This window comes from Silurus meridionalis, chromosome 28, assembly GCF_014805685.1.
Source record: "Silurus meridionalis isolate SWU-2019-XX chromosome 28, ASM1480568v1, whole genome shotgun sequence".
In the NCBI taxonomy this organism is placed as follows: domain Eukaryota; kingdom Metazoa; phylum Chordata; class Actinopteri; order Siluriformes; family Siluridae; genus Silurus; species Silurus meridionalis.
The window spans coordinates 9,010,318-9,082,406 of NC_060911.1; the positions used below are offsets into that span (position 1 = coordinate 9,010,318).

The 72,089-nt window shown below is 36.4% G+C and overlaps 2 protein-coding genes and 2 long non-coding RNA genes across 7 annotated transcripts; 1 reads left to right on the forward strand and 3 right to left on the reverse strand.

Moving 5' to 3' along the window:
• Nucleotides 1-21,617: 21,617 nt before the first annotated feature.
• On the reverse strand, nt 21,618-24,559 carry LOC124381573. Its single transcript, XR_006924873.1, has 2 exons — nt 24,054-24,559; nt 21,618-23,145 (listed from the first exon to the last, which is right to left on the reverse strand). It is a non-coding gene; the product is annotated as an uncharacterized LOC124381573 (long non-coding RNA).
• An 843-nt stretch (nt 24,560-25,402) lies between these two features.
• On the forward strand, nt 25,403-29,332 carry LOC124381571 (caspase activity and apoptosis inhibitor 1). Its single transcript, XM_046843330.1, has 6 exons — nt 25,403-25,596; nt 25,872-26,066; nt 26,150-26,234; nt 26,926-26,992; nt 28,457-28,521; nt 28,688-29,332. Exons 1-6 carry the CDS (start codon nt 25,504-25,506, stop codon nt 29,089-29,091), a joined length of 909 nt encoding a protein of 302 aa, XP_046699286.1. The 5' UTR covers nt 25,403-25,503; the 3' UTR covers nt 29,092-29,332.
• Nucleotides 29,333-45,825: 16,493 nt separating this feature from the next.
• LOC124381557 (C-type lectin-like) lies at nt 45,826-51,172 on the reverse strand. Of its 3 annotated transcripts, XM_046843304.1 has the most exons (6): nt 51,134-51,172; nt 49,047-49,442; nt 48,494-48,832; nt 48,251-48,342; nt 46,439-46,509; nt 45,826-46,279 (listed from the first exon to the last, which is right to left on the reverse strand). In XM_046843304.1, exons 1-6 carry the CDS (start codon nt 51,168-51,170, stop codon nt 46,270-46,272), a joined length of 945 nt encoding a protein of 314 aa, XP_046699260.1. In that variant the 5' UTR covers nt 51,171-51,172; the 3' UTR covers nt 45,826-46,269. The 3 variants fall into 3 exon arrangements, with proteins under 3 accessions (XP_046699260.1, XP_046699259.1, XP_046699261.1); XM_046843303.1 differs by lacking the exon at nt 46,439-46,509; XM_046843305.1 differs by lacking the exons at nt 46,439-46,509; nt 48,494-48,832.
• A 2,336-nt stretch (nt 51,173-53,508) lies between these two features.
• Nucleotides 53,509-56,542, reverse strand: LOC124381580. Of its 2 annotated transcripts, XR_006924878.1 has the most exons (4): nt 56,461-56,542; nt 56,143-56,238; nt 54,887-54,982; nt 53,509-53,708 (listed from the first exon to the last, which is right to left on the reverse strand). It is a non-coding gene; the product is annotated as an uncharacterized LOC124381580 (long non-coding RNA). The 2 variants fall into 2 exon arrangements; XR_006924877.1 differs by lacking the exon at nt 53,509-53,708 and having other exon boundaries at nt 54,575-54,982.
• Between the last annotated feature and the right edge of the window lie 15,547 nt (nt 56,543-72,089).

Below are 72,089 nucleotides of genomic sequence, written 5' to 3' on the forward strand. Positions count from 1 at the left end.
CTTCAAAAACCAGGGCATGGCAAGAGGTACACTGAACAGATAGGGGCAGTCATTTTCTACACGCTTTGCCCAAACGTCCCCGGAGGCAAAAAGGTCACGGATCAGAATCACACAGATGATGATGTGGATATTAGTGAAGTCAGTGCAGCTCTTGAGAAATACGTATAACAACATCTTGACTTTTTTCCACATCCCTGGAGAGCTGTGCTGTTCAATCTCACAGGAAGCACTGACCTGAAAAGAATAGGTGTGTCACAAGCACAAAACACACAAAAACTGCACTAGGGTGCTGTCATTTGGAACAAGGCCTATTGGCTCCAAAAAGCCTGAGCTGCTTGTTCTCTAAATGATGAAATGGTGGAGTTTAGATCTGATTGAAAGTGTGTGAACATCTGAATGTGGTGATATGATCAAATCCAGGATTTTAAGATCTCTTAAAAGTTTACATTTCTTCCCAGCATTCCTTACCTCAAACTGAACTCTGTCTTCACTGTTTTGCAAGGTTACACAATGAATGCAAAAGCATGAATACAAAGTTTTTTCAATTGTGAACATATTAATTTGTTTATTTTTTCTTCACAGTTTTTTTTTTATTGTTCAAAACTGAGCAGCAACGTTCAAGTTTCACTTGGCCATTTTTACAACTTATACAATATAAACAATAAACGTTATTTGTGAAATCTTACAGTATCATACATTTAGACTTATTATCTAAATGTCTATAATCTTATATTATTGACATATCTCTAAATGTATTATCCCAACAATAATAAAATAAACAATTTATTAACATTTTTATTTAACATGTTTCTTGCATTTATTACAGCTGATCTGGCTAAATATCTTTAAGCTAAATAAGAGTAAAATGGAATCTTGCTTTAAAGAATGAAAGTTATAAGATATCTTTTTGGTAAAATCCATCAAAAGGTTTAAAATATTATGTTGCATCATAACATTTAATAATAATTATACTAACCTGCAAACATCATAGTAAACATGTTAACATAAAATATAGCATGATAGCAAATTGGCTACCCTGCAAACTAGTTTAAAACTTACACTAAACAGAGTAAAATACAAATACACATTCGCTGTCACCCAGATAAGAACTGGTTTCCTTTTGAGTCTGGTTCTTTTTAAAGTTTTTTCTCATATCATTTGTTTGACCCTGTCGTTGCTGGCTCACCCACTGTGGATAAATGTATAGGGACTTATTTGTATTGTTAACATTTATATTCAGAATCTATTTATTTCTCTAAAGTTGCTTTCTAAACCATTTTTGTTGTTAAAAGAGCTATACAAATGAAACTGGATTTAATTTAAATAATTAGGCTTGAAAATAGCTAGTTTATCTATCAGTGCTATTGCATTATCTGAAGAAGAAACTTTTTAAATCCATGTTTAAAGATCTCTTTTGTGCTACAGAAATTCAATCGAATTCAACTTCACACCATCCAGCAAAATCGCAGAGAACATTGTGGCCGCATCTCGAACTCTCTCACTCGGTGAAGCGGCGATGAGAAGAGCGTCATTTGATTGCTGCAAAGTGCATTTCTCTGATAAATCAATGAGAGTTTTTGCACAGTCCTCTCGTGCACACATCGAGCATCTGCCATCGATTCATTTTCCTTTTCTGTTACCATTTTATTGTTTGGATGTCAGAGTTTAAAAGAGTAATTAAGGCAAAGTGTCAAGCGCGATCGATAGCCGAGCCACAACAGAGATTTCAGAAATGGTTTCTTTTATTGGTGTAAAAATGCTCAGAGTAAAATAGCACATTGTCTCACGCTATTATTATTATTATTATTATTATTATTATTATTATTATTGTAATTGCTGTTGATGTTTCTGTTTAAACCCATGTACATGATGTCCACTTCATCCAGAATGAGTTTATGAATTTTATTGGCTTTTTCAGTCTTTTTTTTTCTTTTCAAGTTAGCATAATAATGAACATTTGTACAAATATAGACAGCATAGCCTCTCTCCAAAGCCTGAGAGCAATTATTAAATAATCACACAAGTGCTACAAGTAACTTAAGATTATTTACACTCACTGACGTTTTTAACCCAGCCTTTAGGGTTGCACAAGCTAGTGCACGCTTAGTGTCGGTCCCAAGCCGGGATAAATAGGGAAGTTGTGTTAGGAAGGGCATCCAGCGTAAACATGTGCCAAATTAAATATGCAGATTACAAACCAGAATTCAGAATTTAAGTTACGTTTAGAAAGAGAACAGACTGTGATTCAAGCTAACATAAAGACTACAGTAACTTAAATAACCGTTCTTTTTAAACCTTATGAGCAGAAAAAGCAAATAAGAATGTGATGGAATGTCCAACATGAGGCATGTGTGCTTCAAAAGCCAGACATAGTATAATATAACATAGTGCACGGGTGTAGTTTTTTTATAGTTATAAAACAACAGAGAAATGTTCCAAATACTAAACTTCTAATCCTTGTCAGAATTGTTGAAAAAGTTGAATAAAATGCTTACTGTTTTTATTTATGTCTGTACTTTGAGAGTTACTAACAGCTGGAACCAAATTCCTTGTGTTTGTCAACACGCTTGGCCCAATTAACCTGATTTTGGTTCTTAAACTATGGGTTGTGCTGTTATTGGAAAATAAACCACTTTGCAGTGGAGACATTCATTTTGTTTATCACACAACAACGGCCTGTTGTTGAAAACTTTTCTATAACAGCAAGCCCCTGGATGTTTTATTCCTCTTTAATATTTTAAATATTTCTTGTTTTTCTTTAAGTAAATTATTTCTATATAGACTTTTTTATATTTTTATATAGATTTATAGTTTATTCTAAGAGCTGTGCAATTCTGTGCAACAACCACCTCAACCTGGTAAGACGAGAACATAATAACACCGTCTGCATCCTACGAGACATGGCAGAAACGACACACGCCACATGGCGAGGGATTTTTGCTGCGATGGACAGATGTCTCAAACGCCCCACCAATTAACCACAAAGCTAACAGGATCAAGTGTGTGTATGTGAAAGAGCGATGAGTCCATGCAGAAAGGTCCGGAGTGCCTGAAAGCCATCTGTGTCACACGCTATTGTTAGCAACACTTTCGTTAGCAGACAGACGTCTGTGTCATGTTCACCCGATAAGGACATTTTTTCCTCTAAACAGACGAAGAGAGTGGATGTGATTTATAGCATGCCTCTGTTTAGTCATTACCATTTTTAGCTCCTCATTTCATCATAGGACATAATCATAATTCCCATAAACACTTACTCATAATGCTACAGTTTCAGGTTCTGGGGTTTCTGTGTGTGTGTTTGTGTGTGTGTGTGTGTGTTACAGGGTGTATCTCGCAGCCTTGAGGCACACATCCATGATAAATGTCTTCTAAGTGCTTTTTCACACCAGCATATTAAAGAGCTCAGATTATGACCATTATAGGTGGAGCTTCTGGCAGCGCGATTCAGCCCCGCTCTAATTAGTTTTCTCGTTAGTTCAGTGGATCTTTGTCATGTTTTGATATATCGGATCTTTAGGCCGCGAGTCGGAGTGGAAAAACACTAACGTCTTAATGAAATGTTTAGTGTTTCCCATCTGCCCGCGCTCGTATTGCAGTAATGACCCACGAGATGGTGCTTAACCCAGGTCACGCTCCACTGATGGATGAGTTCGCTTTGGGTTATTATTTGTTTCCTGTTAGGGAAGACGGAAACCTGTTTTTCAGACTTTTAATCACGTAATCCACACTTTTCTGCCTTTTTTAAGCTTTAGCTATATAAGATAAGCTTAAGATACAATAGGTGTGTGTGTGTGTGTGTGTGTGTGTGTGTGTGTGTGTGTGTGTCCTGTTCCACTATTTCCTGGTTTTCAGGCTTAAGTGGAGTTATCACCGTAAAGCTGAGGTTTTACAATAGCAAAATATTCACACAGTAATTCATACACAGTAATTTCGAATGATTGCACCCCAGGTCTCCTCACCCCTGCAGGCTAACTGACTTTACTAACATCCAAAGACAAGTTTCTCAAAGTGGAAATATGCTCATTATTTCACTTTAGTTGAGTATAAAGACAAAAAGTTTTTAGTCAAATGTAAGCTGTGTCTTTCTGGTTCGAAGCTCGTATCTACTGCGATAAACAGCAACTCCAATCTGTTGAAGCCTCCAGGAACCTCATGCTAGAAGCTAGAAGCTAACCCGGTGTTCTGTTCTACATTGTTGATAGTTTTCAGACTTCAGCTGTGAAAGGAACATTTTTAACAGCAGAAGCCACTTTAGTTTTTGATTGTGAATATATTATTTAGCTTGTTTTGTTGTTTATTTCAGAAATCCTTGTGATATATTCAGTTTGTGCTGCTCTGACTTAAATAAAATAGTGTTTAAATATGACTTTGTGTTTAAGTCAGTTTTGTGTTTGTATAGACCATAAAGCATAAAAGGGCATTAATGTTAACATTAAAGAAGGTTATTTTAAAAAGTTACTAAAAAGTAAAAAGTTACTTTTAACAGTAACGCATTACTTTTTGGTGTAAGTAATCAATAAAGTAACTGAGTTTTTGAATGAAGTAATGAGTAACTGTAAGTAGTTACAACACTGGTCATGAGTATATGTGAGTGCGCCAGCCTGGGAAAACTCTTGTTGTAAAATATTGACATTTTGACAGCCAACTGAAACGATTAGCTTTTAGTTATATAGCTGTCAAACACCTGATTACAACGTGGCATTCAGTTTGTGAAAAAATCACATCTTCTTCTTCTTGTTCTTTTAGATTCTCCCATTAGGGGTCGCCACAGCGTATCATCATTCTTCTTCTCCTGTCCTCTACATCTGCCTATTTCGCGCCAACTACCTGCATGTCTTCCCTCACCACATCCATAAACCTCCTCCTTGGCCTTTTTCTTTTCCTCCTTCCTAGTTGCTCCATCCTCAGCATTCTCCTACTGATAGCTGACTATTCTCCTACTGATACTGACTACCATGTCCCTCCTCTGCACATGTCCAAAGCATCTCAATCTCGCCTCCCTCAACTTGTCTCCAAAAGGTCCTACATGCACTGTCCGTCTAATAAACATTCATCCTCGTCACTCCTAATGAAAACCTCATCTTCAGCTCTGCTGCCTCCAGCGCCACCTCCTGTATTTTAGTCAATAAAAAACAAAACAAAAAAATAAACAAACATGTAGCTAGCAATATATTAGGTCATGTTTTGCTAAACCTTATCTTTGCAGAAAACCAAGACAAGATTCAAAAGCAATGAAAACAATTCTAAATGGTTTTAATAAACATTTTATTTAAATAAATTTCTCCGAAGGGTTTTCTGAAAATTTTCCTTTGAGTCATGTGTACTATATTGTTTCGCTTTTTTCAGACTGCCACATATATAGTGTATATATTAACTTACATACAACAAACTCCTCAACATCTTCAACATAAAGCAATCCAATATATGTATATGCATTTAAAAAATCCCCCAAAGCCATTTTTAAAAACTTCATGAAAGTACTCTTGTGAGGTGAGGACAAGAGCGAGACAAAGATGACAAATTCCTCAATCTATCTTGAGCATCTGTTTTCATTTTCAATTTTTTTGATGATGTTACTTTATCCTTTTGCTTTTTTTTGGGCCAACTCATCTATCAGTGCTGTGTGACAGGAGAAGAGTCGCATGAGTTTTGGGGCAGCGGTTAGCGGTGTGTGTGTGTGTGTGTGTGTGTGTGTGTGTGTGTGTGTGTGTGTGTTTGTGTGCACAAGATAAATCCAATATATTTGAGGCTGAGGCTTAGGGCAGGGCTGATCGATAATGTGTTTGGTGCTTTAATGCAAGAGGAGGACAGGATTCACCCGGAGCTGTCACACTGCTGCGTCCTAAAAGAGAAAGCCTGGATCACTTGCTCCCCTTGCATCACCACCACCACCACCACCATCATCAGAAAATGACCACACGTCTGTGGAATCTATAATGTATGTATTTTGTTCTATCGATTTTTTTCTGTGTAATTGAATTAAAATGGGTTTGAAGTGATGGAATGTTCTATTTTTACACCAAGTGTTTAGAAATGGTGTACAAACATGGCATATTAAGGTGAAGATTGAGTGTTTTGAATACAAAGCCAAATAATATAATTAGTCTTATAAACACCTTAATGAAGGCAGGCATCCGAATGTCAGTGGATTGAAAAAGCACTCAATAAATGCTGAAGCTAAATGGTTAACTGACCAAAAAAAGTCAATTCTGTTTTTTTCGTGTTTTTTTTTTTTTTTAACACAATCCATTGCAGCATTAGTAGCTATTCACTTGTTTATGTTAATCCAATCACATGTATTAAGCAGAAGACAGGTCATCAGACCAGAGTCCAGATTAAGGCTAAAGACAGTAGCTCCAAAAGTAATTATAATTTTATTTACTCTCTTTAGTATAATTACTGAATGAATTTCTCGTTTAGAAAAACTATACGTGGACTTTTACTTCTCAAAATCTCATCAGTTCATATCTCCTGGCACTAGTTAAAAGATATTTTAACAAGGAAATAAGACATAACAAATCCAGAATGTCTTATTTATAAACAAAAACTTAAATGGTTATGTTGTAAAAAAAAAAAAAAGAATAATAGAAATACTCACTTTCATTTGCTAATTTTGCTCATTTAATAATCATATTATTGTGATTGGGAAACATTTCGTATTAAGTTACTGTAATACAATAGTCATAACAAGGTATAAAATGATTTTACAGCTATCGTGCTTAAAACTTAATGTTACAATTTGTACGGTGTAGCTAAATTTACTAGGATTTATGCTAGCTAGCTGCTAAACTAGCTGAATTTATCATTGCAATCAAAACATAAAAAACTGTAGAGACCAGCTGAATGTGCCATAAGATTAGACTAGATGTAATGCTCTTTGCTGTTTACTGATTTGGATGGGACAATGTGAACCTTACTTAAAATATTATTTTGACAGTTATGGTTGTATGTTGAGAACAGTAAATCTATGCTGCTATACAAGCTACACATTGACTACTCTAAAATATTTCTAATTTTCATTTCTATAGTATTGTCCCTTGAGAAGAAATACTGAAATTGTTACTGAATTTTAAGGGGTGTACTCACTTTTGTGAGATACTGTACAAACACAGTTGCCAGCAGGTGGGGGACAGTGTGTCACCATGTAATTTAGTATATACAGTACAACACACACACACGCACACACACATACAAAATCCTAAGTTGTATAAACAATATTTTAATTATTTTTTTATTAAATCTAATAATTTATTTTAATTATTATTATTTTTTTTTTTTACTTTATTTCAGCCGGCCATTAGGGTTGCACAGGCCAGTGCACCCTTAGTGCTGGTCCCAATCTATAAATGGGGAGGGTTGGGTTAGGAAAGGCATCCAGCGTAAAACGTGCTAAATAAAATGTGCGGATCACGAATCAGAAATTTATACCGGATTGGTCGAGGCCCGGGTTACCAACGACCGCCACAGGTATTGTTAGCCAACAGGGTACCAGTGGAAATTGGGCTGCTGTTGGCCGAAGGAGGAGAAGAAGTGTAGGAGAGTGAAGGTTAGAGTTGGTACTTTAAATGTTAATACTATGACTGGTAAAGGGTTAGGGTTCAAAGTGGAAAGGGAGTAAGGCCAGGAACATTGGAGGTGGGTTTAAACTATTCTTTCATGGTGTGGATGGAAAGAGAAATGGTGTAGAGGTGATTCTGAAAGAAGAGTTCAGTAAGAGTGTAGTGGAGGTGAAGAGAGTTTCTGATAGGGTGATGAAAATGAAGCTGGAAGTTAAAGGGGTGATGATAAATGTCATCAGTGCTTATGCTCCACAAGTGGGTTGTGAAATGGAGGAGAAGAAGAAATTCTGGAGTTATGTGTTCGATGAAGTTAGATGAAGTGGTAGAAGGTGTACCTAAGAATGATTGATTGTTGATTTGGGCAGACTTTAATGGTCATGTTGGTGAAGGGAACAGAGGTGATCAGGAGGTGATGGGTAGGTATGGCCTTAAGGAGAGGAATGTGGAAGGGCAGATGATGGTAGATTTTGCTAAAAGGATGAAAATGGCAGTGGCAAATACTTATTTTAAGAAGAAGGAGGATCATAGGGTGACCAATAAAAGATGGGGAAGGTGCACACAGGTGGACTTTGTTCTATGCAGGAGATGCAACCTGAAGGAGATTGGAGACTGTAAGGTGTTGGCAGTGGACAGTGTAGCTAGACAGCATCGGATGCTGGTCTGTAGAATGGTTTTAGAGTTGAATAAGAAAAGAAGGAGAGTGAGGACTGAAAGAAGAATAAGATGGTGGAAACTAAAGGAGAAAGAGTGTAGTGTGAGATTCAGGGAAAAGGTCAGACAGGGGCTCAGTGGTGGTGAAGAGGTGCTTGATGATTGGGCAACTACTGCAGAAGTGATAAGGGAGACAGCTAGAAAGGTAATTGTTGTGACATCTGGAAAGAGAAAGGATGGAGCCACCAGGAAGGAGGAAAGAGGAATGTCAAAAAGGAGGTTCATGGATGTGGAGAAGGAAGACATGCAGGTATTTGGTTTAAAGAGGCAGATGTAGAGGACAGAGTAGTATGGAGACGGATGATCAGCTGTGGCGACCCCTAATGGGAGCAGCTAAAAGAAGAAGAAGATTTTGAACTATATTTCATTTATTCTGTAGTCAAGCTGTGTGTGTGTGTGTATGTGTGTGTGTGTGTGTGTGTGTGTTACCTCAAGGCACCAAACAGATGGTGAACATTCTTTTACAAGGACAGATCATGAAAACTTTCTTTAGCACACCAGAAAGCAACAGGTTTAAGATAAAAAAAAAAAAGAAAAGGAAATGCTTATGGTGTGTGTGTGTTTGTGTGTGTGTGTGTGTGTGTGTGTGTGTGTGTGTGTGTGTGTGTGTGTGTGTGTGTGTGTGTGTGTTGCTACTATTTGCACTTCTAGTAGATGCTAAACTGCATTTCACTACTGTGTACCTGTATTATGCAATGACAAAGATCTATCTATCTCTCTGGATTGTCACAGATGCCACACCTCCTTTGCTTGTCCTTGGTATTCCTTGAAGCTATACATCCTTCACTTGTCCTAACAGTAATTCTTAGCTTTTACTTTTTTTATAATTCATTGATCTCACAGGGAAAATGTTTTGCATATACTTTGTATATCTAAGTAATGTAGGAAGTTGGGGTCAGATTGCAGGGTCAGCCATGATACATCACCCTTTGAGCACAGAGGGTTAAAGGCCTTGCTCAAGGGGCCCAAGAGAGGCACTTTGCTGATACCGGTGTTTGGATCCCCATTTAGTAACCCAGAACCTTAACCACTGAGCTTTCACCTCGCCAGTAGCTATGCCTACATCATGGAGATTGAAAAGCACATAGGCTTATAATTTGCTGCTGATAAATACTTCCTGTTTAAAGAATGTTTTATGATGTTGCAGGGGCTTTTGGGGTGTATTCAAGAGCTCCAATCATCATAATTATAAACGTGGCCAAACCAAGCAATTAGTGCCAGTTAACAGAAATTAGCATCTGCCTACGAGCTTTCCAAACCATCTCTCTCTCTTTCTTTTCTCTGTGTTTGTCCTCTATGATCCCTCTGTTCCCTGTGTTTGTATATGAGTGTGTTTGAAAGTATGTCCCAAATTGGGACATCGATCTGCCATCATCTCAAAATTCTGTTTTAAATGCAACTAATGAAAAGGAAGTTGTTTATGAAGCACATGATTACAGAGGCTCTTTTGCCAAATGTGTGTGTCTATGTGTGCATGTGTGTGTTTGAGATTGAGTGCGAGAGTGTGTGAGAAGGAGGGAGAGGTTTGTGCAGGCACTGAATGATGATGTTTAAAAGCATTAGGGCAATGAGCCAGTGCATCAGCTCTGGAATGAAGTCTCAAGCCGTCGGGAAGAGCTGGGCAGAGTGTGTGTGTTTGTGTGTGTGTGTGTGTGTGTGTGTGTGTGTGTGTGTGTGTGTGTGTGTGTGTGTGTGTGTGTGTGTGTGTTTGTGTCCATAATCCCTCTAAATGCTTGCTAATGTTGAGTGTTGAAAGCAGACATATTTATGCACTCATAAAGTGGATATGATGGCTTTAGGGAGTACAGATGTTTCAAGATGTTGATAATAAAATGTCAGACATGCACACACATAGTGCCTGAGTGCAGACGTGATAATTTCAGGTAATCACCACCTTAAGTTCAGCATGCATTACACAACCATATATGGAAATGATAAAATGTCTGAGTAAGTGTGTTTGTGACACTATCGGTGTAAAAGCAGGTGAGGTAAAAGTTAAAGATTGGAAAATGCAGGTGATTTTTTTTTTAATTTTAACTGTCCAGTTTGAGTCTGTTTCCATGATAGCTTCAGGTTCATGTTTGTGGATGAAGGAAATGAAATCAGATTTGGTTTGTTTGTTGTTTTGTACATGCTGAGGTGCATTTCTGCTCACAGTGTTTGTACAGAGTGATTATTTCAGTCCATATAGACTGTAGATTTTGTGGCAGCTCAAAACTATCTGGCATATTTCCTCCGACCTTCCCTCAACACTACATTTTGTAGTGTATTTGTTTTTATTGTATGCACATTCAGCCACATTGCTCTGAACCCCCCAAATTATCTCTGGTGCAACAGGCTCCTTTTTTTATAGAGATTTGTTAGAAAATATGCCAATAGACTGTATGCCAAAAATATGCAGTAACACAGGCATCAGTCAGACAAGCACCCAAGAGACCAAGCTTAACTTTGTAGAAGATGGAAAGATCCATTGCTCAGATGAGAGAAGCTATTGTCAAGGCAACCATAGCCTGGACAATGCTGGGCTTTATGGCAGAGAGGTGAGAAGAAAGCCATTATTGAAAAGAAAACCCATTTGGAGTTTCTTAAAGTGGAAAATGATTCTCTGGACTGAGCATTGAATGATTTGGGGTTTGGGACTCATCCTTCTGCATCATGCTCAACACTCTGGAAACCAATGTTGGTGTGAATCAGGATGGTAGTAGCATTACAGGTAGTCCCCGAGTTACAATGGTTTAAATTAAGATTTTTTGATCTAATGATAGAGATACGAAAAAAAAAAAAGTTTCACACAGCATTTTATTTTTTAGATATACTGTATATACATATATGCTGTAAAGTTTGTACAGTATGTTAGTGTAAGTTGCTCTGTTTTGCTAAATTATGTATACAACCCCATACTGACCACCCTTTTTTAAGAGTCCCCTGGATAGGCTTGGACATAATTTTAAGTTACAATATGATTGAGTCAACAGAATGCATCCCCATTGTAAGTTAGGCACTACCTGTATACCATGGGATGTTTTTCTTTAGCACAGACTGGGAAGTAACTCACAGTTGAGGGCAACATCCATTAAAATACCAAAACCACAGAATTCAACTATAGAATGAAACCAATCTGCTAGATTTGGCCTGGTACAGATCTTCACCTTCCAACAATACAACGACCCTTAGAAAAGTGCCAAAGCTGCACTGGAGTGGTTCCAAACCAATAAACTGAATATGAACCAGTAAAAACCCGAATCTCAATCCAACAGAAAACTGTCGAGTCTGCATTTAGTCTCTTGAGCAATTTAACCAGTACGAACTAGCAAAAAAAAAAAATCAGGATCCAGATGTGCAAAGCTAATAATCATGCGTCCCAAAGACTTGCAGCCAAATAGGGCTTCTAACATGCATTGAGCTGTAATGCATAATATACATGATATAAATACAGAGTCTGAACCAGGTTTCTGGTCACTGTTTTTTGGGCTTTTCATTGATAGCATGTACAGTTATCAGTAGACAACCATGTCGAAATTTTCTGATACACATATAACTAAACAGCAACACACACGCATGCGCACACACACACACACACACACACACACACACACACACACACACACGTACACATACACACACACAAACTCTCTCTCTCTCACACACACACACACACTCTCTCTCCTTTATCTCTTAACCCCCTACAGGCTTTTAAGCAGTGGTTTAATCTTTAGGCGAGATCCTACTAATCTGACACCACATTTCCTTACATAATCCCTTCTTTTCTAACTCTCCCTTCCTTCTATTTGAGCAGAGGCATTTAGACGCTGTCACTCTGAGGCAACTCTACAGAAGTTAAATCTGTAAAACCAAAGGCCAGAACCAGACTAGCGAACAACAGTCCTCCGGCGTGAGAGCTTTTAAATTAGAAAAGATCAGAGGCGTGTTAAGCATTCAGGGTGTTTTTTTTTTTTTCCAGAGACGGAGGGATGATCATGACAAGCAGAGAGAGAGAGAGAGAGAGAGAGAGAGAGAGAGAGAGAGAGAGAGAGATTAAAAAAAGCAATGCACCTCAGTGAATGGATTAAGTAAACATTTCTTCAAGCAATCACTAAACGCTAGTGTTTCTCTTAGCTTTTTCTGATGTTTTATACACATTTATTTATTCACGGCACTCTTATATTGATATTTGCGGCTGGTCAGAAGGTTTAATGCACTTGCACTAATATAGCAAATGCTCCACGTAGAAAAAAGGTTCCAAACCAAATATGTATATATATTTTTTTGTATTAGTATCAGGGCTTTAAATGTCAAAGCTTTAAGCTTTTCCTATGCTGTAAGCAGAATTATATAGTCTAAGAATCATTTGAAACAACCAGCAAGCAAGCAGAAAGTTTATATGTTTAATATAACATACTTTTCTGGTATAACACCAATTTTTGCTGTGTAATTCCTATAAAAAACACCTCAGGAGCATATTTTGTGAAATAACACATTAGTTTATGCTTTCCCAAAGCAATATTATTTTCATTTTCTATAAAAAATAATTTATCCCAACAATGTACACTGAAAAAAAAGCTCCACAAGAAGCGAGAGAGCCATTTTTCCCTGTATGTGGTCAAATTATTCTGTCTTTATTCTTTTTTCTTGCTCGTCCATGTCTAATAGTATCGTGGAGCATGGATAGGAATGATTTTGATTTTGTGTTCCATGAGACAAGTCAGGAGCGATGGAGAGAAAAATATACTTTTAAAATTGAAGGGGTTTTTTTTTCTGTCTCCTCCTGGGTGTTTGCGTGCTCATATTTATAAAACATGATAATGCACTGACCCCTAGAGGCCAGAATAGGCAACAACAACCACCAAGTAGAACACGCAGTTCTTATATGGAACAGGCGTGCAGTGCTGGGATGATGTGATGTGGACTGGTGTGAGGTGGTGATATTCCTTGCACATTCCAGTTTGGGATTTGGATGGTAACAGAAGGTGTGGTTGGAAAATGAGGCAAAGAACATACATATTATTAGATTCTACCAGGACATCTAAGAGAGTTTTTTCTTGCCACAGTCGCCATGGCTTGCACATCAGGGATAAATTCACACCATTCACCTAACTGTTAAATTCTGTAAAGCTGCTTTGAGACAATGTCTGGTGTGAAAAGCTCTACAGAAATAAACTTGACTTGACAAAATATTAAACAATAACTAGACATACGAGTAGCTGGCTTCCTATACCAATAGTAAAAAAAACAAACAAAAAAAAACACACACTCCTGCCATTGTATATAGCTAACAAACAGTAGCAAACAACCAAATGTTAGCCAAACACTACAGTTTATACAGATAGTAATATATAGCTGTACAATGCAAATGAGTGAAAGGAGAGGCATGCTTGTCTCAAAATTCAAGGAACTCATACAAACTCAAAAAAAAAAAACCTTTCTTTCGGCTTCTCCCGTTAGGGGTCGCCACAGCGGACCATCCGCATGTTTGATTTGGCACATGTTTTTACGCTGGATACCCTTCCTAACGCAACCCTCCCCATTTATCCGGGCTTGGGACCGGCACTAAGGCTTGTGCAACCTTAATGGCTGGGGTTGGTTCCCCCCATTAAGGTTGCACAAATAAAAGTTTGGACAATTAAGGTTGCACAAATAAAATTGCAAAACACATCACCCAAAACAAATAGAAGTTTAACAGAGAAGTGATCACTCTGGAGGTCCTGTAAATGGTGCCACAACCATGCTGTCAGCACAGTAGGCAACAACAACACATCAGGAACCCGATAGTAATCACAACCATTGGGCACAGAACACACACAAAGATGCTGAAGTGCAGGAAGATAAAACAGTCAAATAAAAGAATGCAGTAGCACAGCTTCAGCTGTACATGGTCAAGGCTTACTCCTGAGCTCAAAATCAAATCTGTGTACAACATGTACTTGTCTGTTGTATAACAGTGTTATCGAACACATCCTATTGTGATTGCACGACTGAAATTAAACTCATAAATACTTCATACCTTTCATGTACAGAGATCATATACTCATAAAATATAGCTGACATGGATTTGTTTGAAAAACAGAATCTGATTGTGAGAATAATAGAGCTCAAAAGCAATTCTGCTACATTTCTAAACCAATAATCTCTGTATAAAGTCTGAATACTTCATTCTCTGCTTCTGCGACGCACCGCAACATCTTTTCTGTCCACGTAACCCAATTAACTCTTATCGGCGCACAAAGTCACAGTAATTCACGGCTGAGCTTTGTTCCACAATCAGATAATTACGTCGCGTCGAATAATAAGCAGGACTCTTAATCTGGCTTTTGTTCCGTTGGAAGCAATATAAAACGTGGGCATAAACTCAGCGAAAATCACATTAGCACTATTGGGGATTAGAGCCAGGTTATCTGGCTGTCGTATTATTATTATTTTTTGTACCCTGGATTGGAAATACACTCTCCAGCATTCAGGTGTTGGATGAGATTGAGATTTTCTGTTTTTTTGATAGAGATAAGAAGCAACAACTGTTACATCAGGAGTCGAGAGTGAAAACCGATGTATTACAGTGCTACTCATAGATTTTGGTCTATATCCATATTTTGAAATGTATTGTACTTTTGTATGGGTTAATTGAATTTTTTGGGCGAAGTGCCGTTTAGCTTGATTTAATTAAATTGTATTAGAGGGAATGATTGTTATTATAATAATTATTATTTAAATTATTATTATTTGTATTATTATTCACTCCTTCAATTCTATGCACCATAAGCATTACTGTGCACTAGTGATGGTAAAGTTCACCAATTTGCATCAGTGCATTGGCTTTGTGTGATGCATCGATTGGTATTCAGAGTTGGCAATTGTATTGTTTTTTAACATATTTGCATTGGTAAAAAATGTGTTATGTATATATAATTATTAGTAGATTTGCTATACTATAAACAGTTTTTCAAGCGTGTTCTCTCATCACCATTGCTGCTACATGAATATAAAGTATTACAACACTACAGAGATTGAGGCGTGTCCGGAGAGTCAACTAGAATATAGATTAACATGGCAGAGGTAGAGCTGCATCTTCCTGTAGACAGAACAGGAAACAAATGTTTTTCATCTTTTTTCTTTCTTTTTTCTTTTTTGGCACAGCAAAGGCATGTTTGTGGAAGGGCCATGATTTAGAAGTCAGAAGGCACTTAGGATTTGCTGTCTGCCTAATAAAAGATATAAATAAAATAAATAAAAGCGACCTATCTGTACCATATTAAATTGCACAACAACATATTTTTTTCATTGCATCATATTGCTTTGCATCGCATTGCGTTGAATCAAATCAAAATCAGATTACGCTCCAACGTAATAGGGGGAATCGTTTTGCATCACTAGCTGCTTCATCTCTATCTTTAATGTATCGTAACTTTGACTAAGCATCAAGATGCAAATCGCATCGGCCTCAGTAATGGAGATGTACATCCCTACTGAGCACTATTTCTATATAATTTCCGAAGGGTGGCGACAAGAAGAGTTTGGCATAGAAAGGAAATATATATATAAAAATTATATAAAATACAATAAATACTGTATACTGCTGCCTGATTCCACACTACTGCTTTTTTTTCTCCTATTTTCAATCTTTATTTTTTTTATTCTGCTAAATTATGTTGCTATTCCCTCTATAGTGTAGCACATCCTTTATCAGAACTCCACCATTCAACCTATAACTATTGGCTAGATACTGAACACATTTTTTGTATCCAGTATCTAGGGCTTCTAAATGTATGGCTATGTTTATTTAAAATGAAGAACACATCAGTTGCCTACACATCTTCCTCTGCATGGCATTGGGAGCTCCATCGATTGGTGATTGGGATAGTGTCTATTTGTTTTTATTTCTTAATCAAAAAGTTAGAGGGAGCATGTGCACTGGAGTGAAGACAGGAACAGCACTTGCCAGCAAATTTTCAACTTCATCACAGAGTTTGAATGAAATTGCATGATATAAATTACATACATCATTGATGTTATATACTGCATGTCATACACTAAAACGTGTGATTGACACATAATGTGAAGTCAGACGATGGACTAAATCTTCTAAACCAATAATTTTGGTATAAAGTGAATACTACTTCTCCGCATTTACCTCAGGCTCTGTTAGAGGGTCTTATGACAATAGACAGTGTAAAGCAAGGCCAGGACCAACCTTTACTTTTCATCAGCACTGTTATTCAAATATTCAAGTCACACTACGCATAAACTAAGCAGTTAAATGGCTTAATATAACACCATGGCATAATAGTAATGCAAATCCAGTCCTGATATAACGTGTACGTCCCACAGTCATCACAAGCAGACCACCAGATGGCCCTGTCATGCAACCAAATAATATCTGAAAATAAGTCAATTAAAAAATGTGCCTCTTGTATCGATCAGCACTGATTCATTACACCTAGAACATTTGTAAAATGGCAATTTGAAAGTATTGTGTAAATCGTAATATAGAAACCTGCAAGACTGAACTTTCTGAAGATTATGGAGTTCACTAGCATGCATGTTTGGCAGCCTTGGAAACTATATACAGTATAATTAGGTAAATGAATCATTGTCTCTTGTCTCATTTATCCCCGATGATGATAATGTGATCATAACGGATATTTTCTTCCATTTAAATCGATTTAATCATATCATTTAAAATGAGTCCCAGAAAGCCTTGACATCTTATACACGATTATTTGTTAAATGTTTATTGTCAGTAATAGTACCAGCAGCAGAGATTTACAAAGCATACATCTCTGCTGCTGGTACAACTTACATTTGCATTTTAATAGAGTTATAATCTAAAGGCTGTTGTGCAAACTAATATTAAGCAAAAGTAATAGCAGCACTAGAAATACACTATATGGACAAAAATATTTGGATGCCTGACCTTTCCTCTTCCCCAAACCGTTACAATGTTGGAGACACACAACGCGTAGGATGTCATTGGATGTGGTCATATTAAGTTTTTCCCATACTTGATATAATAGACCATGACAATGTCCCTATAAACAAAGCCAGCTCAGGTAACATGTTTGGTAGCTGTAGAATACTGTGTTTTCCTCTGTTACATCTATGTTACACCCCAGAGTCACTTTCTGCCATAGCACCGCTTAGGCAATCATTAAAAGTGCCCTGCTGGTTCAGCTCTTGTGGTTTACCAGTGGCAGCAGACACTGGTAAACACTTTATCTTTACAGACACTGTTTGCATCCTCTTCTGCCTCCTGCTCCATCATGATCTGTAAAAAAAAAAACATTTAATCAACTAATTTTTATCACTGGGTGACAAGCTATGTCATATTTGTTTAGTTTTCTGTGTTGGTCTTGTCACCTACAGCTCATCCTGTCAGTGGTTATCTAATGTCCACTTTTTGTGGTCAGTGATTAGTTTGTGTTCTTATGCTCTGGTGTTTAGGTCTTTAGTGTTTATGGTCATTCTTTCTGATTCTTATTTCTGTCAAGTCAAGTCAAGTCAAGTCAAGTTTATTTCTATAGCGCTTTTCACAACAGACATTGTCTCAAAGCAGCTTTACAGAAATCAACAGTCAAGGTGAATGGTGTGTATTTATCCCTGATGAGCAGCCGTGGCAACTGTGGCAAGTAAAAACTCCCTTAGATGTTATGAGGAAGAAACCTTGAGAGGAACCAGACTCAAAAGGGGAACCCATCCTCATTTGGGTGACATCAAGAGTTTGAACATAAATCTTTAAAGAATACAGAAAACTGGAGAGTGAGAACTAACATGAGTACTGGAGTGTGTGATTATAAGTAATGTTCTTTCTACAGTCTTATACAGTCTTTATGGTTATAAAATTAGGAGCTACTGAGCAACTCATAAAATAGCTCAACATTTATGATCATCACAGATCCAACACCAGCTTCTCCATGCCAGAGCCTTTAAACACTCCAGGAGGTCCAATGTCAAAACTCCACACATGTAGTGGGATCCAATTGGCACTGGTATGTCCCTAGACGGTTTGGGATGTTTGCGAGTTCGGCATCTACTTCTTTAAAGGTCCATAATCTTCATGAGGTGGGACGTGACTGGAGCTGGCCAAACCTCAGGATGCCTCGGGATGGGGAGAGAAAGAGAAGCAGTGGAGGGAAATTAGCGTAGCTGCTGTTCATGATATCTGATCACATGCTAATGTGCATGTGATCAGATGTTCTGGAGCACAAGGTTATGATATGAGACGTATGTTATGTGTAGGCTTTGCTAAAAAGAAATTTAATCTGCACTTAAACTGGGAGAGTGTGTCTGAGCCCCGAACACTGTCAGGAAGACTATTCCAAAGTTTAGGAGCTAAATGTGAGAATGATCTACCACCTTTAGTGAACTTTGCTATTCTAGGAACTACTTGAAGTCCAGAGTTTTGAGATCTCAGGGAGCGTGAAGGATTGTAGCGTGTTAAAAGACTGGATAGATACATGGGAGCCAAACCATTTAGTGTTTTATAAGTAATAAGTAGTAGTTTGCAGTCGATTCAAAACTTGACAGGAAGCCAGTGCAGGGATGATAAGATTGGGGTTATATGATCATATTTTCTTGACCTTGTGAGAACTCTGGCTGCCGCATTCTGAACTAACTGAAGCTTGTTTATTAATGATGCAGGACATCCACCTAGTAATGCATTACAGTATTCTATTCTAGAGGTCATGAACGCATGGACGAGCTTCTCTGCATCATCTTAGCTAAGAAATATTTCTAAAGTGAAAGAAGGCTGTTTCTGTAACTTGGTTGATATTTTTTGAAAGACAAGTTGCTGTCTAAAATAACTCCCAGGTCTTTTACCGTTGAAATAGTAGTTACAGAACATCCGTCTAAATGCAGGTTGAAATGCTGGAGCTTCTGTGTACTGGTTTTTGGGCCGATGAGCAAAATCTCCTTCTTATCAGAATTTAATAGAGGAAAGTTATGGGTCATCCAATCTCTTATTTCTTTAACACACTTAGTTATTCGAACAAATTGAGCTGTATCGCCTGGTTTTGATGAGATATATAGCTGGGTATCATCAGCATAACAGTGGAAGCTAATTCCATGTCTTCTAATAATATTTCCTAAGGGAAGCATGTATATTGTAAAAAGCAGGGGTCCTAGAACTGAACCTTGTGGCACGTCATAATTTACTAGCATTAACCTGGATAGCTCTCTTTTTAAGTCTACGAAATGGTAACGATCAGACAGGTAGGATTTGAACTTAATGCCTGTCCCTGAATGCCAATATAATTTTGTAAACGATCTAGGAGGAGATCATGATCTACAGTGTCGAATGCAGATCTAGTAAAACTAACAGCGAGATGAAGCCTTGGTCTGAAGCTAAAAACAGGTCATTAGTGATTTTAACTAGAGCAGTTTCTGTGCTATGATGGGGCCTAAAACCTGACTGAAACTCTTCAAAGATATTGTTCTCTTGTAAGTGGGAACATAACTGGGCAGCGACAATCTTTTTTAATTCTGATTTAGTCTCTGGAGAGGCTCACCAGCTATATGTAACACTTCCTTTAATAGACTAGTTGGAATGGGATGTAACTGACATGTTGTTGATTTAGCTTTGGTAATAACATTATACAGCTCTTCCTGTCCTGTACATATAACGCAGTGTAGTTCTGTCTTGACTGACAAAATTCTGGGATTAATTATAAAAAAAACTAAACAATGTATATAACACAAAAATGATTATGATTGAGAGCCACCACTTCTCATTACAATTCAGATCCAATACAAACATTGCCACCTGATATAGATCTGTAAATAAACATTCAATGCACTAGCATTCACCTTCATCCTGGTTAGAGAATACAAAAAATACCGGATTATTATAATATATATTGCACCATGGCACTCCCATAATGCATGTATATTTGTATATTTATATAGTTTATATTAGATGTATTCATATACATTGCTATTTGCACTTCTGTTTAGATGCTAACTGCATTTTATTGGTCCTGTATTGTAGTCTGCACAATGCTAATAAAGTTGAATCTAATCTAAACATCTAATAAATTCTGGAAGAAAGCTTACTATTACCAAGTTCTTTTTCTGATTCTAAATCTGATTTAGTCTCTGGAGATCACCTGCATTAGTTCATGAAAATAACACACAGTGTTGTCTAGTTACGTAGTCAACAATCTTACCTGCTTGTGTGGACAAAAGGGTATTTCCACACAAATGAAATCAAAAGTATGTAGATGGAATATCCCTTTCATCTGCTGCAATTTAGTCTGCAAGTAATGCCCTTATAAAAAACTTTTTAAAATTGTTTGTTTTTTAAGCTTTTCTGATATGTCAATAGGACTTTATCCCAGAACCCTACAACACTCTTGTGTATTTTTATTTTTTGTATGATAGTCATGCCAAAATGGTTTGTTTTAAAGGGGCAAGCATGCCACTCCAAACAGATTCAAGTAAGTTTATTCATTCACTAGAAATCTGTCTATATTGAAATTCCAGATACAGTTATATTAATAAGAAAAGAAAAGAAAAGAAAATGATGGGGTATTTCTGTGTGACTTTATATTTAAATGTTACACATCAAGAATGCAATGCTTCCTGCCTTTTTTAAAGTACACTTCCACCAATCATACCAGTTTAACCAGGCTGTCAGAGCCCCTCACACAACCACGTGAAATACGAAGATAAAAAACAGATTATGTAGTACACCGGAAAAGTGATGATAAACTGGGTTCTTTACCATCTTTGTTTTCATCGTCAGCTTCATCTTTCATCTCCTCGTCTTTCGTTGTCTGCAAAAAACATTAGATAAGATTGTGAAACATTTGTTTGGAAACCTAACTCAACTGCCTTTCCTCAGGTTGCAGTCTCAGAATATGATAGCATTAAATGAATAGTCAAATCTGAGTCTGATTGTATTCTCATATAATAAAACATTGCTAACATTAAATAGAAACGAATGGCATATAAAATAAAGGTCTGTGATTGCAGGTAATGAAACTCACCACTATAAATACTTTTTTTATTACACCAACCCTTAAGTTTCAGCAGAAAATTCAAGAAAATGTAATCTAGAGCTGGATGTTTCAAAAGCTTTTTCTGCTCCTCCTTAACACTGGAATTACCCATATTGCTGGGTGTTGCCCAACCTTTTTAAATGAAGAAGATATCTGTGTAAAGGAAAATGAAACCTAGAGACTGTAAAATTACTTCCGCATGGGTTACCTTGGTTGCTTTGCTTTGGTACGCCCTAAAATAAATAATTCCCAAGTGGGAATTGGAGATCATAGTGTTTAATGATGATACAGAACCAACACTAGCAACACTGAAATAATATTAAACAGCATAAGAAAAGCAAAGCACGCAAAAGGGTTGAAAGGACATTAACATTTATTTTAGAACATGGAAGCATTTACATAAAGATTAAATCAATTCCAGATTCAGTAGACTGTCATATCCTCTCTTCTTTTATTATGGGGTGTTTCCTATGTAACCCTATCTAGAATGGCATTTTAAAATTAATCAGGTTATGCTTGTAATTCACATGCACATTAAAAAAAGGAATTGATGTTTGTCAATGATGTTTGTGTGATATACATGACTATTATAATGATTGGCTTATTTAGGTTTTCGCCTGGAATGTGATGGTTTCCTTTTTTTGTGCATATTTTTTACAATCAATAATAAACAAATAAACCAATCTAGAAAGGCCCCTGTTACAAAAACCAAGTAAATTGCGGAAAAATATACCAATAGATTACTGTTTTGAATGTTTTGCCTATAATCAAAATTAATTTGTACATTTAAAACATTCATTATTTTTCATGATATAAATCATGTTAATTGTATAAATTATACATCATACATGTAAATGATTGAATATGGGGTATTGCTGAAAATAATATTATGGAGTGATAAATCTATACGCTAAATACTCACACAATATATATAGAGTAGATTTTCCTTTTCTCCATAACTCTATTTATCAATACTTATACAGTACATACATGGCCATTGCAACAGTTATTCTTAACACACAGACAGGTTGCTGCTTCATTGCAAGTACTAGTGTAATCTGTTGCAGTGACCACTATTACAAGTTGTTGTTTATGATGAACATAAGACACAATTGTTGATTATATTAATCGGGTACAAACCCTTCAACTGTTAAGACATATATCTCTAATTATTACAGTTTTAAGTATAGTAATACCCTTATTAAAAAATGATACTGTACAGTTAATGAGAGACTCCTTCTACCATAAACACAATATAGAAATGCTAGACATGAAGGTACGTCATCCACAATTACTGGCTCAATCATGAGCAGTAAGTAACCATTTCCACATAATGCATAAAGTCATTTGTGCAAATTGGCCAACATATTTTAGGCTTGTATATTTCCTGATATACTGTATTAAATAGTTTAACATTTATGTGTTTGCATGATTTACTCTGAGTAGAACTTACTTTAGGTTATACTAGAAATCAACATTGGAGCTAAATCTATTCCTTAATCAATGGATAATATACAAGCCCATCTGTTGTTTTTTTTTTTTTGTGTAAGCCACATTTGTAAATCAGTTCCAGTATATGAAACCAATTAATGCAGCCTACCGAAACATCAGCAGACATTATTGTAACATGGCAAATAACACCATGCACGATCCCCACTTAAAAAAGTCACAAAAGCTGTGTCTTCATTTTTGGAAAGTACCAGAGTCAACTGCCATGGAGTTTTTTCCTGAAGATGCACAGCTCAACCATATCATGGCTGCAACTGATCTATTGGTTGATCTTCCGGGTCCGCCCCTGGGAGCAAACCTTATCAATAGCAAAACATATCTGCTTCCTCTTCATCATCCTCTCCATCATCCTCTCCTTCCTCAATGGTCATAATCTGCAAAAAAAAAGCATCAGGTCAGGTCAGATCTTCATGTTCAGATCTTCACATGATTTAGAGGAAGTATATGTTAACTTTCAAGCTTCCCTGTTATGATACTAAATTTAAAATGAATCCTATCTTACCTTAGACAAGATAGCACACAGTATCACTCAGATTTCAAAGCATGATAACCTTATCTAAAAGTATCATGCTAAGTATGCATTTCATACACTCTTTAAATGATATGCCTGTCATGTTCTTTTACTCTTTTGTTGTTGGTGCATTGTTTTGTTGTTGGTTTACGCATTTGCATTTTTGTAATCGCTTTCGTTTTGAACGTGCAAATCTTATTTTCAGTTTCCAAGCAGCATACACTTTTTTTTTATTCCAGTCAGAACAGAACAAATCATGTAAGTTGCTTGTTGACTTTAAATTTTCTGAATATAAAGGTACTAATGAAAAGCTGCAAAATGTTACAAAAGTGTACCAATATTTATAATTCCCTGATATGAACCTTAAATTAGTCTAATCTAAATTTGATTGTATTCTCATTGTGTAACATTACTAACATTGAATGAGAACGAAAGGCTCATAAAATAAAGTTTTGTGTTTCCAGGAAATGAAACATTATGAATTTCTACTAAATTACACCAAGCCTTGCATTTAACAGAAGATTAAATATAATGTCATCCAAAACTGGTTCTTTAAAGGTTTTTATTTTCTTCCCTAACACTGGATCCACCCATATTGCTGGGAGTTGTCCAACCTTTTCAAATGAAGGAGACTTGGTACTTCCTTGAGGCTACATCTAAACATGCCCACATATATTTGTGATGATACTAATCTAAACGTAAAAGCAAAATGTTACAAATGTGGAAAAAAGTTTAAACACTATCATGTCTAATAAAAAGTGCAAAACTCACCGCTCTTCGAGTCTGATTGCGAGCCTGCTTCCAAACAATGTCTTGTTCTTTACCAGAAGACTGCAACGATTACCCAGAGCAAGTCTTTTAAAATGAAGAGAAGCGCAACACTCCCTTTTATGTCTAGGACTTGCCCACATTTATAAAAAACAACAAGGATATGGTGATGAAAGCAGCAGAACCAGTTTTAGACAATGTTGAAAGAAATGGATTTCTGTGTCTAAAGGAGGAAGTTCATTAAAAATCCATAAACCAATCTGTAAGAAGGCTGCATTACTGCTTTTAGTGTTATTTCTTGCACATGTAGTATTTTATCTTTCCATCATCAGGCAAATATTTTATTTAGGCAAGGCAAGGCAAGGCAAGTTTATTTGTATAACACAGTTCATACACAGAGTTCATTTAGTGTTCGTGTCCACAATGTCTTAAGCCTTATTATGTATGTTTTATAGCAACCCAAATCTAAGCTAATCATAATTTTAGCTAAGTTTTTAATCAATAGACCATAACAGTCACTTATAACAGTCATAATATATATATATATATATATATATATATATATATATATATATATATATATATATATATATATATATATATGCAGTGTATTTTAGGAAATGAACTTCACAAATCAAGTGTTTTTGTGTAAAAATTATACATATATATATATATATATATATATATATATATATATATATATATATATATATATATATATATATATATATTTTATGCCCATAATTTGTTATAATTTATGGTTTAAGTATATATGTTTATGTACTGTACTTGTGAAACTGTCTACATGTCTATATGTCTACATACTGTCTACATGTGTGGTGGAAATAATTTCCTCTCTCTCTGTGTGTTGTAAAATGTCTAGAAATATTCTGTAATTGTAGTAAAATATTAAAAAAATAGTACAAAAGATAACAATTACTTTTTTGGTAACTTTTGTACTATTTTTTATACTTTTTTACTTTTACTATTGTAAAAAGATTTAATTATAAATATAGTTGAGAGTAAACCTTTTTAATATCTTTCATACTCTGTAAAACTCAAAAGTAGCCTAAAATATTACTTAAGTTTTACTCAAATACTTTGCAGCATTGGGTTACCCTGAGACCAAAACCTACACTAGTTTGATTTTGAAGCTTACTTTTGTCATTTTGTTGTTGTTTTTATTATTACAATTAATAAATCGTTTTAATTTTATTATAATGATAATATGTGGACTATTTTGTAACGTCTGTAACAACATTTTGCAGTTTTATATGTCAATTTCATTGAATTGCAATGATTTTTTTGGACCTTTCCAATATGGCGGACGCGTGACCCACCTAACGACTGAGCCCCTACTGTGAGGTCATCAACGTGCGCCAAAACCGGTAACCGCCGTGAGAATGGTTGTGTCTGTATTCCAAACCTAGCGATTTGAAACAACGTGGAGAGAATGAAGTCAGTGAAAGTTAAGAAAAGAAAGCACTCTCGCCGAGAGTTCGCTGATGGAGAAAGAAAAAGGAGAAGCACCGAGTCCAGCGTGGAGGTTTATTTTCCTTTCTACGTAAACAAACAAAGACTCTGGTTTGGCAGTTCATGCTAATATAAACAGACATTCACTGCTATTGCAGTGTTTTCACATACAATATAATAGTATATAGCTTTTATATTATATAAGATCTGTCATTGTTACTATATATTTTTGTAATCAGTAACCTTAAGGTATTACCCACACTGTTTCATGGGTTACATGACTTTTTGTTATAAAATGGGATGATGATGATGATGATGATAATGATTACTATTAATATTATATTAAAGGATCCTAAGGAAGAGCTGAATCATGTGCAGGAGGTAAAGGAAGAGCCGAGCGACATTGAGGAAGGTGGACTGGATCTCACTGTGCCTTTCAACCCCATCAGCTCATATGTGAGTGACAGACAGGAGATGCTGGCACAATGCTTCAATGTCCTCGGCCAAAACAAGCTGATGAAGATGCTGCCAGATGAGCTGAAGGTTTTTATATCTTATTTCTGTCTTTTGGTTTGGTTGGATTTGGAGATGCCTGACCTTCTCTTTTCCTTCTGATGTTTCCGTAGGACTGCACGTTTACAGAGATCAAGACACTCTGCTGGGATCACCTACAGCGGCTCTCTGATACGAATCTGCTCCAGATACTAGAGGGTTAATTACATTTGCCTCTCTTAAAAAAAGTATTTTATGCCAGTTTGCATGCACTCTTCTAGTTTTAGGAAAATCCACCCTGAATATTTGCAAATCGATTTGCATTTGATTTGGGTTTTAAGTTCAAATCTATTTCATGAATATCACATGGTGCTCTATTTTCACTATTGCTAACCCTTTCCAACATTACTCACAATGCAGTTTAGCCACCTGCTGTATGCGGTGCTTAGTCTGCTCTGTTCTTTCATTACCTCCAGATCAGCTTTCAGCTGATCTAGAGTGTCAACTTTCCTTCTCATACCACCTTCACACTCATTATCACACAGTCTCTGTTATTCAGTGTTGTATAGCTGCATTGTATTCTGTCACTTTCAGTTCATTTTTTCCAATAATGTCTCATCATGTCATTTCTTTTTATGTTGCAATAATCAGTACAGCGAACAACTGCTCGTTTTTCACAAGCATATCGAACAATGCAGCCCCAACCAACAGATTAGCTCCAATATCATTAAGAATACAAACGTAGTTTTACTTTAGCTTAGTTTTACTTTGTTTCACAGAGAATAAATAAAATAATCGAACACAAACTTATGCGTTTGAGGAAATTTTCCATTCAGCTGATGTCATTAAATGTATGTATGAAGTAAAAGATATATCAGTTTGATTATTGCTGTCCTGTTCACTTTTGAAGGTAAAGAGGTGACTGCAAACTCGGAAGCTGAAGAGAAAGAGACTAGAAGGACTTCAGTGGACAGTCAGTAAGTCACGTACCCTGGAATTATTCTATGTTTCATTGTACACAAAAAAAAGAATCATGATATAATCATAACATTTATATAATGTTAAATTTATATAATGTTTATATAAAATCAAGTTTTCTACCCCCAATTTAATGTTAAGATGAAATTCCAATAATTTGATGCTGAAAAATACCTTTAACCACATTGTAGTTCACTGAGACGTTTAAAAATTGTAAATGGGTAAATGGGAAACAAGCCACACTGAAATGTTATAACCCAGGGGTTATTAATATAAACCTTGCTTTAATGCAGTGGAACCCGCTAATCTCGCCCTCGGTTACCTCGACAACCCTATTAAGTCGACGTTTTTGAAGTGGAACCGGCAAATTTTTCTAAGCATTTTTTTATCGGTTATGTCGATTCTTTTATGTCGCTGAACCCTGATATCTCGAGCACAAAGGGGAAAATTTTGCCATTTAACGTCGGTTATCTCGGTGCAGCCGCAGAAGAACTCGCAGAAGTGGCGGAAAAATCAAGTCTTACAGATGCTACAGGTGTTGTATTGTATACTGGTGAATCTCTGCTGTTAGTTAGTGCACATATGCCTTTTGTTGTTAAATGTTATACGATGAACGGGAGGCGAAAGCCGCGCTTGGCAGGAACATGGGATGAGCAGCAAAAGCATAGTGCAGGATCGGGGGGGGGAATCCGCGATGCGCTTTGGGAAGAAAAGAGCAGCTGTTGAGAGAGTGCCGTGGAAGGCACGCATCGGGATACACATGAGCGATAACAACGACCGCCGTGAACCAACATATACCAACAATAACGGACAGTGACAGTGTGGAAGTTTAAATAGGAGCTGGTGATGATAAACGAGCACCATATGTGCGCGATTGAAGCCGGGAGCTTCAGAGGAAGCGGCCGAGAAAGCACCTGACATGCCGAAGGGGGCGTGGCAGGTGGATTCCTGACAGATAAACATGTACTGTATGTATTTTTATAGCATGCCTTCATCAAACAAATCGCGGCAACGCTGTTGTGTAAAAACCCTTCAAAACACGTGCATGCACATTCTCATTTATTAACGCACATCATGTACATAAAGAAATTTCAAGCACGTTAATATATTGCCGCCATTTTGATTTTCGTTTATCTCGATCATCGGAAAAAAATTATCTCGATGCTTTTTGGCGACCCCCTAGGACATCGACATAACCGGGTTCCACTGTATTATATCAGGCCCCCTCTAGTGGACAAACCATTAATTGCGTCCTTATAGTTTTTTTCTGCCGTTTATATCATTTTTGCTTGAGGTACATTTTTATTTATTATTTTTTACGTTATCTCTTGTGTGATTTGGATGCGAAAAGCGTGACTGAGTGATGGGCAATAGTAAAAAAAATATTAAAAATTGCGGGATATTTTTATCACATTTAGGTGATACATAAGCGTGTGCTTTTTTTTTAATAATGTGACATTTAGGCAGGACAACATTGTGGATTCAACCTCATCTATGAAAGAGACTGCTGAAGGAGAAGACAAGCACGGTAACAATTATGAAATATTTTATATTACTTAATCACATTAAAGTTTGAAAAGTCCATAAATTATGTAACGTTACATGAAAATGCCTGTTCGATTCTGAATCTTTTTTTTTTTTTTTGGAAAAAGTGTGGTGTGATGTTTATTTGCGTACTCTGTGAATGTATGCAGGTCTGTCTGGAGAGGAAAGTGATGTCCTGAGCATTAACGCCGACATGAACGATAGTGACATCGAGGGGCACAAAGACCCCAAACCACAAGTCCATGCTCCCCCGGTGATCTCTCCTTTGCCCTCCGCCCCACCTCCTGAACCAGATCTTCAATCAGACGAGCCAAAGCTGGAGCTTCAGCGAGACATTGACAAGAGTGTCAGTGAGATCCTCGCTTTGACCCATCCCAATAATGACGAGGCAGAGCTTAAGACGCATTCGCAGCCAGTCCCCATAGAAGTGCCGCCTCCATCACTTCCTGATCCTGTTGTGGTGCCGTCAGCACAGCAGCTTGCACTTCTGGAGTTAGAGATGAGAGCGAGAGCCATCAAAGCTCTGATGAAGGCCAACGAGGTGAAGAAATAAACTCTGGCTCTAATTGGAGCGAGTCAGTTCTAAGGCCATATTGGCTTCTGTAGTTTTGTCTGAAGAACATATGCAGCCAAATTGGCTTCTTGTTTTTTTATTTTGTTTATTTGCTGTATAGTTGTTTTTAGCACCCGCCTCTGACTGTATGATGGACACGCTTGTGCTTTAGAGATGGGACAGTGAACTGGCTAACACCATCGCTCATTTTGAATTAAAATCATTTCCTGTTGATTTAAAATGTGTCACTTCTTTTTTTTATCTTTTGCCTCATTAGATGTGTTACAAAGAAATACAACTAGTTTTTATTTTATTTTTTATTATGCATTCACTTTAATAGGAACAGCATATTGAAGAACTTACCTTCTTTACACAGTTTTTTTGAGGAACAGTATTGTTCAGGCCAAAGCACAATTTATTTTAATGATTATTTAAATTTTACTTTATTATTACTGCAATTTTTTTTGTCTTGTGCTTTTATTGACCACTAGATGTCAGTGAAGTACTGAAGTCATATCCTGTATCTGTTGAATTCCTAGTGGCATTTCTAGAGACATTCAAGTGTGGTTCGCTGTATACATCAAACCTCATCTTATCCTAAAGGCACTGTTTAAATTTGGTTTTATTACGTTAACATTTCAAGGTGTACAGTTGCTTAAACGGCTATACACTGTGAACAGAGCATGCAGAGCCATCTCAATATCGAGCTATGACGGCATAAAATGGAGTAAAAAAGTAACACAATCATGAGAGTACAACGGGATATAAAATGTTCTGGGCACCCAAGACTCCTTAAGCCAATGAACCGACCTAATCGGTGTCTTTAAAAAAAGTTTTCTTTTTGCTGTTGCACCCCTGCTGTAGTCTTTTTTATTCTAGGTACTAATAAATCCTACTAAATGCTACCAAATGCACATTTAATAATAATAGCTGAATAATAACTTTTATAACATTATGTTGTTAAAATAGAAGAATACCATTATAGGCAGAATATTGTATTTGCCAAAAATAAGAAGAAATTGTTCACTTTCGAAAATTTTATTGACTATAATGTGCATATTGGTTATTTGTAAAGACAATATAGTGATAAAAATAAATATATATGTTTACCTTTAGAAAAATAAGAAAAAATTAAATCCAAAGATTGCATGCATACTAAGGCATGCTAATTTGGTAAGTTCTCTTACATTCTATCTCTTCTTTATATGTTCTTTTATTATTTTACATTAAACCCTAAAGTAATTTAGCTTTTTAACTTTCCTCTTACCCCTGTGTTGCGAAAATGGAACGTTATATAGTAAATATTTGGCATAAAATGACCAAACAGCTATGGGTTAATAAAAATTTAAGTCAGGCTGCATAAGCTACTTGAGATAACTGAGATAACTTGAGACATCTGAAAGATCCCATCTGGCTGCACCATTCACGTTCTTTAAAGTGCCATTTGCTTCCAGTTTCTTTTTCATCTAGAAAATAGAACCAGGATTCAGGTATCTCTGAATAATATCGACTTTTTAATCACTGTATTAACACTGATAAATGTAAACCATTGCAGCAAAATTAATATATTCACAACACACAACATTAAAATAGAAGAATAATCTAAACACCTACTCAGGTAAATATAGAACTAAAAAGGGTCGTTTATATGTAAGGTAGAAAGAAAAATGATGGTTGATATATGAGCTGAACTCAAAGCTCTAAGACTTTTTCTATGTACACAAAAGGCAGATTTCTCTCAAATATTGTTTACAAATCTGTGGTAGTGAGCACTTCTCCTTTGCTGAGATAATTCATCCACCTCACAGGTGTGGCATATCAAGAAGCTGATTAGACAGCATGATTATTGCAGGTGTGCTGTAGGCTGGCCACAATAAAAGGCCACTCTAAAATGTGCAGTTTTATCACACAGCACAATGCCACAGATGTTGGCATGCTGACTGCAGGAACGTCCACCAGAGCTGTTGGCTGTAAATTGAATGTTTATTTCTCTACCATAAGCCATCTCTAAAGGCGTTTCAGGGAATTTGGCTGTACATCCAACCGGCCTCACAACCGCAGACCACGTGTAATCACACCAGTCCAGGACCTCCACATCCAGCATCTTCACCTCCAAGATTGTCTGAGACCAGCCACCCGGACAGCTGCTGCAACAATCCGTTTGCATAACCAAAGAATTTCTGAGTGGTCAAATGGTCACATTTGATAGCGTCTGGCATTTTGGAGAGGTGCTTTGTTCATGAATAATTTTTGGTTTTTACTGTACATGGCAAAATGCGTGAGGTAAATGGTGGTCACACTAGATACTGACTGGTTTTCGGGCCCCCCAATACACTAAAACTGTACATTTTAGAGTGGCCTTTTATTGTTTAATTTTTTATTCTTTTCCTTAACCATTATTAGGGTCACCATCAAGCCAGTATGTGTAAGTGACATTTTTCTGTGGGAGCTCATTTAAAGACCAGCACCAGCTATCGACATCGTTGTATAATCTAAACCCAGGCATTTGTTGCCAGAGCATTCTTTTCTGCTACATAACTAAGCCAATCAGTATCATTTAGGATCACCGCCAGGTCACTGGATATCACACTGCATTAGCTCTGTGCAACAGACCATGACACTTCTGACATGATCAGCCCATATTTGTGAGGGACAGTTTGCATGACACAGTGTGCAAAACCTGCAAGTTACTTTATTTTATGATACAAACTCTACACTGGTAAATACAACGATCAGCTATAACATCAAAACCATACCGATCTTCTCATTATAGTGACACCGGTCGATGGGTGGCATATGTTAGGCAGCAAATGAATAGTGAGCTCTCAAAGTTAATGTGTTAGAAGCCTGAAAATTGGATTGTAATTGTAATTGAAAGACTGCCAGATAAGAGCATCTCCAAATTAGCAGGTTGTTCCTGGTATGCAAGGGTTACTACTAAAAGTAAAATGGTGAACTGGCTATAGGGTGGTGGGAGTCCAAGGTTTATTGAAACACATGAGACATAAAGACTAGCCTGTTTGGTTCAATCCCATAAAACAGCTACTGTAGTACAAACTGCTTAAAACATACATGCTGGCTATGATAAAAAGGTGTTAGAACACGCAGTCCACAGCTTGTGGACTGAGTAATCTCAGTGTTCATTCACATTTGTGGCATTTAGCAGCTGCTCTTAAACAGAGTGACTTACATTTATCTCATTCATAAAAAATTGAGCAGAAATGGGGCTAAGGGGACTTGTGTCCTAGGAGTGGCAGCTTTGCGGGGCTAGGATTAGAACTCATGACTTTCAGATACAAAGTCCAATGCCTTAACCACTAAAGCTACCATGTTGGCCATGCAGACAATGGATCAGTTGAAGAAGATTAGGCAGGTAGTTATAATGCTTTAGCAGTCATTTTATATGAATGAGATCATTCGAACAGTTTAAATTAAAGAAGTCTATAATTTGCAATCAAATCCATGTTCAGCAACAACAAAACAAACAGTGAGCAGTTAGAAAACAATGACTTTTTTATTTCTATAGTTGCGCTTCCATTTTTGTTTCTTATTTGTGCTCTGTAGGAAAAGATTGTATACATGTTTGCCAAAAGAAAAATCTCCTTCCTCACTGAAATTATTTCACTTATTGACAACATGTTGCACGGCACACAACAATTCTGTTTATACAAAACACGGTGTGACACCCAAGAGCCATTTTCAGAGATGATTTCTTTTTCAGAGTTGAATTTATTTTTTGAAGATATCACCTCGAATAAGAAACAGTATCACTGCCAGCAACAATATTTGGCAGGTTGATATGACCAAAATGTCATGCTGAAATTGTATATTTTGCACAAGAAAAAAGTGAACGGCAATTTAAAGCCAAAAAAAGTTACATTCATTGATTAAAATTATCATCACAACAAATTAAACAATGAGGTGTTTTTGTTCTCTTTCTCAGAGAACATCAGAGGAAATACAGTTTTACATTAGCCTGACAAAATTGTGAATTTGGTTTAATTGCATTTTTTTTAATTATTGTGTTTTATTGTATGGTAGAATATTTTGTCTTTTCTTTTAAGGGGCATTATATAGCAACCAGAATGAAATGGAATGTTATTGATGAATTCAGTGAGCATTGTGAGGATTTGTTGTGGTTTAAAGGCTTGTGTTATCAGAGGTCATTGCATTGTCTAAATGGTCATCCAAAAGTTGACTCAAACAGCCGCTTCTTCTTCTTCTCCGTCACAGTGTACATTTCCAACTGAACATGTTCCTGACGTAATATTAAAGCGAAAAGTGCTGCATGCTTTTTAAATCTACATTTTAGCTCAAATGTTTAACCTTAAATACATTTTCTTTAATTTATAAAACATCTCTGGATCAGTTTTTCTGTTTTATTTTCATTAATCATTTTCTATTTATTGACTTATGCAGCTTGTGCAATTTCAGAATCACCTCACTAATTATATGATAATAAAAGGGTGGGACTGGATCTGATATGTAAATGTCTGATCATTTCGCACAAGATGTAGTCTCTTATTAGATTGTAGATTAATAATATATTGGGAAATGAAATAAATAAATGGAAATATATTTATTTTCATTAATATTAATAATACTAATTATGAAAAAAAAAATGGCAATGATGAACACATGAATGCTTTATTTTTTTAGTCTGCATTTAAATGATATTTTATGTATTGATATTTAATGTATACAATATAGTAAAATCAAATTACAATACATTAAAAACACATCTAGACTATTATTAAGGTTGCATTTTCTGAACTATATCCTGTAGTAAGTATAAGTATTGTTTTATAAAATAAAAATTAATAAATAAATAAAATAAAAATTAACTCTTACCAGTGAAACACAGTGCAAAAAAAAGGTTCATTGCAGTGACAAAACATTCAAAAGTACAAAAAAAACAAAAGTATAAAAGTAACAAATTAAAGTCAAACATTTTGTGTAAATTTAGTTTTGTTCTTGTAGCTTTGCATCTTTGTATTCTTTTTAAAAAAAATGAACAAATGTATGAAGCAAAAATAAGAATGTTTAATAATTTTAATTTATTCTAATCAATCTCTATTTGTAATGTCTGCCATAAAGTAGCTGTCCTAAAGAGTCTTCTTCTTTTTCTTTCGGCTTCTCCCGTTAGGGGTCACCACAGTGGATCATCCGTCTCCATACCCCCCGTCCTAAAAAATGGTGAGTAATATTTTCATGAAAATAAAAATAGCATAAAATAATTATAAGCTTCCTAAAGTAATCATAATTCAATTGTACTTTAAATCAAATTTAAGCAACTCTAATATAATAAGCATCTAACAATAAAGCATACATTTAAAGAATCAGTGAAGGGACTTTGGTGATGATCTTTGTCATCACTACTTCTGCACAACTCTGGAAAATCTTTTTCCCTCGTCTGTTTTCAGTCAACAACTTATTTCCATTTTTTTCCGACTTTGCCTTAAACTCGGGATTTCTTAAAGCAACAAATTAAAATGCTGACTCACTGCTGTCAGATTTCAGCACAGAAAGTGTCAGAGTTTATAAGGTTGCCTTTAATGTAGTACAATCATACCACATTCACATATACACAATACATGATAGATGTAGTTAAATGTTTTTTCCTTTGTTTCTCATCCCAGAGTCCCAAATGAAAACACACAATAAAATAGATTATAGTAAAAAATATATATAAACAATATAGTCAATTGTGTAATAAATTATTTTTTTCACTAATCATAGACTAAAATATAGTAAATAAAAAGAAATAAAATTATGAATTTATGTTAACCTACAACTTACGATGACCCTATTGTAACTTAAAAGGTCAAACCATGGACTAGCCAACCCAGGAGTCTTAAAGAATGGTGATGAATATGTTGTAGTATACTGTAATTTGTTAATAATTTAACAAATAAAAGTACATAATTTAGCATAACAGAGCAATTTACAGTTTCATACTGTATAAACTATACAGTACATATGTATCTGCAGCGGGTGCATGGACAAGTGCCGGTTCGTGAGTGGAGAGTGGAGCATATGCTGCTGCATTAAAAATAAAATATTTGTACAATTTTGTCGTACCGCCTTCACTCCCCACATGCATCAATGAGCATTGGCTGCCCATGACCTTGTCTTCAGTTCACCACTGTTACATCCTTGGACCACTTTTGATAGAAGATCCCACAAGAGTTTTGGAGATGCTCTGACCCAGTTGTCTTGTCAAACTCACTCAATCCTTACACTTGCCAATTTTTCCTGCTTGTAACACCTCAACTTTGAGAACAAAATGGTTACTTGCTGACTGATGTTTACCATCCGCTAAGAAGTTCCATGATGGAGAGATAATCGGTGTAATTCACGTCACCTTTCATAATGTTATAATATTATGTCCGATTGGTCAATATTATAATAATAATATCACCACAGCTTATTCCTGACAACAATAAAGCAGCATTTGCAAACTAGAGGTAAAAAATACAGCCACTTCAAACATTTCAAAATGATGGATCTACAGAAGAACTGCAGAATATTGTAAGCACAAATGAGGTGATCTACTAAACAGATTAGGGCTAAAAAAAAAAAAGTACTTATCTGTTATAAGTAGCACTGTTGGTCTGTTTACATTAGTCTCTAGAATTTTGAATGCAAAGAGTCCTTGTTTTACATAGGAAAAGTAGTGTAACTTAAATTTGCATTCAAGTTGAGATTTATGCACGGCAAGGTCAGGTGGCTTGGAAATACCATTTTTGGGAAGTGTGTCTATTTGGGATCATGCATGAGCAGAAGCTGAAGTATCAGAAGTCATACACGAGCAGTAGAATAGACTCCAGCAGAACTAGAGTAACATGATGGATGATTACATGAAGCAAGAGTACAATATTATATATATACTGTATGTATACAAGTTAAAATACTCAAGCATTTATGGGAGGGAAACCTAATATCCTGTTAGCCAACCACCAGTCTCTGGAAAACAAGCTTGATGACCTCAGGGCAAGGATTAAGTTCCAGAGGGACATTCAGGACTGCAACCTTCTTTGCTTCACCCATACATGGCTTAACCAATCGGTACTGGACTACGCCATCCAGCCAGTCGAGTTTCTCTCAGTTTACTGCATGGCTAGAACAATGGAGTCATGGATGTCATGGGAAGGTGAGAGAGTCGGAGAGGTAAACACGTTTACCATCTCGAAGCATGAAGTGAGGAGGGCATTCAGGAAAGTGAATACCAGGAAGGTAGCAGGACCAAATGGCATCACAGGTCAGGTACTGAAAGCCTGTACTTTCCCAGAAACAGTCTGTCGTCCCATGCTTCTATGACTACCACCCTGTAGTCCTGACCCCATTAGTAATGAAGTGCTTTGAAAGACTGGTCAGAGACTTCATCACTGCATTATTACCGGACACACTGGATTCTTTACAGTTTGTGTACCGCCAAATCCGCTCTATTGCACATGTTCTACACATAACAATGAGCCACCTAGACTGCAGAAAAAGGTAATTATGTGAAAATGCTGTTTGTGGACTACAGTTTAGCATTTAACACATAACATAATTCTCTCTATGCTCATCTCTGTCTTGGAAGTCCTGGGACTCAGTCCACCCATGTGTCAATGGATCTTCAACTTCCTGACAGACAGAACACAAGCCGTACGGGTGGGCGAACACACCTCATCCACCCTCACCCTCAGCACTGGAGCCCCTAAGGGTTGTGTTCTGAGCCCCCTGCTGTACTCACTGTACACACATGACTGTGTGGCCACTTCCAACTCCACCACAATGTCGTCAGTTTACTGTTGTGGTGGGCCTGATCTTCAACAACGATGGGGCGGCCTATCTACTAGAGATTAAAAACATGGGGAGATGGTGCCAAGAAAATTCTACTGAACATCAGCAAGACTAAGGAGCCTAGGAGGATTGTGAAGGACCTCAGCCATCCCAAAATATAAATGTCACTTTCACTTTAACTCTGGACTGTCATTTTAACTCGGGACTGGCACAGCACAGTGTCACTTTGTCACTTTATACAAACACACAGGACAGATCACAATGGATTACTTAATCTGTACTTCTGTCAATATCTGTCATACACATCCTTCCCTTTCTGTGCAATTCGTGTATACAGCAGGTAAAATAAGTATTGAACACATCATCATTTTTAAGTAAATATACACTATACAGTGGTCCCCTGGAACTTGCGGGGGTTATGTTTTAAGACCCCCCACGAGTTCTGAATATCCGCAAATTTTGGACACACCCCCCACAGTCCCTATGGTACCTTAGTGAATTCATCTAAACATTGTCACTTTAAAACAATAATGTGTATTAAAAACTATGAAATTTGTTAGTGAAAACATAGTTTAAAATGTTATTCCTAACATTTTTAAACATTCAGTCCCGCTGTGGATTCCCGCAAATTATAAGATAAGATAAGTACTGATGTGAAGTAGGGATGAGATCAAAGCTCTATAGCAGGCCACGTGGGATCTTCCTCTCAAAAGCATGTAAAGCAGATCTTCATTGAGCTCACTTTGTGCACAGGGGCATTGCCATGCTGGAACAGGTTTGGGTTTCCAAGTTCAAGTGAAAGCAAAATTTTAATATAGCGCATCTAAATATGTCTGATACAATTGAGTGCCTCCACAAATTCTTCTGATATTCTTTTCACTTCTCTTTTAGAAATCTTGCGAAAAGGTCATTTTACATTATTAAAAATAACTGAATTTTGGACATGTATGGTGTGATTTCTTTGCATGAGTGAATTGCATGGGGTTTTTTTTGTTGTTTTTTTCTAGTGTGTATAAATATTATATATTCTTAACCTTATTTTCATACTTTTTAGTTACGCTTCTACTTTAAATCTACCTTTACTTAATACTTATTTTATTTATTTATTAAAATTTCTTTTATCCTTATATTCTATTCAATTTAAATGTATTTAAAATGTGTTTTATTCAACAGTGGATTTAACCAAGGGATATTGGCAGATCCCTTTGACTCCAATGTATCATGAAAAAAATGGCTTTTTCCACTCTGTTTGGGTTACACCAGTTCGTCACACTTGTTCGGGGCTCCAACGACATTTCAAAGCCTCATGGACTGAATTTTCCAAATCCATTTGCAACACCTTGGAACGGTCCTGAGAACCATGAGGTGGGCAAGACTCACAGCAAACCCAAAGTTTGCAATTGGGCAGGTGGAAGTACAGTATCTGGGTTTCCACTTGGGTCATAGGCAGGTGCGTCCATGATAAGACTGCAGCGATTCCGCAGCGATTGCAGCCTGCCCGACCCTCAAGACCAAAAAGGAGGTGAGATCGTTTCTGGGGGTTGGCTGGCTATTATACGAGGTTTGTCCCTCCAGTAGCTGTGTTGTGGAGAGTCGCAACTCTTCACCCTCCCTGAGCTGAGTGTAGAATATAAAAGGAGCCTCAGAGGACAGCAAGTTGGAGAATGTCTGGCTATTCCAGAATGCAGCAGCCAGAGTTCTTACAAGGTCAAAAAAATATGATCACATAACCCCGATCCTATCGTCCCTACATTGGCTTCCTGTTAAGTTTCGAATAGACTACAAACTATTACTTCTCACTTATAAAGCACTAAATGGTTTGGCTCCCATGTATCTATCCAGTCTTTTAACACGCTACAATCCGCCACGCTCCCTGAGATCTCAAAACTCTGGGCTTCTAGTAGTTCCTAGAATAGCAAAGTCCACTAAAGGTGGTAGAGCATTTTCACATTTAGCTCCTAAACTCTGGAATAGTCTTCCTGACGGTGTTCAGGGCTCAGACACACTCTCCCAGTTTAAGTGTAGATTAAAAACATATCTTTTTAGCAAAGCCTACACATAACATACGTCTCACATCATAACCTTGTGCTCCAGAACATCTGATCACATGCACATTATCAACTTGTGCTGTTAATATCATGAACAGCAGCTACGCTAATTCCTCTCCACTGCTTCTCTTTCTCTCCCCATCCCGAGACACCCTGAGGTTTGGCCAGCTCCAGTCACCTCCCACCTCGTGATGATTACGGACCTTTGAAGAAGTAGATGCCGAACTCACAAACATCCCGAACCATCTAGAGACGTACCAGTGCCATTTGGATCCCGCTACATGTGTGGAGTTTTGACATTGGACCTCCTGGAGTGTTTAAAGGCTCTGGCATGGAGAAGCTGATGCTGGATCTGTGGTGATCACAAATGCTGAGCTCATAAAACTCGGAGCTACTAACCATATAGACTGTATAAGACTGCAGAAAGAACATCACTTATAATCTTATACTCCAGTAATCATGTTAGTTCTCACTGTCCAGTGTTCTGTATTGTTGAAAGATTTATGATCAAACTCTTGATGTCACCCAGATGAGGATGGGTTCCCCTTTTGAGTCTGGTTCCTCTCAAGGTTTCTTCCTCATAACATCTAAGGCAGTTTTTCCTTGCCACAGTCGCCACGGCTTGCTCATCAGGGACAAATTCACACCATTCACCATCACTGTTGATTTGTGTAAAGCTGCTTTGAGACAATGTCTGTTGTGAAAAGCGCTTAAAATAAACTTACAAATAAAATAATTAAAATAAAAAAAAATTAAAATAAAAATACAAATAAACTTGACATGACTCCCAAGTAATGGAGGTTTTTTCGCTCTCTCTCTTTATAGGAAGCAGCGATGGCAGATACTGCAGAGAGACCGACAGCAGCGACAACACCGACTAATACGCTGCTCCCACATCCAGTTAAAGCTTCCCACATAACAAGGCATTAGAGCACCCACCTGCTAAATTAAAAAAAAATGGCCACACTCACAGCTTTCACCTCTATTGCTGGGGATGCCAATGGGTTCGATGCTTATCAGAGAAAAATGTTCTGGCATATCATTGGTTAAGCCTGTGCTATTGAATCTAAGCACAGTGGAGATAGGGAAACATAGAAAAACATTATGGACAGTGAGTTGACTAAGGCAATGACTAAGGCAATCAAGCCCACCACTGCCCTGATGTTGAAATTAAAGACCTATTAGATAATTTAAAGAACCAGACTAAAAAAAGTTTTTTTAACCACCCAAAAGTTCAACATGGCATTTTATAATTGTGAATTGAAACAGTGAATGGAAAATATGGCATTCTAAAATGTAATCATTTAGGTGTTTCAAACAATACAAATTACATCACTGTTATTGTCCCCTTTCTTGGACAAATAATTAGTCAAGTCAAGTCAAGTCAAGAGGCTTTTATTGTCATTTCAACCATATATATCGGACACAGTGAACAGTAAAATTAGACAACTTTTCTCCATGACCCCGGTGCTACATAAAACAAAGAGCTACATCACATAACATAGAGCTACATACAGAACACACAGCTAAGGACTAAAGTAAGTGTCCTCATAAAACATAAAATGCATCATGTGCAACCTCGTGCAAAAAGAGCAGACAAAAGACAGTGTTTGAGTTTGGTGCAGTTTAGTTTTGTGTGTTGAGAAGCCTGATGGCTTGAGGGAAAAAACTGTTGAATAGTCTGTATGTGAGGCCCCGAATGCTTCGCAACCTCATTCCTGCTGGCACTTCTGCAGTTAGAGATCAGAGCGAGAATAATCAAAGCCAACAAGCTAAAGAAATAAACCATGAAATAAACTATTACCCAAATAATTCTTTTTTTTGGACCTTGCCCTTTCATGATGGTGGACATAGTTTTACATTAGAGATCAGACACTTTCAGTAAACTGGATAACACAGTCACCATTTTTTTTCAAATAACAGCAATTTGTTAATACAAAATGTCTCTTGACAAGTGCTTGACAGTTGGATGTAATTCATTGCAAACAGGACTTAAAATATATTTTATAGTAACACCTTCATTAAAGGGATATTCTTTGTTACGCAGACTTTTTACCTTTTAATTTATGTAGATCATTACTCATAGTTTGTACTTAGTGTAGTGCTAATTCATTAATAGAGGTCTGTGCAGAGGTGGCAAAAGTACACACATCCTTTACTTAAGTAGAAGTACAGATACTCATGTTTTAAAATACTCGGGTAAAAGTTGAAGTACTGATTAAACTTTTGTACTTAAGTGAAAGTAAAGAAGTCTTGGCTCTGACATGTACTTAAGTAAAAAGTAGTTATTCCTTCTACCTGTTTTAGCTGTTAACTGGACCTCACATCATAGATAGATAGATAGATAGATAGATAGATAGATAGATAGATAGATAGATCGATAGATCGATAGATCGATGGATGGATGGATGGATGGATGGATGTGATAGCCTAGTGGGTTAATGTCAGTATCTCCACGAGGATGAGTTTGAGAGTTTGATTTCTAGTCGAGCTGGTTGCTGTGTTGGTAAATAATACTTCTGGACCTTGTCCCCTCTGAAAACATTTCAATTTTGTCCTTTCTGTGTTGGATTGATTTCCTGGTCTATAATGAAAGATAACTCCACCAAATAAAAGGCACATAGTAGGTAGCTCAGTGGGTTAAGGCTTGTGCCTGAACGTGGTCCTTAATATAGTCCACGCTGGTGATTAGTTTTAAAGCCAGTCCTACATGCCTTCTTTCTTACTGCGCTGGCATGAAACAAAGTATGAACCCTCCAAAAAGCACACATGCTTTTCAGCAGTGGTCGCTCAGGGGTTTAAGGCTTGTGCCTCATCTAAACATGCTTCCAACTCTGATCTCTTCCATGGTTCAGTGGGTTAAGGCTGGTGCCTCGCTGATGGTGAGGATCAGGGATTGAATCCTGCTTTCTGCCTGCTAGTTGCGACGTAGGTTATGTTCCTGCTTCCTAAATCTTTCTTTAGCTTTATATTCTTGTGTTGATGGTTTAAAGGTAGATAGACCTGCTCTAAACAACCTTCCTGGCCTGTCTTCGCTGATGGGTCAGTGAGTTAAATCAGGTTTCTTGCGTTTGGTGGAGTTCAGGGTTCGAATCCTGCTTTCTGTCTGCCAGTCATGATCAGGATTCACTGCCTATATCTTTCTTTAGCGATATATTTTTGTTTTTAATGGGTTGAAAAGAAAGATAGACCTGCTCTAAATAAGCTTCCTAGCCTGTCCTCACCAATGGTTCAATGGGTTAAGATGGGTATTTTGCTGGTAGTGGGGATAATGGTTCGAATCCTGCTTTCTTCCTGTTATTTACAATGTGGTTTCAACTTGTGTTACTTACATCTGTATTCGCTTCCTACATCTTTCTTTAGTGTTAAATTCTTTTGTTGATGGTTTGAAAAGAATGATAGACCTGCTCTAATCAAGCTTCCCATCCTGTTTTTTTCTGATGGCTTAGTGGGTTAAGGCTGGTACTTTGCTAATGTTGGTGGTCAGGGTTAAAACCTGGCTTTCTGTCTGCTAGTCATGAGGTAGGTTAAATTCCTGATTCCTACATCTTCATATTCTTGTTTTGATGGGTTAAAAAGAATGATAGACCTGCTCTAAACAAGCTTCCCAGCTTGTCCTTCCTGATAGTTCAGTGGGTTAATGCTGGTGCCTTTTTAATAGTGTGAATCAGGGTTTGAATCCTGCTTTGTCCCTGCTAGTCAGGTCATAGGTTTGCTTCGTATGTCTGTCTTTAGCATTATATTTTTGTGTTGATGGTTTGAAAGAAAAGACAGACCTGCTCTAAACAATTATCAAAGCCGGTCCTTCCCGATGGTTCAGTGGGTTAAGACTGGTATTTCGCTGTTGGTGGGGTTCAGGGTTCGAATCCTGCTTTTTGTGTTTCTGTCTGGTCTGAATTTCTTGCTTTGAAGCCTGAAACAAACGATAAACCCCCCAAAAAAAGAAGGTGTGTTGTGGGACTTCATGGCTTTGTGATAAAAACCTTGCCTCTGAGCTCAGAGGTTGCTGGTTCGAATCTGGCTTGTCCCCACACTGGGTAAGCTGTGTGGAAAGTAGTGTCTGGTGAGCAATGAGGTAGTCGACTGTAAATAAAGGCTGTGAAGACCTGCTGCTTCACAGCCTCAGAAAAAGTGAGGGTGATAGATTTTTGACTGACTTTTTCCCTATATATGCAAAACTAAGTCGATACTTTTTTGAACGTTTTTGCTTCATAACCCCCTGTTTTCAGCTACTCAGACACTGAGGGGGCAGATGCCCGGATATTGCCCCCCTGCTTCAGGATACGCCCTCCGAAAACACATCCAACCTTCCACGCAGCCATTTCTGACACCTTCCTTACTACGGCCACCGGAACCTTCCACACTCTTAACTTTGAGCCCTGGCCAGGGTTTGAACCGGCAACCTCTCAACCCAGACGTAAAGCTCTTCCAATTGAGCCACAGGATCTCCTGCAAGGACCTGATTTTTAGGACCTTTTCTGGTTCTTTAAAAACATTTTAAACAATTTAAAGGAAATCTAAGGGGTAGGAATCGAACCAGGTGAGTCAGATAGCCGCGACCACTTCACTGACCATTACACCAACACAGGAGAGGCAAACAAGCCTTTGCTTATTGGACTCTTGGCTTTTCTATAGTTAGGAGACCAGTGTTTTCTCTTAAATCATGATGGTAGAGGGTCAAAACTTCTCCTTCCTGTACATTCTCTCAGTAACTCGAAGTCTATGAGAAGTGACTCAGGTACAAGAACCACATCCCCAACACCTGCACCACTGATATACCATGATTTGCCAGCAACCAATTTTAATAATCTTTCATTGTTCTGTTTTCAAAAACTTCGTATAATGTTCAATATGAAAACAGAGGTAAAAATCGAACCAGGGAAGTCTTTCATCATAGATCACTAATGGCATTACTTCAAAACTCAAAACTTGGTTAGACATGTAAATAAGCAGGAAAGACAGAGACAAAGAGACTCAGACACAGCTTTAGAAAGAGTGAGAAACAAATAGGGAGACAGCAAGAGAGAGACATACAGTGAGACAGAGACATTTACTAAAAGAGACACAGAGACAATTAGATAGAGAAAATAGAGAGACAAAGATAACGAGATATAGCCACTTTCTGTTGGAAGTGTTTTTCAAGAGCGATATATATATATATATATATATATATATATATATATATATATATATATATATATATATATATATATGAAATTATAGACATTTTACAGATTTAAATAATGTATTGTTTTTATCTATAAGATCAATAAAGACAGTAATTTAAGTTTGTGTCGCCATTATGAGGGAAAAACCCACAAAACGCCACCCAGAGGGTAAATTGTGAGAATCATGGCGGATTTTGGTGTTTGATTTGAGACTCAGAAATAAAACAGGTTTACTGATTAAAAATATTTTTATCTGGAGTTAATTTATTTATTTTATATCTAAGTAAAGAAAGGAAAAAATATATTAATACAAAACTAATAAAAATGTTGTTACCTAATGAATGTATCCAGGCTGAAGATCCACATATAGAACACAAGCAGAGAAAAGATGATGATGATCAGGAATGTGTCTGTTCTCAGTCATGTTTACATCACTGACTCCCTCTGTCTCATCCACATTAACCCCAAACTTCTTACTGCCTTCTGTGGTGAGTGAGAGTCCGGACTTTATACACCAGTGGATTAAACGCGCAATGACAGGAAATCGGTTGTTCGGCTGAAATCGGCACGCAGTAAAAATAAAAAAATAGTATTTCACCAAATCAATGGATTAAAACTAAAGTAACGAGTCTGTTTTGAAAATGTAAGAAGTAAAAAGTACAGATATTTGTGTAAAAATGTAATGAGTAAAAGTAAAAAGTTGTCTGAACAATAAATAGTGGAGTAAAGTACTGATACCGAAAAAATCTACTTAAGTACAATAACGAAGTATTTGTACTTCGTTACTTCCCACCTCTGGGTCTGTGTAATACCGCAGTTCTAGTTCAGAAGTCATTTCCTTATATCCTGTTCTAATTGAATATCTGTTGACATCTTTATAGTCACTCACGTCTATTTTGTCTTAATGTGTCAGTGCCAGAAAGTAACACTATCAAGGTCACCCTCCAAAGGATATAAATTGTCTTGGCCACCCAATAAACCAGACACAATCAAAACATCCTAGTTTACCTAAACTCCATTTGCCACCACTCTATCTATTCTTCTATTCTGTAAAATCCAAACAAAATGCTTAACTGGTTCACTGGTCCATGACTGGTTGGGCCTTGTAGGTAAAAAACGCTCTGTTGTAGTTTTTATTAGTCCAGGTACCAATAAAGAGCCTGCACCTTTTAATCAATAGTAAAATAGCATTTGAAACTATAGCATCTACAACATGTTTGTGTTACATATTATTTTGCTGATAAGCAGTAATATATATATATATATATAATTAATTTTATATATATATATATAATTTTTAACAAGTACAAATAATTTTGAACAAAATGTAGAAATGATTTCAGAAATAACAGTTAATTCTTTGTGAACAACTTTATTATCATGAAAGTAAGCCATGTTCTTACTAATAATAACTCTATTAACAGTAGTGTTAACCTGCTTGTAATATATCCTTCATAATGTACTTTCAATTCAAGTAGTAGAATAACATGTATAAAGCTTTTTATATCATAGTGATAGTAGCATACCATTATAAGCATAATGGTATGCTATTATTGCTGTGATATCAAAACTTTAAAAACAATTACAAAATGTTTATATATATATATATATATATATATATATATATATATATATATATATATATATATATATATATATATATATATATATAGTTTCTGGTTAATAGTATGTATAAGTATAATGATTAAGGGGTACAGATAATAAAAACAAAATATGGTGATAGAAATTACCTCATATTTTTAAATATAGAGAATCAAGAACATTACAAATAAAATCCAATAATAACAGCATTCTAAAGCAAACTAAGTTCTCTTCAATTTATATTTTACATTAATATTATGTTACATCAAACCCTAAAGTAATTTAGCTCTTCGCTTTTTTCATGTATGACTTTTACAAAACTCAAACATGTTATTTATGAATTTAAATTCAGACATGAATTTATAGCTAACCCTAGTCTGGTTTCCCCTACTAACTTAAAGTTTAAATGGTATAGGTTAAATAAAATTGCAGTAAGTTACTTGACATACAGAAACTTTAAGCATTTATATGTCAGAGGTCATTCTTTCTTTTCTTGTAAAAGATCTCCCCATTTTGCTGCACTCTCCACTTTACAGCAATGGTCTCATTTAACACACCGTTTTTGTTGAGTTTCAGCTTGATCTGTGAAAAGAATCAGGATGTTATTATCTCTGAAGAGTAGCACATTATCACTGTAATAACACTTTAGGGACTGATAACTGTGAACTAGCAGAGTTGCATTTATGGATGCCCATATTTGGTCTTTAACACGTTATCTTAAATGACCAAAACTGTATTTACGTTTCTTCTATTTTAGAAGAATAATCTGTATCCCATATGATGTTTGTTTTGATCTGCTTGGCAAAAATGTCCTGGAGGGCAAAAAGATGAATGTTATTTATTTATTGGATAAGAAGGAACAGGATTAAAAAAAATAGTGTTGAAAAGAGAAAAGCTGTGTCTCTAAAGTTGGCATTTGTATTGTGATGTATTGTTTCAAAAATATTGCTAAAAAATTATTTATTCATATATATATATATATATATATATATATATATATAAAGAGCCACATCATACACATGGGCACACATGAACATCACCCATCCCTTCCTCTTACACACACAAACACACACACACACACACACACACACACACACACACACCGCTGCTCAGCCAGATTTATTGTAAATGTCACACACCAACATAATGACAGAAATTGACTCCTACAGTTTTAAGACCACAGGACAGTCATTTTCAACAATGAACATTGTGTGCACTGTCTCACACACACAAACTCTGTTTAACCAAGTCCACAAAAAAATATATAATAATTTACAATAGCGTTTTTCTTTTACTATGCATGTTACTTAGTGGGACTTTTGGCATTCCTTGCCTTAAACAATCCCCTTCAAATCTGCCTTGTATTCCGTTGTTGCCTCTCAAAGCAATTCTTTTACATGAGTGTCAGTCAGAACAGATCGATGCTTTGATTTCACGTGTTTCAGGGTAATAAAACACAGACTTTGTGGGTTTTTTTTTTTTGTGCGTGTTCACTTCGCTTAAGTTCAATGCGGTATTTTCGTCAAATGCGCATGTGCGTGAGATAAATATATCGCAGGGGTGTGTAACATCACTGCCTACATTAAAATAGACAAACACCTGTGCTTTTTCCAAAAACCTTTTACTTCCCTTACTTTCTCCGAACACAATTATTCTCCCCTCCTCCAGCACCCTCTAACGACGGACACTGGTAACAACCACAGCAATCCTAATACATGACAGGGTGGGCAGTTAATTTTTACAAGGGGTCACATGAGAAACCTGAATTGTGTCAGAGGGCCACACCAACGATAATATTTTAGGGATGCACCGAAATGAAAATTCAATTCAAAAGGCAATGAAATCCATAATTTTTGGTGTTATGCCTTTAGCCTTGGCACCATCACTGGAAAACTTTCCTGCCTTTTCAAAAACGTCCTCTACAGACGGAGTGCGCATGCTCGGATTGACTTTAATTTTCTGCACCGCGTTCTTCTCATATTTAGAATGGCAATCGGGATGTTTGGATTCCAGGTGATAAATTAAACCCGACTTGGAGAAACTCTTTGCAGATACACTCCCTCTTGAAATTTCAGCATTGCATGTTTTGCAAATCGCTCTCCGCACACCGCAGATATGTTGCTCTTATCCAGATAACCATGTGCTGCTGCGCTTTTTTATTTACATTTATTTTATTTATTTTATTTATATACATAATATTATGTATCACAACACTACAGAGACCTTGGTGTGTTCTGAGAGTCACATAGAATATAGATTAACCTGGCAGAAGTAGAGCTGCATCTTCCTGAAGACAGACCAGGAAAACTACAGTATATGTACCATATTGAAATTATAGCATCATATTTTTCCATTGCATCCTGTTGCGATGAATCGCAATGTGTTGAACTAAAAAGAAATCGGATTGCACTGCATTGTAATAAGTGTGAATTGTATCTTCAGTGTATCGCATCCTTGGCTATGCATCGAGCAGCAAAACACATCAGCTTCAGTTATGTAAATGCCTAGTAATAACAAAAAAATTCTCAAAATGTCATATGTATTCTGACTTACTTGCTCTAAAAATAATGACTGCACTACAGGATCAAGCAAACTTTGATCGGACTTCACCTGCAGTTTCATTATCTGGCCCCTCATTGGTGAATCTGAACACACGCACATGCACACATACCCACACGCATTTGCTGTTAATAAATCTATACATCTCATTTTTACAAATATAATGTTAATAAAATAAACACAATGCAAAATCTAGTTACTAATCATGTTGTATTATTCATAAAACAAAAGACTTACCAGTGTGACAGAAGAAGTAGTACAGTTTGGTACAGCTATCATCATATAACTTTCCATTATAAATTGATACACAATTCTCATTGCCTGCTAAATTATTAGGCTGTCCTGTAGCCCAATGGAGGTTTGCAGCATCAGTCCCATCTGACCACTTCCAAGTATCCCTGTATAAGCCAATCCACGAATTACCCTGCCCAAGCCTTATATTCCAAATGTAGATGGAATCAGTACTTTGAAGTGCACTGGCTAGGTCTGTATGATGTTGTCTGCAGTATGCTTGAGCTGCAGTCCAAGGCAGTAGAGTTGTGCATCCAATAAAACTACTAGGGCCACTGTAATTAGCTACAGAATGGCAAAAAAATTAAAATAAATGTATATATATATATATATATATATATATATATATATATATATATATATATATATATATATATATATATATATCATAAATGAGTAAAGATTTCTTTGAATTTCAAAAGCCAATATGAATTATGTTGTCTTTTCAAATACTACTTCACTCCAAAAATAAGCAAATAAAATCTGGATGTTGACTCACCATTGTAACATATGAAGTGCTTTGCGTTTTTACAATCATCATCAATCCACCGTCCATATTCATTCACTGAACCACATGATTCTTTTCCATCAAGATTGTTAGGCTCTCCAATGGCCCAGTGTGTGTAATTGGCATATTTCAGTTGGAGATCATTTGAAGACCAGCGCCAGCTATCAATATCATTGTACAAACCGACCCAGGTAAATGTTGCCAGAGCATAATTTATTTTTGCTACATAATTGAATCTAAGCCAATCAGTATCACTTAGTATTATTGCCAGGTCACTGTATATCACACTGCAGTAGTTCTGCGCAACAGACCATGACACCTTTGAACTGATCAGCTTATATTTGTGAGGGACAGTTTGCACGATGAATACTGAAATGGGCACAAAACCTGTAAGTGACATTGTATTTTATGATGTACACTGTATACTGGTAGACACAACAATCAGCCTTTACATCAACAACACATTGATTATCTCATTATAAATACACCTGTTAATAAGTATATATCTGGCAGCAAATTAACAGTGAGCTTGTAAAGTTGATGTGTTAGAAGCTGGAAAAATGGGCACAATTGTGTTGGTTTGACGGCTGGATCAGATTATCTTCAAATTAGCAGGTCGTATAAGGGTGTTTCTGGTATGCAGAGGTTAAAGCCCTCTAAAAGTAAAAATGTTGAAGCGGCTACAGGGTCCTGGGAGTCCAAAGTTCATTGATGCATATGAGGCATAAAGACTAGCCTTAATGGTTGGATACCACAAACAGGTACTGTAGGACAAACTGTTTAAAAAAAGAAATGCTGGCTATGATAGAAAGGTGTTAGAACAAGCAGCCCATCACCACTTGCTGTGTATGGTGCTTTGTAGCTGAAAGGCTGAGTGCCCATGCTAATCATGTAAACCTTGAATCAGTAAAAGCAGATTAGGCAGGTAGTGCTTCAGCTGCTCATGATACAGTATATGAATAAGATATTCTAACACTATAAATATAAGAAATTGATAATTTGCAATCCAATCCTGTAGTTCCTCAATGACAAACAACAAACACAACAGCAAAAACAAAGTGAGCAGTTAAAAATAATTAAGACGTTTTAAATTATTTAAGTGTGCCTCTATTTTTATTTCTAATCTGATCCTTTATGTAAATGCCAAATAAAATACCCTTAATCACTGAAACCAATTCAGTTATTTAGAACATGTTTTAAGGCATGTAAAAACTCTGCATATACACAACACAGTGTGATAAAACATTAAAGGCCATATTCAGAGTTGAGCCACTATCTGCCAAGTTGATGGTATAACAAAAATTGCAAGCTCAAATTTATATTTTGAACTTAAAAAAAGTCAAATGCCATTTGAAGCAAAAAAAAATCGCTGAATTGATAAAAAATATAATCCTTTTAAATTGCATAAAGATTTATTTTTTTATTTTGTTCTGTTTCTTGGAGAATATCAGAGGAGAAGTTTTACAACGCTCATCCTGAAACCCCTTTTTTATCTATAAAATGATAAATTAAATTTTTTTTTAAAGGGCATTATATTGCAAATAAGAAAGAAATGGAATGTTATTACTGTCTTCAGTCAGCATTTTGAGAATTGTTGTGGCTTAAAGTCAACTTCAGAGGTCAATTGCATTGTTTAAATGGTGCATCCAAAAGATGACTCAAGCAAGTACTGTACTTCTTCCTTCACAATGTAAATGTCTGACAAAATATGGTTCTATTTTCTTTAATTTCACAATTTCATTTATCAATTCCTATTTATTGACTCATGCAACATTTCAGAATCTCCTTGCTAATTATATGATAATAAAGGGGTGGGGCTGGATCGGATGCATCACTGGCTAATTAAGTCTATCATTAGATTAGCGATTAAGAACATTTTGCGCAAATTAAAAAGTGCATTAATAAATATTTTGTATTTTGTGTATTTATATTGATTTAGTCATTGCATAGTACTGATACACAGCAATTAAAAATGCAGTTTAGCATCTACCAGAAGTACAAATAGTTCAAAGTTCAGATAAATATGTATGTGTACAGCATGTAATAAAAATGTTATTTAAAAAAAAAAAAATTCTTACCAGTGAAACATAGGACAAGAAAAAGATTCAGCTTCATGATATATAGGGAACTGAGAAACAACCAAACATTCAAACATTTTAAGCACAAAATAAAAGCATGAAAATGACAAATGTAACAATACATATATTTTGTGTAAATTTACTTTTGTTCTTGTTGGTCTACATCAATGTATATTTTTAAACAGAAGAAATTCTGAAAAAAAAAAAAGAATCTGCTTGATTATTTAAATTTAATAATAAAAAAATATATATATACTGTATATATTTGCAATGTCTGCCATTGAGCAGCTGTCCTAAAGAGTTGCAAATAATATTTTAAACAAAAATACATAATATAAATGAATCAGAAGCTTCCTACAATTGTGTTTAATTTAAATTTAAGCAACTTTAATAATAATAAGCATCTAACAATAAAACATACCTTTAAAATCGATGTTTCAAGAACCAGTAAAGGGACTATGGAGATAGTCTGTGTTGGATCATCACTCCTTGTGCACAACACTTACATAACCTGTCCCTAGTCTATGACACCAACTGATTTCCTTTTTTTTACTTTGCCTTAGACTCAGGACTCCTTAAATCAACAAAATCAAATGCTGACTCAACGTCTTAGATTTCAGCACAGAAAGTGAGCAAGGTAATAGGGTTGCCTTCAATGTAACATATCATACCACATTCATCGTATTATGGTGAATATTCATAATATTCATGGTTCAAATGTTCAAGGTTATTTCTTTTGTCTAATACATATGTACATGATGTAATTTAGTGAATTTTTTTTTTTTTTAGTTCTTAATCACACAGTGCATTCCACAGAAAACATACACAGTAAAATAAAATATACTAGTGTATATAGTGTAATTATAGTAGTATAAATATATCAATTTAATTATTTACAAAAATATAGTAAACAAAAATAAATTTAAATCAAAAGCATATATATTGTTTAAAAATATTTATTACAAAAGAGTGCAAACTAAAATAAATTTACTAAATAATAAAATAAATGGGTAAAAACATTTATATATTTCTTGAAAGCAAAAAAATCTGAATTGGCCACTATAAATATATACAACTATAAAATATATAGCCCCTTCCAAAATGGATCTACAGAAGAAATTGTTAGCATCAAGGAGGTGTTAGGTAATATATTAAACTGATCAGGACTACATGGCTTTACAAAACTGGGAAAAGTTAATTTGTGACTATTTGAATAGGTTTTTTTTTTTGTCTGTCAGCTAAAGTAGCACTGTTGATCAACAATGGATACCAATGTTGACATTAGCCTCTAAAAATTTTTTATTTTAATCAGTTGGAATCAGGTAAACTCTGGTTCTTCCAGGTAAGTAGCGCATGTTTGTACTTTTGGCCTGATTTCTGTGTCCTTCTCTTGTTTAATTAGCTCCAACATGATGTCGTGATGTCGTTTAGCCCACAGTAGTCTATGCAGGGGCGAAGGCTCTTATCCTTTTTCTCAACAAAGAAAAACCCGGCCCGGCAGGAGAAGAGGATGCCTCTGCAAGCATGGGAAACTGAACATGGCAGGTGCTTGCAGTAAAGGGATGATTAGGAAAGATAACTATTTCCAACGACACTCAGTGTTAGAGACGAGGAGGCATTTGGTGTGGTGGATGACCCGGTGGAGAACATGGCTGTCGAAGGTTTGGACCAGTAGAAGCGAGGGAAGTGGCTCAGACTCAATGTCCAGCTGGTGAGCGAGCTCCTTACCAAGGTATTCAGCGTCCGCCCCGGAGTTGACAAACACCGCTAACTTGTGGCCAACAGTCTGAACCTCAAGCAGAGGTTTGGAGGGGCTGCGATACCTTGGCCTTCTCTTTTGCTGAGCAGGTGGCTGCCATGTGCCACCTGCCCTCCCAAGGACCGACATTTCTCCTTTTTGGTCGTGGAGAGGTGGCAGCCAATCTCCATGGGCTGTGGAGGCAGGTTTAGTGTGACTATGGGGGGGAGGTGTTGCTGGAAGATAGTGAGCTGGTGCAGGGTATGGACCCGGTTGCCAGGGTCATTGGTGAGCTTCTTCCAAGTGAAATTATTTTATCCGCCGGTCGATCTGGGTAGCCAAGCTGATCAGGGCATCAAGGCCCTCTGGAAGGTCTCGGGCCATGAGCTTATACTTTACTCTGTGGAGAGCCCCCAGAAAAAGGTGTTGTAGACAGCTGTAAAGTTCCACCCACACTCTGCTGTGGCGGTGTGGAAGTCTGTGGTGTATTTAGCTACCGATAGCCTGCCCTGGGTGGTCTGAAATAGGGACCGTCCAGTGTCCTGTCTGGGAGTAACGGAATCAAAGATCTTGCACGGCTCTCCAGAAAATGCAAGGTAGGAGGCACTACCCAGGGATTGTCGTTCTCACTCTGCAAAATTCCACCATTTGTCCTTGCCTGAAAGCAAGAAAATCACATACGCCACTTTGCTAAGTTCATCCTGGAAAGTTGCGGGCTGGAGCTGGAAGGAGATCAGTTCAGCTGATCGACTGGCACTCCCCAGGTTGCCCCACAAAACGCTCAGGGGCCAGGAGATGAAGCTCACATTGTGGTGTTGGTGCCGGGATTGCGGCTGTCTATATACACAAAATGTACATAAAAACAGAATGCAATTATTTGCAAATTTCATAAATCTATATTCTATTCACAAAAAAACAATGGCGTGATTCACCCAGGGGGCATCATCCAAGCTAAAAACGCCATTGCCAGTTGGTGGTATTTACTTAGCATGAACATACAGTTCAGCATCAGTTTAACAGCAAGCAGAACATTTAAAAAAGTAATAAATTATGGAAAAAAACTCTTACTTGCCACATGGCCTTATTTGCTAAATATTTTTGAAGTCATTAAAAAGAAGGTTTTGTGCTCAACATAATTTATTATTATATCAATCAGTATTTGACCTCATTATCATTCTATTAATAGATTGGTGTGCTAAGAGTAACATTAGAGCCTGTTTACACACTGTAAAAAATAAAAAGTTGAGTTAAGTTAAAAAATTTAGTAAATTTGCTGCAAAGCAATTTTGAGTTTACTCAACTTCCGTGGTTAAAGTTATGCCAAATCATTGTAGAAAGTGGATTGAAACTGCTATCTTAAGTTAGGTATACCTTCCTCAGTAAGTTCATCTAACCTTCCTCAGTAGGTACATCTAACAAGTCATCATGAGTTTGTTTAAATTTAAAAAGGGGGTTGAGTGAACTTTAAAAAACAAGTAGGGAGAACTACAGACCTGAAGTTCAGTAAACTCAAAAAAGCTTTGCAGCAAATTTACAAAATTTTTTAAGTTGGTTCAACTTAATTTTCTTCTTTTAATTTACAGCTTTGAATGTTTCATTCAAATTTCTTTCACAAATTCCTGTTAGAGCAATGAAGTATTAACTGTTATAAACAAAACTTGAAAGTCATTAAACCTTACATTAAAACTCAACACTGACTTTGGCATATGTTGTACTGTTATACAGCTACTAAACAAACAGGAACAAATCAGTACTTGCACTTTTGATTAGCCATCTGAACTGCAGCTACTTCAACTTTACCAATTTGTTTTGAATCACTGGACTCTTGAAGAGCACTGGGGGTCAAGGCCAATAAACACTTTCTGAATAGTTTCAAAAGTGTATTTTAGTTCTTTAGGATAGCTGATGATTTTGATGGCATAAATCAAGTCAAATAGGAGAGCAACAGCTGTAGGGAAGTCTTACACATTATCCAGCACAACTTGCTCCTCTAAAACTACAGACAGGCACCTTACATTTGGGTTTTAATGGATGGTGGCAACATCATCTTCAACGACAGTTAAGACCCCCTTCTTCATCCCTTTTGTGTGAGTGTCTTCTGGGTCTGTGTCCTGCAGTAAAAATCAGCATAAACACAGAATAAAAACCCATTTTTTAATTGATAGAGTTCTGCTGGACCACAAAGAGATTTTTATATTGTTTAAGATAGGTCACTTAAAATCACACATGCCACAATTTTCCATTGTGTTTGCTTGGATATACACCATGTTGCCAAAAGTATTGGGACACCCCTTCTAATGAACAGGTTTGACTACTTTAGTAATTTCCATGAGTACAAATCTTAATGTTTAAGCATATGATGAGATTCGATGGAATTGTGTGCATCTAATTTTATAGCAACAGTTTGGACAGGACCCTTTTCTATTCTAAAATAGCAATGCCACTGTGTATGATAAGGTTCAAAAAAGAAATGACTGATTCAGTCAGTGTGGAAGAACTTGAATGGTCTGCAGAAAGCAAAGGCTTAATCCCAGATGAACATCTCTGGTGGGACTTATATGCAGACATTGAGCCAAAAACTAATCACCAAACACTAATGACTTCTACTTACACTATATGGACAAAAGTATTGGGACACATCCTTCTTTAGAACAGAAAAAGGCACTTCCAAACTGTGGCAACAAAGATAAAAACATAATTCATGTATTTACAAATTGTATTTCCATCTCTGTTGCTCTGTTGCAACAGAGATGGAAATACAATTTGTAAATACATGAATTATGTTCCAACAGTTTTGGAAGTGTATAAAATGACTACCCATATGTATAAGTCATTGGTGTTTGGTTTGAGTTTTTGGCTCAAGCTCTACATTTAAAGTGACATCAAAGGTGTTCAGATGAGATTAGGACTTGGCTTCATGCAGACCAGTCAAGTTCTTCCACACTGAATAAATCAATCATTTCCTTTTGAACCTTGCCTTATACACAGAGGCATTTTAATGTTAGAAAAGAAAACTTTTGGCAATATAGTGTAACACTTAATTTGTGGTGTCAGACTCATTACTGATAAGTATTCAACTAGGATTATTTAATAAATACATTTTTGCCAACACTTTGCCTATGCCATTCTACTCTTTCCCCTGACGTTTGGCTTATAGAACAGTTATCAGATTAGTTTCGGACACCAGACCAAACTGTTTTCTCTTTACAGGATCTGGATAGTACCTCAGGTATAGGATAATATGCCTATAACAGACTGATAGCACACTTACCAGGCAAGACTTCAGGAAGTTTCCAGACTTTTCCCCTCATAAACAAAGGTAGACTTTTGAGAGCTGTAGGTTTATTTTGAGCAGCACACCAGAAGCCTGAAAGACACAGAAAAAGTTAAAACCTTCAGATTTATGCTTCCGAGATATGTGGCTACTAAAAGTTGAAAGGACATTGGTTGTCAACTCACAATCTTTAAAAGGACAACTGACTGCGTCATGCCTCCTCAAAGGATTACAACTGGGATGGCTGACAAACATCTTTAAAATCACATAACTCACATGAAAAATTACATCTTGTCAAATGTGGTTTTAACGCACCTAAAGTTTTAAAAGTGCAGATGCAGTCAGTATACAAGCAAGGATGCTGCCGGGATCTCCCTGCGTACTGCATTCCAAACCTATGAAAAGAAAAACAAACACAGTTTGACATGTGCAGGAATACATTCCATCTAAATTGACATTAATTGTTTAAAACACAACATAAATATTCCATACAAAAAATGAGAATATACAATGAATCACATTCAAAGCAAAATAATAATGCCAAATTACATTGAACTAGTTAAATGGTGCTAAGAAGAGCTATGCTAAAAAACACTAAGCTCCTGAAATACTAGACATTTGCTGATAATTCATGAAATATTTTCTGTATTTTAGTTATGTTATGTAAAGCATGTTATGTTTTACGTCTAAGATCAGAAATAACCACACGGTTAACAAGGTTAAGAATACCCTATAACTTACTGAAATGTAAAATGCTGTTTTTTCCCCACTTTTTAATAATACTAACGGCTTTCCTTGTTGATTGTGTTAGGGTCTTCAGTCAGGTAGATCGCATTTTCCCGTAAGTAGTGCTCTGTTTCATGGCGTAGCTGGATGATCAATAATCACGTGTTTAGCATTAACGTTAGCCAAAACTTATTTACAGAGAGCAAAACGTGGCCGGTAAAATAGAACTGACCAGCTGGCAGAGGATTCTGTCTGGTCTGAAAGCCTCCCTCTAACGCAAATCAAGCAAAGATTTATCCAAAAATAACGATTCATTCTCAATTTAGCATTTGTAATTAGCATTAGGCGTATGACTGTGTTTCTTTCGTATGGTTCTTTAATGACTTAAATACAAGAGATTCTATTATCTCCATCCACAACACACAACCCATTAAAATACAGTTTATTGTAATAACTATAACTTATACAAAAATCGTGTATTTTGAAACATTTCTTTCAAATTTTACAAAGTGAACTGAACATGACCTTCAAATGAAGCACGCTAGCTGTCTGAGCTCATTGCAAAATATCCCTTAAAATAGTCTTTCCAAAAACAACGTAACATTTTACGTTAAGCATTTGTGTAAATTATTTAGGTTATTTTCGATAATAAAACTTCAAGAAAGCTTACCTGAACCAGAGAACATCCAGCCCCTTCTAAAATGCAGTTGATGATGGGAAACCCTGTGTAAAATGCTAGGGAAACAGACTGCGCATGTTACGTTTTCCCAACTTAATTGTTTATTTTTATTGGACAAAATAGTAGTAAACATGCAGTTAAATCTTTTTTATGAGTAAACTCAACACTGTGCTCAAAAATATGTCCACCTAACTTATAATTTTAAACTGAGTTAACAATTTGCAAGTTGGATTTTTTACAGTGCATAAACTGAGTTGATTATGTGAGTCTTGTGACAAAAATTATAATAGGTACATTATAGCCACAATAAATCATAGTATTTGGATACTTAAGTACATTTAAAGGCAAATAATGGATTTATGGATTTTTTTATGGATTTTACCTACTGTATCTCTTTAACTCAAGTACATGCTTTATGTACTTTGTCCCCCACTGCTGTTAGAACACTGTATAAACACTCTGTATAAAACTATAATTTCTGTACAGCAGTACATACAATGTACATATTGCATATTGTAAAATTATATACCTATATATACCTTATATACCTTATATACATTTCACATATGTGTATATACACTTTAGCTGTAACATATTTTTTCACTACCTTACCCTTCATTAATATTTACTGGTACTTTTTCAACAATGTCTGCAGATTTTTCAATGCTATAGCCTTTCTATGTATTTAGTATATATATATATATATATATATATATATATATATATATATATATATATATATATATATATATATATATATATTGCACAATTGCTAGTATTTGCACTTCTGGTAGATGCTAAACTGCATTTTGGTGTACCTGTAATATGAAATAACATTCTCATCCCACAGTGCAAACAGAAAACACAATTTTTTTATTAGTAAAAAATATAAAATATATATACATAATTATATAATAAAAAATATATAATATTTTTTCCAATAACGATATAATAAAATATAGTAAACAAGAAAATTATTATAATAAAATGCATATATATCTTATAAAAATGTTATTAGATAATATTAGGTCCACATTAGATAATATAAAATAATATCCAAATAACATAAAATTCTATATAATTATATCATCACAGCTTGTTCTTGACAACAAGAAAGCAGCATTGGCAAACTAGAGGTAAAATATACAGCCATTTTAATCATTTCTGATAGATCTACAAAATAACTTTAAAATAGTATAAGCATAAATGAGGTGGTAGGTGATCACACAGATCAGGGCTATGTGGCTTTTCAAATTTGTAAAGTGTATTTGTGACTATTTCAATTATTTTCTTATGAGTAGCACTGCTGGTCAGCAATGGATACCAATGTTTACATTTGCTTCTACAATTTTAAATGCAAAGAGCCCTTGATTTACATAGGAAAAGTAGTGTAACCTCAAACGTGCATTCAAAGTGAGATTTATGCAAGGCAAGGTGACGTGGCTTGGAAAAAACATTTTTGGGAAGTGTGTCTATGTTGGATCACGCATGTGAGCAGATGAAGTAGCAGAGGTTATACAGGCAGAAGGATAGATTCAATCAGAATTAGTGTAACAGGATGAATGTGTGCATGAAGCAGGAATACATATACAGATAGACAGAGCAAACATTTGGCTTTCACCTCAGGCAGCAGCCTGCTACATTAGGGTTCTTCATGCTGCTCCTTCAATGACTCTGCCATAAATGGGCATTATACATAGAGGCACAATATGCTCTATAAAGTACAGTCTTCACATATCTTGAGCACATACTAAATATGCAAATCAGCATATTGGCTTGTGTGTACATCACTCCACACTCCTTACACTCCATGCATAATACTGCATAGTTTTTGTCTATTCCATCTTCTAACATGATTTCCCATGGTTTTTCTCTTTAATTTGCAGGCGTGAGACTTCTTTTGAAATTCACTTCCTGAAGTCACACATACCGTACTCTTTAGACAACGCAATGGCTTCTCCATGGATCTTTTCTGAAAGTGCTTTGTCCACACCTGTGTCTTGCTAGGCATGCACTTATGGGTTCATGGAAGAATTGTGTGACAAGAATCGCACCCGTCTGTTTAGCTGGTGCGACAAGACCAAGTGTTGTAAAGTCCTGCCACTTGACTTAATAGGTGTCTTCTGGTCAATGTATTTGGTGTCTTCAGTCTCACCACTTCTTTAAAGAGATCCTGCTCAGTCCTCAGTTATAATTTCTTTTTGGAAAATTTGACAGATGACAACATATCCTTCTCTGCTAGGTATTTAATCCAAGACATTTACATTTACATTTGCAACCTGTACCGGCCCCCCTTACCCAGAGCGACGTACAAAACTGCTTTAAGTCTCTAGTAATGAATAGATCAACACTGGTATGCAAGATTACAACCTTAATATAAATATAACTCTTGAATTCTATAAAGCAAACTTGGAAATTGCTAATTTAAGTGTTTCAGGAAGAGGTAGGTCTTCAACTGTAGCTTGGAGAAAGCCAGGGACTCCGCTGTACGGACATCTAGGGGAAGTTCATTTCACCACCTCGGTGCCAGAACAGAGAAGAGCACCAAGAGCTTTATCATCCTCTTCTTAAGCTAGCTGGTTAGGAAACACAACAATTTTCTCAGGAAATAGACTTGATGGCTCTTGGTTTATCTTTTCAGATCCAGACCTCCCACTTTGACCCGACCAGATCCATGCTTTCATTGAGAAAACCCCAGCTTTCAGGATTTCTTCGTGGCCCTTCACAATCTTTACCAGCCTCTTTCAATCATTATGAGATGTGAGATATCATCCACATAGCTGTCTTCTTCTAGGATTCTTTGCTCTTCTTTCATGTGAGCAAAGGCTGCTAGACCAGCTGTCTCTCGCATTGCCAGTTGTGCAATGCACCCTGCCGGATGATCTCCAATGCTAACTATGGTTATGGCATATTCCTGTATTTCTTTCTCTGAAGTATCCCTCCAAAGTAATCTGTGGAGATGCAATTCTCGTTCTTCTTGCCATACCAAGTTATTCATCTTTCAGTGGTCTCCAAACTCTCCAAAAAATTCTTCTCTGAATCTGTAAACAGCTCTGATAGGATTCAACACATTAGTTCCCTTCAACAGGAGATCATTCATACTCAGTCTCTTAAATTTCTGGCTGCTATTCCTCTCGAGACAAACAGGCATAATTCAATTCAATTCAATTCAATTCATTTTTATTTGTATAGCGCTTTTAACAATGAACATTGTCTCAAAGCAGCTTTACACAGATAATGTGGTGATTAAACAAATATGTTCTTTGTAAGTATGTTTGTCCCTGATGAGCAACTGTGGCAAGGAAAAACTCCCCGAGATGGCAAAGGAAGAAACCTTGAGAGGAACCAGACTCAAGAGGGGACCCATCCTCATCTGGGTTGCACCAAATGTCCATTTGAAGCAGATATACAATGTTGTGGGGTACAGTGATGACGATCAGAAGCAAACTGCACTCCCGAGTCAGTGCTGCAGACCACCGACACCAACTACAGTCCAATCCGTCCTCAAAGCACCCGTTCTACTCCGGAATTACATGGAACCACCCAAGGTGTTGATGAGAGACCGTCCCAAGCTGCACAGAAGTGTGAAGATCCATGGAGGAGAGGGGCAGGAACAGTGGTCACTGGAGCCTCAGGAGCATGTTTAACTCGACCGAAAGAGAGAGAGAGAGAGAGAGAGAGAGAGAGAGAGAGAGAGGGTGACGGGAAGAGAAGGATATGGATTATTAAGTGTAACTATTGGTGTATGAAAGTTAATGTCACTGTGCAGTTTGGACTCCGGCAAGACTCGCTATGGCAGCATAACTAAAAGGGAGAACCAGAAGGTAACACAGACATGAGGGATCTCTGGGATAAGAGACGACCCACCACACCACCGTCAACAAACCTGAGTGAGCGTGTGAATGTGAGGGACGACAGCATACAAATATACCAGTTCACCAAACACTCTATATCCATGCGCCTCCAGATCTGAGCCTTTACCTAAGAAAATCTACTGATAAAAGGCTTGACTAAATAAATACGTTTTCAACCTCGACTTGAACACTGAGACTGTGTCTGAGTCCCGAACACTGATTGGAAGGCTGTTCCATAACTGTGGGGCTTTATAAGAGAAAGATCTGCCCCCTGCTGTAGTCTTCATTATTTGAGGAACCAACAGATAGCCAGCACCTTTTGATCTAAGTAGGCGTGGAGGATCATACTGGTACAGAAGTTCACTCAGATACTGCGGTGCGAAACCGTTAAGTGCTTTATCGTCAGTAGTAATATTTTATAATCAATGCGAGATTTGATTGGGAGCCAGTGTAGACTGATTAAAACAGGGGTGATGTGGTCATATTTCCTAGATCTAGTGAGGACCCTTGCTGCTGCATTCTGGACTAACTGAAGCTTATTTATGCACTTACTCGCACACCCAGACAGTAAAGCGTTACAGTAGTCTAATCTAGAAGTAACAAAAGCATGAACTAGTTTTTCTGCATCCTGTAATGACATCATATTTCTAATCTTAGCAATATTTCTAAGGTGAAAGAAGGCGATTCTGGTGATATTATTCACGTGAGACTCAAAGGAAAGACTCGGGTCAATAATCACACCAAGGTCTTTGACAGCCGTACATGCTGAAACAGAAACACCATCCAGAGATGCTACGTAATCGGAAAGTTTACTTCTAGCTGCATGTGGTCCTAGTAAAAGTACTTCCGTCTTATCTGAGTTGAGCAGAAGAAAGTTATTAAGCATCCACTGTCTAATGTCCTTTACACACTTCTCAACATTGTTAAGCTGATCTCTCATCTGGCTTTGCTGAAATATACAGCTGTGTGTCATCAGCATAGCAATGGAAGCGAATCCCATGTTTATGAATAATTTCACCAAGAGGCAGCATATATAAAGAGAAAAGCAGTGGGCCTAAGACAGATCCTTGAGGAACACCAAACTTTACCTCATAGAGTGTGGAGAACTCACCATTTACATCCACAAACTGATAGCGATCAGTCAAATAAGACCTGAGCCAAGAGAGAGCTGTTCCTTTATTCCTACAACATTCTCAAGTCTAGCAAGCAGTATAGTGTGATCAATGGTGTCAAAAGCTGCACTAAGGTCGAGCAAAACAAGTAAGGAGACAAAACCCTGATCAGAGGCCAATAACAGGTCATTTACCACCTTAACTAGCGCCGTCTCTGTGCTATGATGAGGCGAAATCCTGACTGATACATTTCAAAAATGTTATTCATAAGCAGGTGTGAGCATAACTGCTGTGCTACAACCTTTTCTAAAATTTTGGATATAAAGGGGAGATTTGATATCGGTCTGTAGTTGGACAACTGACATGGGTCAAGGTCAGGTTTCTTAATAAGGGGGTGGATAACTGCCAGTTTGAAGGATTTCGGTACATAACCAGTGCTAATGGAAGAGTTAATTATTTTTAAAACAGGTTTGATTACCTCTGGAGCTATCTGTTTAAAGAAACTAGTAGGCAAGGGATCGAGAATACAGGTTGATGATTTTGATGAGGAGATTAATGAAATTAAGTCACTCTCATGAATAGGAGTGAAGCTTTGTAATTGATTGTCTGCTATAATGACACTGCTGTCTACAGGGTTACTTGTAAAATAATTTGGATTTATATTAACCGCCTGGATTTCTTGCCTGATGTTTTCAATTTTATTATTAAAAAAGTTCATGAAATCATTACTACCTATTGATGGTGTGCATGTTAGCGCAGTGCTTTTATTCCCTGTTAATTTTGCTACTGTGCTGAATAAAAATCTAGGATTATACTTGTTATTTTCTATGAGGGTGGAGAAATATGCTGATCTGGCAGCACTAAGAGATTTTCTATAATTTAGGAGGCTCTCCTTCCATGCTATTAGAAATACTGTTAATTTTGTTTGACGCCATTTACGTTCTAGTTTTCGAGTGGTCTGTTTTAAGGTGCGCGTATGATCATTATACCACTGTGCTAATTTTTTCTCCCTGATCATTTTGGTCTTAAGGGGAGCTACATCATCTAGAGTGTAACGTAACGTTGTTTCTAGATGTTCAGTGGCCCAGTCGAGCTCTGCGGGGTCTGACGGAGATCTATCTAATATCGTAATTTCGGGAAGATTATTAATAAAACGCGCTGCTGTAGCTGACGTGAAAGTACGCTTAACACAGTAACGTGGTGACGTACAAATGCAATGACTAAGGCAAATTTTAAACGAGATGAGATAATGGTCTGAAATAGCTTCAGACTGTGGAATTATGACTAAGTTTTTTATTTTTAATCCAAATGTTAACAACAAATCGAGAGTGTGTCCACCACTATGAGTGGGTCCTATAACATTCTGATTAATTCCGACTGAATCTAGAATGGACACAACTGCTGCTCTTAATGACTGGATGTGGGTTTCAGAGTGGACTGGTCCACTTGTCAAGCCCTTCTCTTGTAAGTTTTACTGCTTCACCTCTCGTAACCATATCATGAACTTGAGCAGTGTGGATTTTTTTTCTATGCAGGCACTTATCCCAGCTGTTTTTCTATTCTCAGGGAAGTGGACTCCACTCCACTTTGATTAAACAGAAAAGAAGCAGGATCTTGGATCCATAGGTACTTTGCGGCCCACTGAGGTCGAGCACTGTGAGAATCTGCTTGCACATAAGTAAGACCATTCCTTAAAAATGATCCCTAGCTCTTTCTCCTCAGCCAAAATCATCTCTTTTTTTTCTCAGCTAGCAGTTCCCACAATGGCAGCCTCCGCAATTTGGCTGATGTTATCCCAGCTCCACCACTAAAAAACTCTCTGCCACTTGCAAGTGTATTTCTTGCATTAACGCAGGCCATTTTGTTTTCTTTAGGGGCTTTGAAGATAACAATTTGGTAGTGGTCATTTCTTTGGAGGACTTCCTCATACTTCACCGCAGCAGTAAGCTGTCATGCTGTTAAGAGAAAGAATTTCTATGTTTTCAGGCCCCCTTACCTCTGCCAAGTTTACTTTTGGGAAGAACATTTTCACTTGTTTGACTTTTGTTCACTCTCATGATCTCCCCTAAGCCATTACAAACTAGCTGATGTGCCTTTTCTGTTGTGTGTTCTGGTGTTTTTACTTAAATTTTGAGGAGATATCTTTTAGTTCTCATTCTTCAAGAACTTGAGAAGCTTGTCAAAATGGTTTTCTGATGTGATATCACTATCAGGAACCCAGTCCTTTCTCATTAACTCAGGAAGTCTACTTTGAATAGATTTGACCACAAGAGGATTTTTATGGCCCCAGTTTCTCCATGATCAGTGAGATCCACCAAAGCCTTCTCCACTATTTGGACAAGTTCATTCACACTGCTTGGCTGGATTCTCTTCAATTCCTTCACAATCTTAATGGTGATCGCACTTTGTTGCGCCTTGCACAATTGGGCTTATTCATCTTCAGTCACAATGTAGTGGGAGGGGTCTTATAACTTTGGGTTGGATAATGTACTGTTTGGACGCAAACAAAACAATGGATTATTTATATATGGATTATAAATGAATTATTTGATTATGGGGAAAAATTGGCTAATAATTAATGCACTTATTTTGAAGTATTTTATATAGTAGACACTCGTATTTTCAGATTATTTAGCTTACAGCATGCGCATCTGTACCAAACCAAGAACAGCTGCCAGCGTGACTTGATTGCTTGAGCGCTACTTGAGCGCTTAATTGAAAGTCAAAAGCAAAAAAGTAAAAACATTAAAGAAGCATTAAAAGTTGTTTTTAACCAACAGTTGTTTGGTGCCTTAACTTAACTATATATTGTTTACTATTATATATTGTAACTATTTTCAATTTGTCCATTCACCTCATTTTGAAAACAACTTTTAAAACTACTTCAGTGTTTTTATTAGTGTTAGCGTCTTGCATAACAATACTATGACGTATTTCCATAATCGATGGCTATTGATTGCATGACAGTCTCATTAAACCTGCAATAAAGTTGCACGCAACAGGAAGATTGGTTTCAAAACATTTTGAAATTCACAACGCTTTTCGATTTTAATCACAAAGGTAAGGTTTTTGCTGCTTGATATACTTTAGACCAGGGGTTAACAACCTTTTTGAAACTGAGAGCAACTTCTTGGGTACCGATTAATGTGAAGGGATACCAGTTTGATACACACAGTTTTCAGTTTGATCTTTAATAACAAATTTGCTCAATTTACCTTTTATGTTATTATTAATAATTAATGATATTCATCTATGTGAAAACACTGATCATGTTAATGATTTCTCATAATAATTATCAACAATGATTTAACAAAGTAGGAAACAGCCCGTGGGCTACTCATGTGGTCCTTGGGGCTACCATGTTGGTGACCCCTACTTTAGACTATGCAACTTTACTATTCTAAAATATTTTCACAGTGTTAATTAGTAACAGTGAACATAGCACTATTTTATCAGAAAAGTCACTCGTTATTAAAAACGTGACTAAAAAGAATTAAGGGTTATAGTTATAGAAAAGAAATGGCTTCGTTATTAGTAAACATGATAAATGTTTATTTTTATTTTTTGTATATTTTATTTTGTAAGGTTTATTTCCAATTTAACTTATACAGTTAAGTGTGGCTGTTAAAAAATCTATTTTTTGTAAGAGTGTACTCATAATTAACTGATAATTTTAATCAACAATAAGAATTGTATGTGATTAATACTACTATCAGTGTATACTCACAATAAAAACAAAGCATTGTGGTTTTATAAAATAAAGAAAACTGATTTTGATTTTTATAATTGGTTATATCTATTTTAAATTAGTTTAAATTAGTATAAATTAGTTTATTTATAGAGCAATGGCAAACTGTTATTTCACTACGAACTTGTGAATAGGCTTGTTATCAATAGAGTGATACATTTTTAACAAACATGAGCTTTTTAAACTTTACATTACTAATTGCTTCACAAACTGCTTAAATGGTTTACTGTTGATGCATTTCATTTGACTTTATGTATAACAAAAACATCTCTAATGGTCTAGTAATATCTATGGGTTCCTGAATCTAATTTTGGGGGTTGTGCTCAAGGGGTATTCTAAAGTATTGTTATCATAAATGTATTCTAACCGAGATAAACATTGTTTATATACATTTTTGACAGACCACAACAAGATCATTGAACCAGATCAGACAAGCTCAGCACAGAGAGCCAGTATATGTAATTTATAGCTAAAAAAAACATTTTTTTTTTTTTTACTTCTGTTCCATATTGTGAAGTTCATGGAGCCACCAGAAGTGGAATTTGTGCCATATTCATGGGTACAGAATGGTACCTGTGCTTGGGTGACTTTTTTGGGTGACGATTTTATGGCTAAGATTCATAAGGCTGTAACACTGCAAAAATCTCCTAATCATACTTGGATTATTTATACTACAGGTATAAGAATGATGTGATGTTTTATAGACTCTATAGAAAGAAAGAAAGAAAGAAAGAAAGAAAGAAAGAAAGAAAGAAAGAAAGAAAGAAAGAAAGAAAGAAAGAAAGAAAGAAAGAAAGAAAGAAAGAAAGAAGGAAAGAAAGAAAGAGTAGTTTTTCAGAAATAGGTGCAGAAAGAGTGACTGTGTGATAGGTAATAGAGAATGAACAGTTACATTCTGAGCATTAATGTTGACATGACTCCACCCCATCTCCTGAACTAGACATCCAATCAGAAGAGCATCAATGATATTCTTGTTTTCATTGATCCAGGCAGTGACAAAGTAGTGCTTAAACCCTGACCCTAAGCCAATTAATTCATGTTTTTTTGTCTGACCCTTACATTATGATCAACACAGTTTTACTTTAGAGATTGAACACTTTCAGTAAACTAGCTAACATCACCCATTTCAAACAACAAACACTCTGTTGAAAAGTTTTTGAAAGTTGCATATGATTTTTTTACAAAGAAAGACCTAAAATGCAATTAATGGTAATACCTTCGTAATATTAATATTTATTGTAGTGCCCTAAGTAACCACTAGAGGTCAATATAATACTGCAGTTCTAGTTCAGAAGTCATTTTTTTTTATTTCCTATTCTGGTTGCATTTCTGTTGGCATCTTTCTAACCACTTAAGTCTATTTTGAAGTGGACAAATGTCGACTTAATAGCAATATTCAGATTTGGTTTTATTACTACAATGTTTTAAAGTGTACATTGGTTTAAAAGGTTTTACATTGGCAGAATACATGCAAAGAAACCAGGATGCTATGCTATGACAGCATAAACGTAGAGCTAGGAGCTATATAAAATGTCTCGGCCGCCCAATAAACCAGACAATGAAAACTTCCCAGTTTAACAAAACTCAATATGCCACCACCCTATCCAATCTTTTACTTTCCATAAATCCGAACTAAATGCTTAACTAAATACCTTTTTTTTTTGCTATTTTTATTTAGCATTTTTTTTAGCATTTTTTTGCTCAAATCCAAACTGCTTAACGAAATTGTTTCGACTTTCCTGGATGACTATTGTAGGTAAAAAAACAAAAACAAAAAAAAAAACACCTCTATCGTAGTCTTCATTATTCTAGCTAATAAAGTGCCTTCACAATTCAATCAATGAAACTGGATTTTTTTTCATAATGAATTAGTACAAATAGTGTTGACAAAGATGCAGATATGATATGAGATTATGCTTTAATAGTTAAATAATTTTTATGATGAAGGTAAGCAATGTCCTTGCAACACAAATAAAAAAAAAAATTAGCCTGATAGATCCATTATAATGTAATTTTAATTCAAGTATTTGAATAACATTTATAAAGCTCCTAATACCATAGTTATAGTAGCATACCATTATAAGCATAAGGATATTCAATTCAATTCATTTTATATGATATGCTTCTATCAACATGATAAAAGGAGCTTTAAAACCAATTATGGAAAAAAAAAATCATTTTTAAATAGTTTCTGGTCAAAAAAATCAGCTCATATTGTTAACTGTATAGAAAAATTAGTATATATATATATATATATATATATATATATATATATATATATATATATATATATATAAACAAACAATAATAACACAATAGAGGCAAACGCAGCTCTCCTGCATTTTATATTTTACACTAATTTTACTTATTACATATTACATTAAACGCTAAAGTAATTTAGCTCTTTAGATTTTTACGTATGACTTTTGCAAAACAAAAAAATGTTAGATATTAAGTATTTGGCATGAAAATACCAAATCGAATTTACAGCTTCCACTACTGATTTGAAGTATAAATGTTTTTTTTTTAATAAAATTGCAGTAAGCTTCTTGACATAACTTTAAGCATTTATAAGTTAGAGATAATTCTTTCTTTTCTTTTGAAAGATCTTCCCATTTAGCTGCACACTCCACTTTACAGCAATGGTCTCCAATATAATGCCTTGTTCTTTGAGTTTCAACTTGATCTAAAAACAGATTGAGGATTTTATTACCTTTAAACAGTAGCACATTTTATCACTGTTATAACACTTTAGGGACTGATAACTGTGAACTAGCAGGATTGCATTTATGGAAGTACATATTTGCTGTTTAACATGCTTACTTTGATGGCCACAACGTTACCTACATGTATTCTATTTTAGATGAATAATTTGATCTGCTTGGTTAATATGTCTTGTCGAGCAGAAAGCAAAATTTGTTTTTTGGACGAGGAGAAAAAAAAGTAGTGAAAAGAGAAGAAATGTGTGTTATAAAAAAGGCATGTTTAAGTTCAAACTGGCCAAAAAAAATAAGCATGTGCATTATAGTGTAATATTAAGTGTTTGCGCAGTATGATGTGTGTATGTGTGTGTGTGTGTGTGTGTGTGTGTGTGTGTGTGTGTGTGTGTGTGTGTGTGTGTGTGTGTGTTGGTTTTGTGGTTTATGTGGACATTTGACCTGATTACGCATCGACATTATGGGGACATTTGGGATTATGGGGACAGGACAGGTGTCCTCATAATTCCCGCACTGTGGCTATATATATCTATACTAGAAGCTGAAATTCAAAATTTCAGTCCATGTCCATTTATACCACAAACACCCGAAACTGACTTAACACAGTGTAACTTTGGAATTTCGTAGTGCGCCCCTGTAGCCCGGAGCCGGTACTGCAATCCGTTCACACATGTGTGAAAATTTGAGCCTTCTGATTGGCTAGCGCTGATTGCCATTTTTTCGTTCTGTGATTGGCTGAGACCTACGTCAATTATCCTACGTGTTCCTTTTAAGGGCGGAGTTTCATTAGACTCGGTTTGCCAACACATTGAACAGCCATTATCCAGCCCTTTAAAAGCCAGGTATGATTATAAAGTTCATAAACTTAATGAGTAGACTATTGATATATTCCAAGAGCTCGGTTCCTTGTTGTAAATTAATGTTGTAAGAAATATTTCATTGGAGTCTGGAGATTGGGGTGAATTTAGCCTTAAGAAGGCATAAATTAAAGCTGGCTAGTTAGCAACATTATCAATGGTTAGTTTTAAAACCTGAGTTGAATAACTAATTACTGATAAATCTTGTACCGAATGCGCACTGTATAAATTTGGGTTTAGTGCGTTTGGCCGAATTAAAATGAAGGGGAAATGTCTGTATGTTAGCATGGATGCTAGCTAATAATAGTCAGTGCTGATAGCCGCTAGCTGATAGCCGCGCATCCTCGCGGCTCTTTAAACGCGTTCGCTCCGGCCACAGAGCGCGTGCAGTGTTGTAAGGTGAGCTGCTGGGCATACAGCACCCGGACTGCTTATAAACTACTGAGAACTGCTTTTAATTATTTTATTTATTATAAGGCTGTATGCTATTTAATGTCGCTAGAACATCACTTCCGGTTAGCGCGTGCAGTGTTGTAAGGTGAGCTGTTGTACACACAGCACCCGGACTGCTTACAAACTACTCAGAACTGCTTTTAATTGTTATTATTTTGTTTATTATAAGGCTGTATGCTATTTAATGTCACTAGAACATCACTTCCGGTTAGCGCGTGCGACCGGAAACAGCTGAGTGCGTGCGGCGCGGGAGTTACATGGCTGAGTTTGGAGCGGTGGTGAGGGTCTGAGTGTGAGATAGAGATGATGGTACAGTGTGTAAACACTGCTGTATCACTGTGAGGGTGTAAATAACCCCTGATACTCTTCACTCATAACTCAGTAATACTGTAGTCAGAAGTAAAGCAGAATGAACACATCAGAAGTCTGATATCTTTGAGTGTCAGTGTGATGGAGAGTTTAAATCCCAGCTCTCCTCAGCATTGTCCCATGCTCTATCACTGGACATGTTTTACATAAACACCACTTATATTAACAATTTAAGGTTTCAACTTAAATAAACACTCATTTCTGTGGGGAAGAACAGCATCATTTTAACATGGCTGAGATGAAGCGCAGAAGGAGAAAAGAACATCCAAAGCAGGAGACGGAGTATTACACATCTGCTGGGAAAGACAAACCTGGAAATATATAAATTCAGATAAAGGTAAGGGTCCATTCACACATGCCATCCTATGTTCCTTTTGACCTAGACTGCTTTCATTAACAGACAGGGCATTAGGATAAAACTGGTGTGAAGTTCACGACTGGATTAATATTTCATTTTTCTTATTCAGGTGTGGAGTATTCAGTTCAGTCCCTTTTGATGAGGGAGACCTCTTTAACCTCGCAACAGCAGACACTCTGGCAATCATCGAACACAGTAAACAGGTAATATATATTTTTTTACAGTTGTGAAATTATATTGAGCTCTTATTATATCTTATAAATCTGTATGTAGTGTGTATGCCTGAGACCTGTTTCATTGTATATCAGGGCTTTAGTGATTTACATGTGTTTTGTGTTTATTGGCGTGTGTATGTAACAGACATGGTTTAGCAGTACACTGGGTATATGGGGACGTTGTTGTAATGTGATAGTCAATGTACATAAGCAGCTGTGTGTATAGTGTCTGACAGAAACCTGGTCTCGAGGGACTTCACTTTATAAAGTTATTGTATAAGCACCATTAACTTTATTAAATTAATTTCTCTTAAATTTGCATCTTATAGATGTAGACTTACTGACTATTGTACTTCCTCATCCCTCAGAGGTAAGGGTTTGTTACAGAAGCACCACATAGCAGATTTGTTGTACCTTGTAGTAATGTGATAGTCAATGTACATCAGCAGCTGTGTGTATAGTGTCTGACAGAAACCTGGTCTCGAGGGACTTCACTTTATAAAGTTATTGTATGAGCACCATTAACTTTATTAAATTAATTTCTCTTAAATTTGCATCTTATAGATGTAGACTTACTGACTATTGTACTTCCTTATCCCTCAGAGGTAAGGGTTTGTTACAGAAGCACCAAATAGCAGATGTGACCTGGGTGATTGTATATCATGAGAACAAAAGTGACCCAAATATTATAGTATAGTTAAGGCAGCAATGTTCTTGCTGGGTGTAAATAATATACCATATATACAGTGTGCTTTGCTAATGTACTGTATATACAGTGCACTTAAAATCACCCCAAAAGCCTGACATAGACCTTATAGAGTATCTGTAAAATGCAATAGTAAAGGAAGTGGCAGAT

Bases quoted from the DNA above. Each gene is read 5' to 3' on its own strand.
- LOC124381557 (XM_046843303.1), bottom strand. From the start codon at position 51,170: ATGAAGCTGAATCTTTTTCTTGTCCTATGTTTCACTG. The intron at 49,443-51,133 runs GTAAGAATTTTT...TGTCACTTACAG, and splicing joins TCTTGTCCTATGTTTCACTG to GTTTTGTGCCCATTTCAGTA. The intron at 48,343-48,493 runs GTAAGTCTTTTG...GCGTGTGTTCAG, and splicing joins CTACTTCTTCTGTCACACTG to ATTCACCAATGAGGGGCCAG.
- LOC124381571 (XM_046843330.1), top strand. From the start codon at position 25,504: ATGAAGTCAGTGAAAGTTAAGAAAAGAAAGCACTCTCGCCGAGAGTTC. The intron at 25,597-25,871 runs GTTTATTTTCCT...ATTATATTAAAG, and splicing joins GCACCGAGTCCAGCGTGGAG to GATCCTAAGGAAGAGCTGAA. The intron at 26,067-26,149 runs GTTTTTATATCT...ATGTTTCCGTAG, and splicing joins TGCTGCCAGATGAGCTGAAG to GACTGCACGTTTACAGAGAT.